The 59,149-nt window shown below is 33.8% G+C and overlaps 4 protein-coding genes and 1 long non-coding RNA gene across 7 annotated transcripts; 3 read left to right on the top strand and 2 right to left on the bottom strand.

The window, feature by feature from the left end:
- The first annotated feature begins 11,341 nt into the window (after window positions 1-11,341).
- On the top strand, window positions 11,342-16,081 carry LOC7458718 (glutamate receptor 2.8). The gene is made up of 5 exons (XM_002324339.4): window positions 11,342-11,821; window positions 12,987-14,308; window positions 14,427-14,739; window positions 14,839-15,245; window positions 15,337-16,081. Exons 1-5 carry the CDS (start codon window positions 11,548-11,550, stop codon window positions 15,913-15,915), a joined length of 2,895 nt encoding a protein of 964 aa, XP_002324375.4. The 5' UTR covers window positions 11,342-11,547; the 3' UTR covers window positions 15,916-16,081.
- A 144-nt stretch (window positions 16,082-16,225) lies between these two features.
- Window positions 16,226-21,764, bottom strand: LOC7458719 (histidine kinase 5). Of its 2 annotated transcripts, none has more exons than XM_024589504.2 (11): window positions 21,428-21,764; window positions 20,077-20,981; window positions 19,922-19,978; window positions 19,581-19,808; window positions 19,404-19,497; window positions 18,981-19,318; window positions 18,318-18,726; window positions 18,042-18,145; window positions 17,065-17,871; window positions 16,751-16,918; window positions 16,226-16,503 (listed from the first exon to the last, which is right to left on the bottom strand). In XM_024589504.2, exons 2-11 carry the CDS (start codon window positions 20,785-20,787, stop codon window positions 16,381-16,383), a joined length of 3,039 nt encoding a protein of 1,012 aa, XP_024445272.2. In that variant the 5' UTR covers window positions 20,788-20,981; window positions 21,428-21,764; the 3' UTR covers window positions 16,226-16,380. The 2 variants fall into 2 exon arrangements, with proteins under 2 accessions (XP_024445272.2, XP_052305060.1); XM_052449100.1 differs by having other exon boundaries at window positions 20,077-20,814.
- A 9,874-nt stretch (window positions 21,765-31,638) lies between these two features.
- LOC127904705 (uncharacterized) lies at window positions 31,639-39,098 on the bottom strand. Its single transcript, XR_008058038.1, has 2 exons — window positions 38,950-39,098; window positions 31,639-31,724 (listed from the first exon to the last, which is right to left on the bottom strand). It is a non-coding gene; the product is annotated as an uncharacterized LOC127904705 (long non-coding RNA).
- On the top strand, window positions 31,723-46,280 carry LOC7458720 (ubiquitin carboxyl-terminal hydrolase 18). 2 transcript variants are annotated; one of them, XM_024590268.2, is made up of 11 exons: window positions 31,723-31,904; window positions 40,813-41,011; window positions 41,111-41,199; window positions 41,352-41,437; window positions 41,540-41,702; window positions 41,978-42,101; window positions 42,863-43,020; window positions 44,005-44,089; window positions 44,250-44,462; window positions 44,741-44,802; window positions 45,236-46,280. In XM_024590268.2, the coding sequence occupies exons 1-11, from the start codon at window positions 31,816-31,818 to the stop codon at window positions 45,957-45,959; spliced, it is 1,992 nt and encodes a 663-aa protein (XP_024446036.2). In that variant the 5' UTR covers window positions 31,723-31,815; the 3' UTR covers window positions 45,960-46,280. The 2 variants fall into 2 exon arrangements, with proteins under 2 accessions (XP_024446036.2, XP_024446035.2); XM_024590267.2 differs by lacking the exon at window positions 31,723-31,904 and adding an exon at window positions 38,618-39,140.
- Window positions 46,281-47,909: 1,629 nt separating this feature from the next.
- On the top strand, window positions 47,910-51,934 carry LOC7458721 (UDP-galactose/UDP-glucose transporter 7). The gene is made up of 8 exons (XM_002324342.4): window positions 47,910-48,185; window positions 48,280-48,382; window positions 48,527-48,632; window positions 48,881-49,126; window positions 49,540-49,650; window positions 49,750-49,908; window positions 51,060-51,203; window positions 51,422-51,934. Exons 2-8 carry the CDS (start codon window positions 48,342-48,344, stop codon window positions 51,584-51,586), a joined length of 972 nt encoding a protein of 323 aa, XP_002324378.4. The 5' UTR covers window positions 47,910-48,185; window positions 48,280-48,341; the 3' UTR covers window positions 51,587-51,934.
- The last annotated feature ends 7,215 nt before the right edge of the window (window positions 51,935-59,149 follow it).

Raw genomic sequence — 59,149 nt, 5'->3', positions numbered from 1 at the left:
TAAATTAAGGGGAAATTTCATGAGGATCTAAGTAAATGAATTAATGCATGAAATTCAGATTTTAGCGTAAAATACACTAATTGTCTAGTTTTACAGTATCGATGATATATCTCAATCCGACCGTTGGATCGGACTGAAATTTTATAAGGAATCTCCAGACATATTGTTTTATATTAGGTTCAAACTTTATGTCAATCGGAGTTTGGAAAGGCTTTACGAGAGTACTGAAAATCGGGTAAATTAAAGAAAATGACACAAGGGGCATTAATAAGGGTATTTTTGTAATTTTATCAAAACAAATACTCTCCTCTCCTCTTCTTAAAAACAGAGCACGTCCTCTGCAAATGGAAAAACAGGAGGGAGACCATTTGTTTTGTCCCATTTTCTTCATTTTCTCTTCATTTCTTCAAGCTAAATCAAAAGTGAGTGTTCTCTGGAGGATTATATCCAAGAAAACAAATTAAGTGACAACTTAAAGAGTTATAGAGCTTGAGAGAAACAAAGGGAAGAAGCTGGAAATTGGAAGAGGAGGACATGATTTTTGTAAATTTTTGCAAGAATTCATTGAAATAAGTTAAAGTAGCAAAGGTAAGCAACATACCCTTTAGTAATTTCGTTTTTCTCTCTTGTTCTTGCATGAGGAGAAGAAAACCTCCAAGTTTAAAATTTTAGGGTTCATGTAAATATTTTGGGGGAGTAATTATTCTTGTGAATTTCAAGATTAATTGCATGATAATGGCTTGATTTGCTGAAAAATTGAAGGAATAAATTGATTTGAAATTATGAGTTTTGGGATTGCAACAGGGCAGGAACTTCGGCAGCCATATTTTGACTTTCCACCGTTGGATTAGATTTACTTTTGGATATGTTATTATACTCAATGTCACCTACATTCTGACCGGAGGGATTGTAAATAGCAGACTTTGTTTGAGGGCTGTCACCGGAGGAACATTTCTGGAAAATCACCCTTCAAGACAGCCTTGTTCGTCGGACATTATATCATTTTTTCACCGTTGGATTGGTCTGGATTTTGGATATGTTGTTAATCCAGATGTTATATAAATTCTGAACGGTTACGATCGGAAACAAACACTCCTACCAGAAACTGTATTTCCCGAACAGTAGGTCTCCAATTTTCAGGTCAGTCCGGTATTGTTCTGATATCAGGAGATTTAACCGTTGGATGTATGTTAATTTTGGATATGTTATTCTAACGATGATGATGTATAATTACACCGTTTGGATTTATTGAATTCTAAATTTACAGAATGATGTTTTAAGTTTGGTTTGAGAAATATTGAATGAGAATCTGAGCTTTAGCATAAAAAGTATGTTTTGGGACTAAGGATAATGGCAATAGGTTTAATGATGATGGTTGTGTTTGTGTTGTGTTTGAGTCATGTTTGATGTGTTGATAAGTGATGGTATAGTTAAATTCTATAAAGAATAGTGATTGATTAATACTTTGGTTATGTTGGAATGGGAAATCATGGTAAAGGATGTTGTAAGTTGAATTATGATATAAGGAATCATTTTGAGTGTGCTTTGGAAAAATTTGGCATGTGTAGTCATTGATGAAATTTAAGTTAAATTACATTGTTTGGTGATAGATTAAATGTCTTGGGACATTAGAAAATCGGTGACGAGAATTCATGTCTTTGAACATCCATGGAAATTGTTATTTGATTTTGTGAATTTATGAATATTATGAATAAATCGGGAAGATTCAAATATTGATTCAAGATGTTATATTAAAAAAGTAGGAGAAGCATTCACTCGACTTCTCAAGAGCTCGTGTAGTAGGAGCTTAAGGAGGGATTGCAGGAGGGGCACAACAACAACAAGGAAGAGCGAGTTGAGCTTCTGCAGCTGGTAGGTGTTCTATACCTACACTTTTTACGTAGCGTTAATTTACTAACTTATTAAATTCTTGGTCTTTGTGTCTATGGGTGAAACCACAAAGAGAAAGGATAAAGTGAAATAAACGAGAAATTAAAAATGGATTTGAGTACTTGATTGGGTTAAGAATATGAATTACACTAATAGACTTCGTTGATGATCATTCCTCGAACTTGATTAGCCGGTCCCGAATGCGGAGGCTAATGATGTTAGTAAGGTTTACTAACATCGGCATAATCATCCCTGAAAATGAGGGATATTGAACTTGATTAACTATTCGGGTGAGAATAGTTAATGATATTGACCGGTGCTGTCGATATCAGCAATCACACGAAACTTGATTAGCCGGTCCTGAATGCGGAGGCTAATGATGTTAGTAAGGTTTACTAACATCGGCATAATAATCCATCGGCATAATCATCCCTGAAAACGAGGGATACTGAACTTGATTAACTATTCGGGTGAGAATAGTTAATGATATTGACCGGTGCTGTCGATATCGGCAATCACACGAAACTTGATTAGCCAATCCTGAATGCGGAGGCTAATGATGTTAGTAAGGTTTACTAACATCGGCATAATCATCCCTGAAAATGAGGGATACTGAATTTGATTAACTATTCGGGTGAGAATAGTTAATGATATCGACCGGTGTTGTTGATATCGGCAATCACATGAAACTTGACTAGCTATTCCTGAAGTGAAAGCTAATGATGTCAAGAATCTTGACATCAACATTTCCGGAAATATTCCAAGATATTATGAAAAGAAAAATCTGATTGGCTATTTCAAGTTAGAAATAGTCAATGACATCAATCAGTGGTATTAATTTTGACATTTACAATGAACTTGATTAGCCGATCCAGATATGGGAGACTAATAACACTAATTAAAATTTATTAGTGTCAGCATTCCGTTCCAAGTTTTAGGGGAGAGGTATTATAATGATATTTCCGATATGGAATAATTAAAAATATTAATGAAATGGGGATTGACATCTTGATAGGATTATTCTTTCGGCCTTGAAGAGGTGGATATTGATCGGAAATTATGGAATAAGATGGGCGGAGGAACTAGTTACCCGGTGATGGGCTAGTGGCATCAGTTTTGTTTTCTAATGACCGGAATATGCAACTTGAGTTAAACTTACTTGTGTGGTGTTAATATTGCCGGGATGATTGACTTGTCAGATTATAAATGGAATGTTGGATGACACCTAACTATTAAATAAAAAAATGGTAATTTGTGTTTATGTTATGGATTATTGAAGAAATAAATAAATAAATAACTGATGAAGATCTAAATTCTTGTGAAGCATGGCGGCAAATATCATATTGCTTTGAGACGTGAGAATAGAAGTCCATTAACCATGGTAGGTGTTATACACTTAAGGAATGCAATGATATATGTGTGTGTGTGTGTGTGTGTGATGTATTTTGAATTAATTGATGAATTGTAATTGATATAATTTGAGAATCATATACTGCGCACATGGAGGATGTCAAAGAAATTATGACTAATAATATAAATATATTGTATTAAGGATTTGTGTTGTTGCTGGCATGATAAGAATTTGGTGATAATTATAATAGTGTAATAAAATGCCAATAATAGTGATAGATAATGAAATATGGCCTTAATTATAGTGGTCGAATGAGATTAGGTTGATGAATTAAATAGAATGATGTATGTATGATATTCATATTATTTGAAGATGGGTCGGATGTGAATATTGTGAAAATGATGGTAGGTTCCATAATAATGAGAGATTTTACTGAAAATCTAAAGAAACATTGGAATGTGTCGAAATGGGCACAAGAAATATGTAAGTTGAATATATTTATAAACTAAAATTGGACCGAAATCATGACGAGTTTGACGATTTATATGGAAAAGCCATAACGGGTATAATAGATGTTGGGATTGAAATTGATATAAAGAGATAGAGTAAGAGAGAGAAATCACGTGGTAGATATTATAACAAATTAAATGCGCTCGTGAGGTGAAACGAGATATAAAATGAAAATGTTAAATGATTCTAGGAAGGATGAATAGAGACGTAATAATGGAAGGACAAATGAGAATTTCAAGGAACCATGATTGCATATCGTTGAATATATGTTTAATTACCGGTGCATGTATTGTGTGATTTTCCTTTTATGCTATATTTATTATATACATTATGAAATTGCAGGTCCTTCAGATTCACGCCAAGAGTAGCGTTTTAGGTCCTCTAGTCTCCTTTCATATGATTGAATAAGAAGATGAACATTAATGTATTTTGTCTTTAAGGAACTAAATGACTTAACATGTAATAGTACTCCTTTTACATTAAGTGTCGGGACATAAAAATGTACTATTCTGTATTTGTAATCTTAGTTTATTTACTTCCGATTATTATGAATTATGGGTGTAATTATTATGAATTATGTGTGTTAATGGGAAAGAAATGAACATGCGAAATGTGAGGCATATACCATGAATGATGTGTTGTTGAGGTTCTACATGATTATGGTATGATTGAGAAATGAGTATAACTGTACAGGATGATTGTCGATAACTTGGGACTCCAGGTATAAAGGAAACTTTGCCGAAATTTCAGTGGAAATTTCGACAAGTCTCAGATAAGTTCGGTGGATGAAAAAAAAATACCCATTTTTTTAAAGTTAAGGCTCAAAGTCCTTTTATGAATGTACTAAATTACAGGGTGTTACAAACCTGTTGGAAACGGATGCGCAACAAGTTGCTAGGTTCATTGGAGGATTGCGTTTGAATATACAAGAGAGGCAATGCATACCATCTATTCCTTAACTGAGGCCATTAATTTGGCTACAAAAGCAGAGGTGCAATTGGACAGGACAAGGGGGCGATAGGCGTGACAAGGACCTCTTTTGATTCTACGTATACTGTAGCACATAAAGGGAAGTTCCCACTAAACCCACCACCTCCACTGGCCAGCTTTACTAAGGGACCAAGTAGTAGCAGGACGCAGATGATGACTGCAGGAGTGGTGCCTCCAAAAGCACCGAGGAATCCCTATGCTAGACCAAATTCAGATAAATGCTACCAGTGCGGACAGCCAGGGCATCGCTCTAATCAGTGTCCAAAACGGGGTGTAGTGAACCTGATTGGAGCAGGAGAGGAGACAGACCTGGAGGCAGAAGGGGTAGAGGACGAAACAGCGAACACCTACAAAGAGGATGAAATTACAGGGGGAGATGATGGAGAGTTACTTTCACGTTCTCTGGTGGTTAGAAGACTTTTGCTGGCACCGAAACAGATGGAACAGTCACAGCAACACAACATATTTTGAACCCGGTGTACTGTGAATAGAAAGGTATGTGATGTTATTATCGATAGCAATAGTAGCGAGAACATAGTCTCCAGAACAATGGTAACAAAACTAGGTTTAAGACTGAGAAACATCCATCACCATACAAAATTGGCTGGATTATGCAGGGTGCAGAGAAAAAAGTTACTGGGACTTGCCGCATTCAATTCTCTATTGGGAGAAATTACGTGGACGAGATTACTTGTGATGTTATCGAAATGATGTCTGTCATATGATTCTAGGCAGGTCATGGCAATTTGATGTGGACGTTACCTACAAGGGTCGTGATAATGTATATGTCTTCATGAGAGGAGGACAGAAGGTCGTGTTGGGTCTTATAAAAGAGGACTTCTCTGTAGTAGAGCCGAAGACGAAGGGGAAGCCGATATTGCTGGTTGACATAGGGAAATTTATAGAGGAAACCAAAGGGGCCAATGAGATTTTTGCAGTGGTTGTTGGTGAAGGAATTGGAACTGACCCGCCCAACATCCCAAGGGCACTACAACCCTTACTAGTAGAATTTCAGGAGATAATACCATCAGAATTGCTAGATGGGTTATCTCTCATACACGATATTCAGCATCAGATTCATTTTGACTCCCGGGGCTAGTCTACCAAATCAGCCACACAATCGGATGAGTCCGAAAGAGAGTCATGTCCTACGGGAGCAGGTGAAAGAGCTTATCAAAAAGGGGCTGGTTCAGGAGAGTATGAGTCCTTGTGCGGTACCAGCCTTGTTGGTACCAAAGAAAGACGGTAGCTGGCGCATGTGCATAGACAACCAAACTATCAACAAGATCACAGTTAAGTATCGATTTCCCATTCCTCGATTAGAGGATATGCTAGACATGCTGGTCGGTTCCAAAATCTTTTCAAAAATTGACTTAAGGAGTGGATACCATCATATTCGAATCAAACCCGGGGATGAATGGAAAACCGCTTTCAAAACAAAAGAGGGTTTGTACGAGTGGTTGGTAATGCTTTTTGGCCTAACCAATGCCCCAAGTACCTTCATGCGACTAATGAATCAGGTAATCAAACCATTTATTGGCAATTTTGTTGTGGTATACTTCGATGATATATTGATTTATAACCGGAGTGAATCTGACCACCTTGAGCATTTGAGGAAAGTACTTATAGTTTTGCAGCAGAACAAGTTGTACGTTAATTTGATAAAGTGTAAATTCATGACCAACAGTTTATTATTTTTGGGATTTATTGTGAGTACTGACGGGATTAAGGTTGATGAAGAAAAGATTCGTGCCATTCAGGATTGGCCTACCCAGAAGATTGTTAGCGAAGTGCGTAGCTTTCATGGCCTAGCCACATTTTACCGACGATTCGTCAAGGATTTTAGCCGAATCGTCCCGCCAATCACTGAATGCATAAAGAAAGGGAAATTCCATTGGGGAACCAAAGCAGAGCACAGGTTTGCACTGATTAAAGAAAAGTTGTTTTCTGCCCCAGTTTTAGCACTACCAGATTTTGATAAATTATTTGAAGTGGATTATTATGCTTCTATCATTGGCATTAGTGTTGTCATATCTCAAGAAGGCAGACCCGTTGCCTTCTATAGTGAGAAACTTAGTGACGCTTGCCAAAAATGGTCCACCTATGAGCTTGAGTTATATGCTGTGTTTTAAGCTCTGAAAGTTTGGGAGCAATTGGTTCCTAGTAATGGTACAAATTCAACTTCTCTGTCCGGTATTTCAAGCGTAATTTTCCCAGGTGACACAACTGTTGCTCCAAAGGGATGTAGGATTCCCACAAAAGAAAATAAGTTGAGAATAGGAGTGCCGGTGAAGTCCAGCTTCAGACAGTTTGTGGACGTCATAAAATATCCTGGTTCTAACACCACAAAAATCACCGGATTCTGCATAGATGTTTTTGATACTGTTGTCAAAACATTGCCTTATGATTTGCCTTATGAATATGTCCCCTTTGCCAAGCCTGACGGCGAGCCTGCTGGAACTTACAATGATCTGGTCTATCAAGTACTTAAAGGTAGAACTTAATTTTATCTTTTGCAGCACTTATTCTATGTTTTTGATATTGCATTGAATATCATACACATTGACGCAAATCTTATTTCTGGGAAATATTCTTTCTTATGCATTTTTGTTTACAACCAACAGAATTTTGATGCTGTGGTTGGAGATATTACCATTGTCTACAGCAGATCCTTGTACGTCGACTATACTTTGCCTTTCATAGAAAGCGGTGTCTCCGTTATTGTTCCTATAGAAGGTCACCCTACCGAAAATGCTTGGTTCTTCTTGAAACCTTTGACATGGGACCTATGGGTGAGCAGTCTTTTATTCTTTGTTTTCTTTGGATTTGTTGTCTGGGTTCTTGAGCACAGAATAAATGGAGATTTTCGAGGACCTGCTTCACATCAAGCTGGCACTATCTTCTGGTTTTCCTTCTCAACAATGGTGTTCGCACAACGTAATTTCTCTTCTCCTGTTGAAACACTAAAATATATATTAACACCGAATTGACTTTAATTTTATCAATTTACAGGGGAGAGAGTGGTTAGCAAATTGTCTAGAGTAGTGGTAATCATATGGTGTTTTGTTGTGCTGATCCTCACACAGAGTTATACCGCCAGTTTATCTAGCCTACTTACTGTCCAGCAGCTAAAAGTTACTGATGTAAATGAGCTCGTTAACAAGGGGGAGTACGTGGGCTACCAGAAGGGTTCTTTTGTTCTAGGAATCTTGTTAGGCTTGGGGTTCGACAAGTCCAAGATCTTGGCGTATAATTCTCCAGAAGAATGCCACGAACTCTTCTCCAAAGGAAGTGGAAATGGTGGTATTGCTGCTGCATTCGATGAAATTCCATATATTAGGCTCTTAATGCCAGAATATCGCTCCAAATATACAGTGATTGATCTTTCATTTAAAATGGGAGGTTTTGGCTTTGTAAGTTCACTTTCCTATCTTTTTATTTCATTTCTTTCTATAGCTCATTAGTGTATAGTTTTATACTACCATTTTTTGTTTTGTGAATTTCAGGTCTTCCCTAAAGGTTCTCCTCTTGTACCTGACATATCAAGGGCGATTTTGAATATGGTCGAGGGAGATAAAATGAAGGGCATCCAGGATAAATGGTTTGGCGATCAAACTAGTTGTCCAGATTCCGGCCCTCAGTTTCGTCTAATACCCTTAGTATCAATACTTTCTGGGGATTATTTTTAATTGCTGGAATAGCTGCACTTGCTCTCATTATCTTCATAGTGATGTTTGTTCATCAGGAGGGGAGACTAGTCTTGAGACCCTCTGACTCCACAACTTCAATATGGAGTAAAATTCGACATTTGTTTAGCATTTTCAATCAAAGGGACTTCACATCCCATATCGAAGTGAATGACAGGAATGGGATTCTATATAGTTTGTGTCTGCAAATAAAAATACTTCTCGCGCGGATCTGATTACAGTGACAAACCCCCCCAACTAGATTTGCCTGTTTCTATCCTTGCAACATGATGAGTAGTGGTACAAAGAAGCTCGAAAGCTAAATGTGGAAATCTAAGAATTTTGAGTAATTAATTTTTAAGAGCTTAAGACAAACGCAAGAGCACTTGAATTCCATGGTTTCAACGCTTTCATCTTCATAAGGGCTTTGAGAAAGACCACTGTTTGAATGTTCTATTCAATGCTTGGCACAGGCTGTGTATTTTTAAAAAAAATTATTTTTTTATATATTTTTAAATTGTTTTAATGTGTCAATATTAAAAATATTTTTTTAAAAAAATATTATTTTAATATATTTCTAAAAAAAAGTTAAAAAAATAACTTTCGATTGCTAAAAAAAAAAATTGTTGGAGACTTGTGGTCTTTTATTTATTAAAATTTCATTGCCGAACATTAGTTGCATGATTAAATTAATCGATCGAGTAAATGGCTAGTTTGATTGATTCTCAAGCAATCTCGAATATATTCTTTATAGTCTAATAAAAAAAACTATAATTCCCTAGCTAGGTTCAATTTTCTATAACCAAACATTGAAAATAAAAATCATAATGGCAAATTTCTATAAATTGATATTCTTGTGATTATTAAAATTTATTAATTATATTATTTAAATTTAATACTTAAGTTGGCATCAAACAAAAATATTATTTAATTATAAATTAAATTTATCTATGAATGCATATTGACTTCTCGCTTGTCTCTCCATCTCCGAAGTTTGGAGCTACATGTAGTCTAAGGCAGTATATAGCAAACTTCTTTTGTTATCAACGCACAACAAGTTGTACTAATTTCAGCATCCTGAATCAAGCTTGCACCAATCAATGCAAACATATAACATAACCCGACCCGTTTCTGTTACAACCTTAATGGGCCTACTTTTGGGCCTTTCTGCTGTTTCAATTTTTGCTAGATAAACAACATGCTAAATTGTTATTACTTGATTTTCCGACAGTAGAAAATCAGGGAGCCGCATTTTTCAATTCCAAATACATTTCATAATTACAGCATAAAAAGGATTATTATGTTAGTATATTATTTAGAATTATTATGTTAATATTTTAGTGAAAATATAATTTATAGTTATGTTTTACTAATTAAATAATGTAGTCACTCATTTTATTTTATGATACACTATAATTACAGCTCATAATAATCATTAGAAATGATCTTAATTGCAATTAGTTCCAATGCCAGGGTAAATGTTGAATTACTATATTGCATCATTATAGAGCTTTGATAATTCTATTAGGGCATCAATAGGATTAAAATGAGTTACATTATTAAGATGGGGGACTACATTATTTAGAACTCTTGCTTGCTAGCTTATTTTATGGTTGTTTGTTTGTTGATATATACTATCCTTTCCGATTGAGTCATAGACAAACTATAACTAAACTCTCGTATAGTAATTTCTAGAGTTATTAAACCTAATCGGGTTGGTAAACTAAATTATTTTTAACTTAAAACATGACTCGAGTCAAATTTTATGTTGAATTAAGTTGAAAGTTGATTTAACAAGTTAACTTGTAATTTAATCAAAATTTAGGTAAGATCTGATTTAATTTTTAAAAAAATAATCAAAATGATATCATTTTAACTATCTAAATACCTGTGATTCAAACCTTTCTAGCCTTCAAGTAGTTGCCACCGTTTGGTTAAGGCTTTTTCCCATGAGTTTGTAACATTAGTTTCTATGGTGGATGGTGATCAAAGATAGAGACGTCTAGAACTCATATTTTTGTGTATTGTTATTAATTGGGATAGGGACGGATATTAAAACGTAGCAAACAAGAAGTAGCTAGGCAATTCAAAATAATGGCTTGTCTTAATTTAACAACATGCTGTCAATTTATAAATTTCCTTTGGAACAGTCAACAGTTGAGATTATAAGCGGGGATTATGCACAATACAATTCACAGTAAAACTATTATTTTGCTCTTGATCGGTAAGTTTCGGTTTAGAGGTATATAAATTTTTTCTACGAGATTTATTAGTAATTATATTAAAGAAGAGTATTAATCAATATTTTTATATTTTTTTTCTATAATATAATTATTAATGACCCTTAAAAAAATTTCTCTTTGATTCAGGGGCTTTTCAAGTTTTTTATATTTTTTTGTGCATGTAAATTGCTTAAATATCTCTAAAAATTAAATTTTTTTTTACTATGGATGCAAGGTGATTCCACCTTATAACAAGTGATATAACGAGTCAAATGAGAAATGTCAAAGTAAAAGCAAATCTTCTTGCGTCGTGTTCTTCCAATTTTGAACAACTTGATTAAATATCTCTTGATTTAGAAATAATGCAAATCTTCTTCCATCGTGTTCTTGGACAACTTGATTAAATATCTCTTGATTTAGAAATCGGTAATCGAAAGGATAGATTTATAATCAACCCGGTTAAATTTGTGATCCAATTAAATGAAACTTGATTAAAATTTAATTAATCTAACTAGCTCAAATATTCACATAAAAAATAAAAATTTTTGATTTTGTATTTTTCTTAAAAATGGAGGGCACAAAACACAGGAGTCGACTCTAAGGTTAGTTCATAGCTCAAAAAAGAGATTGGATTTGGAAAGTATATTTAATGAACTGACTGTTTGTTTGTATATGAGTAGCCTTACCAAACTTATGGTTTGATGGATCAAATTATGCAATTTCCTGGCAAGAAGAGTCAATGAAACTCTCCTCTCTTCAAACTGACACATTCGGGTCCTCCCCGCGTGCAGTTTCAAACCCTCTTGTGCTAAACCCGTGAGTGGCACCACCTTATAAACAAGACAAGACATTTTTCCTATCATAGCTTAAACCAGGAAATCTAGATAGAATCAGCAAGATGAGGAAAACCCCCTTAAAGCCTGTTATCTCCTTCTTGCTCTTTCTTTGTTTGAAGATTTTGTTCATGGAAACGGGAGTGGCACAAAACACAACTTCTATCCCAGTGAATGTAGGTGTGGTTCTAGACTTGGAATATTTTGATGTCAATATTGCTTTGAGCTGCATCAACATGGCCCTTTCAGACTTCTATGCCACTCGTGGTGACTACAAAACCAGACTGGTCCTCGCCATCAGGGACTCCAAGAAAGATGTTGTTGGTGCAGCTGCTGCAGGTTCCCTCTCTGCCTCCCCTCTTAATTTCTTGATATTATCTTCTCTTTTCTCCAATTATGAATCGTTTTTTTATCAAAAAGTGTTAAGAAAGTCAGCATTTTAACGGTAGATATTTACACATTCTGTGTTAATTATCCGAGGTTCTCAATCTGGAACTTCTTTTAGTTTGATCATAGAAATCCCTGTGTATAATTGTGGCTATACAGGGATGTGATGATGATGAAAATACTTCTTTATTTTACTAGGGTCCATCAATGATAAGGTGGGTCAGAACATATAAAAGTCATCATAAATTGTGGCTATCTTGCTTCAAGAGTCATCCTTTGTGAGCTGTATTTCTTGTTCGTATCTGATATTGTGGGCTAGACATTTTGCACTCCACGCAATAGAATTGTCTCCTTTGTACTTCCAACGTGGCTATCTGCATATGGAGATCATCTGACTTTAGAACTATATCAAAATACAAGGAAAAAACCTTCTAAAGAAACCTCTGCTCTAATATTAATTCAGAGCAGATGTTTGACAAAAGCAATATTCTTTTCATAGAGAGGAATATATTGCGATCTGCACATTTGGAGGCCAATTTCAACTGTCAGTACTCGGTAGATGAATATGTCATAAGAAGCTTGTTCACTTTTGGATTAGCTCATTGTATAATCTGTTTAACTTGTTATTGCCTTAGCGGCCGTCTTCTGATGAAATCTACAGCCTTAGATATACCTATCATTTATGCATAAACTATATAGGAACAGTGGTTCTTGCATATGTATGATCATCAATGAATAGGCCAGTTTTTACTCAAGTTGGAACAGGACTTTTAATTGACATTAAAATCTTTTGCCTCCTCGAGTTACGAAGATAAAAAGTTAGGTTCATATTCTGCCCAAAAATCTGGATTGATAGTGAGAGATACACATGGCTAGATCAGCAAGAATGGCTAGGCCAGAGAAGTATAGGTTAGTTTTTTTTGCTGTGGGGGCAGAGGAGAGGAGCTCACAAATCATAAAACATGTATTCAGAATGGTAATCCTATAAGAAAGTGGAATTTGATTTCTTTAGAATGTCATCCTATAAGAAAGGATGGTCCTTTGCTTGCTCTCTCTGCTGCACAAATTTGGTTCACGTAATGTCTTTGATTTTTCTTCTCTCCTTTGCGAAACGCAGCCCTCGACTTGATAAAAAATGTGGAAGTGCAAGCAATCTTAGGGCCATCAACATCAATGCAAGCCAATTTTGTTATTGACCTTGGAGAAAAAGCTCAGGTGCCCATAATGTCGTTTTCTGCAACAAGTCCTTTTCTTACTTCCATTAAGAGTACCTATTTTTTTCGAGCTACACATAGCGACTCAGCTCAAGTGAACGCCATAAGTGCATTATTTCAAGCCTTTGGATGGATAGAAGCAGTACCCATCTACATTGAAAATGAATATGGAGAGGGAATTATACCTTATTTAATTGATTCTCTGCAAGCAGTTGATGTTCGTGTCCCCTACCGGAGCGTCATTTCTCCATCAGCCACTGATGATCAAATTATCGAGGAGCTCTATAAGTTGATGACAATGCAAACTAGAGTTTTCATTGTGCACATGTATGGCTATCTAGGCACTCGGCTTTTTGCCAAAGCTAAAGAGATTGGAATGATGAGTGAAGGCTATGTTTGGATCATGACTGATGGTCTGACTACTGATTTCTTGAGTTCACCAAGTCCTTCCGTCACTGATACAATACAAGGGGTACTGGGTATTAAACCTTACGTTCCAAGAACAAAAGAGCTTGAAAATTTTCGAGTTCGGTGGAAAAGGAAATTCTTGCAAGATAATCCAAATAACATTGACGCTGAGTTGAGCATTTATGGACTATGGGCCTATGATGCTACGAAAGCATTGGCAGGGGCAGTAGAGAAAGCTGGAGCTACAAATTTTGGCTTTCAGAAGGCAAATGTTTCTAGCAGCTCATCAACGGATCTCGCAACTCTTGGCGTCTCCTTAAATGGTCCAAACCTTCTTCAAGCTTTATCAAACACTAGTTTCAAAGGCCTTACAGGAGATTACCATTTTGTTGATGGGCAGTTGCAATCTCCAGCTTTCCAGATAGTTAATGTGAATGGAAATGGAGGAAGAGAGGTTGGGCTTTGGACACCAACACAAGGACTCGTGAAACAATTGGAACCTACAAATTCAACTTCTATGTCCGGCATTTCAACTGCAATTTTTCCTGGGGATGCAACTGTCGCTCCCAAGGGTTGGGAGATTCCCACAAATGAGAAGAAGTTGAAAATAGGAGTGCCAGTGATCAAGGATGGCTTCGTTGAGTTTGTGGCTGTGACAAAGGATCCTAGTTCCAACACCACAAAAGTCACCGGATACTGCATAGATGTTTTTGATGCAGTAGTGAAAGCATTGCCTTATGCTTTGCCTTATGAGTACATTCCCCATGCCATGCCTGCTGGAACTTACGATGATCTGGCCTATCAAGTGTATTTAAAGGTAAAATATAATTATATCTTTTTTGTGTACTTATTCTATGTTTATGATATTGCATTGATATCATCCACGTTGATGCAAGTAAATTTCTTTCTTTTGCATTTTTGTTTACTGCGAACAGAATTATGATGCTGTGGTTGGAGACGTGTCCATTGTCTTCAACAGGTCCTTGTACATAGATTACACCTTGCCTTTCACAGAAAGTGGTGTCTCCATGATTGTTCCTATAGCAGACAACAATAGTAAAAATGCATGGGTCTTCATGAAACCTTTGACATGGGACCTTTGGGTGAGCAGTTTTTTTTTCTTTCTTTTCATTGGATTTGTTGTCTGGGTTCTTGAGCACAGAATAAATGAAGATTTTCGAGGGTCTGCTTCAGATCAAGCAGGAACTAGCTTCTGGTTTTCCTTCTCAACAATGGTTTTTGCACAGCGTAATCTCCCTTCCCCTTGTGAATTTCCCTTCTTCTGTAGTACTAGCACTCACCAATATATATATAAACACCAAATTGACTTTATGTTTATATTTGCAGGGGAGAAATTGGTTAGCAACTTGGCTCGGGCAGTGGTAATTATATGGTTTTTTGTTGTGTTGGTCCTCACACAGAGCTACACCGCCAGTTTAACGAGCTTACTTACAGTCCAGCAGCTGCAGCCTACAGTTACTGATGTACATGATCTCATTATGAAGGGGGGGTATGTGGGCTACCTGAAGGGTTCTTTTGTTCGAGAAATCCTGTTAGGCTTGGGTTTCGACGAGTCCAAGCTCATGATGTATAATTCTCCAGAAGAATGCCACGAACTCTTTTCCAAAGGAAGTGGAAATGGTGGTATTGCTGCTGCTTTCGACGAAGTGCCATATATGAAACTCTTTCTGTCAAAATATTGCACGAAATATACCATGATTGATCCTACATTCAAAACCGGCGGTTTTGGCTTTGTAAGTTCACTTTTCCATCTTTCTATTTCCATTTCCTATATGGCTAATAAGTGCATGGTTTCTCATCTATGCTTTGTTTTCGTGACTTCAGGTCTTCCCTAAAGGTTCTCCTCTAGTGCCTGATATATCAAGGGCAATTTTAAATGTGACAGAGGGGGATAAAATGAAGCAAATAGAGGATGCATGGTTTGGCAAAAAAGGCAGCTGTCCAGATTCCAGCACCTCAGTTTCATCTAATATCCTTAGTCTCAAGAGTTTCTGGGGATTATTCTTAATTGCCGGACTAGCTGCATTTTTAGCTCTCATTATCTTCATTGCCATGTTTGTTTACCGAGAAAGAAGAGACTTGAGGCCCTCTGATCCCACAGCTTCAATATGGGATAGAACTAAAAATTTCTTCAGAATCTTCATTCAAAGGGACTCGACGTCCCAAACATCCAGACAAATGGAACTGACTGATAGAAATGGAATCAGTCTGCCTTCTATGGGCGTGCCAAGTCCGTCAGCCTTCTCAGTTCACACACAATTTCCTGAAGATCCTTCTTCTACAGATTATGATTCTAGTCCAAATAGGCAAGCACCTCAAGAGGCAGTAATAAATATTGATCAGCTTACCAACCAAAATCAAGAGAGACCAACAGCTTTGGAAATTGACCATGAAAATAATTGACTTGTACATTATCATTTGACAATTAGAACCCCAGTAGCCATTAGTAAAGACATTGAATTACTGTATTGCGGATACATAGAAGTAATACGATTTTATAAGGATGTAAGTAGGAATAAACTGAGTTTCAGGATTTTAGTAAATTATCACAAGTATATCTCTTGCCCTTTGTCTCTTTCAGTGAAAATTCTGTTTTGTGTTAGTGTTGCTGAAGGGAATCCTGCATTAACTTCTGTACCTTCATGTCTGTTGTAGGCTTCTCTGCCTTTTCTTTCAAGTCCTAACTTGACTAGAAACCAGAGATTTCCTAATCTTTGAAGGAACAATGTTAAAATAATCTTGAAGAAGGGAAAGAATATTGACATGGATCTATACAACTTCTATTGAGATACTAATGGCTGCAAAGAGCATGTTACATTGGTCACAAAATTTTCCTAGCATTTTTTGTACACAAATTTACATCAGACATCATGGTAAATATTGTTCTAGGCACTCTTTTAGTTTTTGAAAAGTCACAGGCTTTGAAACAAATGAGTCCATACCATTTGCATAACATTCCTCTGCACTCTCTGATAATGCATTTGCTGTCATCTGCATTCACCAACTGAATCTGTTAGTATATGCAGACGGATTTAAGGCTTAAAGGGTGATGAAATAAGGACATGTTTCAGTGCTTCAGCGTAGCTCGGCTACTATAGAAAGCAAGCCACAATGCTTTGTGTTGTTTGATAATAACAAACATCTAACTAAAAACACTCAGGGTGGTAAGATTTCTAGTGAATCAGGAGATAGAATGGGGTCTCAGAATTTTAGAGGCTATTAAGAGTGAAGTGCTCACCGCAATTATAGGCATCCTCTTATCATAATGAATAGAACTCTGACTATCTTGTAATGAAGCTGAAGGCTCTATTCCAGCCTTAGCAGCAGCATCCCAATTGCCAGTTTCTTCAAAAGAACGAATCAATTGTGTAGCTTGAAGGCCATTCATTACCGGCATGCAGACGTCCTGCAAAATTAATGTCATACATGGTTACTGAAACTTAAGAATCTAAGTGTTCAGCTTAATCAAAATTGCATTCTCACATAATCCCATCAGAAGAACCATGAACAAAGAAAAGGTGGCGGTAGAAATGATTTGAATCTAGAAATTACCATCAAAACTAGATCATAACAACAGGACTGAACTGCACGCACAGCTTCAACTCCATTATTCACAACATCCATGGTATGGCCTAACTGCTTCATCATTGATTTCGTCACCATTACATTGATCTTATTATCTTCTACTAGAAGAATCTTTGGCTTTGGTTTTGATTCTGGTTTTTGTGGGATGCTGCTAGAAGTGCACTGAGAATTAATGACAGATTTTTCTTCTTCCTGACACGATCCTGGTGGTTCGGCTGTATTTGCCCTTAAGCTCACTTCTCTGCTTGATTCTGTGTGATTATTGCAATTTGTAGTGCCATTCGGGATTTTACAGTTTGTGTCGTCTTGACTTTGTTGACTTCTACAAACTACATTCTCGTAGTCACGTTCAGGGCTGTGACTAAATGAGCTTTCAGGTTCAGATAAGGTCTCAGCGACTTCAACCATAGAACAGGCATCCTCAACACAAGTCGTCTCTTTCAGTCTAACGTTACCAGAAGGAAATGAGCAAGAATCCTCTGAGATTCCATTAATTTTAGGGGATTTAGTAAAACCGATACTATGTGGCAATAATTTTTGGGTCCTGGTGGATCCATTAGAAGAGAATAGAGAGCCCAAAGTACGTGGTTGGAACTGAAAGAAGCCGGCAGTTTCATCCTCTAGTGGAGCTTCATGATCAGCCATCTCTGATAGATCATCAGGATCATCAGAAGAATCACAGGTTGATGATACCTTGTACGGTAGCACAAAGGTAAATGTAGATCCAGATTTCACTTTGCTAGACACAGTGAGACGACCTCCCATCAGCTCAACCTATTCCAAACGAATAGAATTGTAAGAAGGCAGTGTGAAAATCCGTAAGCACATAATGTTCTGTTTTAGTATTTTAAGTTATGAACGCATGTTTATACCAAAATGTTTCTGAGCACTTTGTTACAGTCAAATTGCAAATCAAAAATAGCTTTGGTGGAAAGAAAATTTACCAGCTGTTTGCATATAGCAAGGCCAAGCCCTGTCCCGCCATATTTTCGAGCATGATCTGCGCTAACTTGCATGTATTTTCTGAATAGAGTAGGCAGAGCATTTTCTGTTGCATGAATGAGAAATGTACTTAATAGTGCTTCCACAATAGAAACTAACTTGAGATGTAATAGACAGCCGCAGTGTTAATAGCCACAGAAAAGAAGCTGAATGTATTCTCAATTCTTCTTCAACTTGGTGTATAGTTTTAGAATAGAGTCAAGGTATCGATACTGTACCTGGGATTCCAATTCCAGTATCATAAACATCACAGCAAAGCCACACTGTTGTTCCAGGTACTTGAGGTTCCTCCCCTTCATCCCCATCCGTTGTGTTTCCATTCTTAACTGGGGTTTGAGGTTCATCACTAGGCAAATGATCTGGATATGGACCTTCACTGTATTTTTTACTGTGGAAACCTTTTCTATCACTGCAATTTTGAGATGACAGCTTAGGCTTGTCTTCTTTTATCTCAATTGTGGTTGACTGATCTCCAGATGACTTCTGATGGTTTCCTTCAGCTTTTCCATAACATGGATCCGATACGACATAAAGGTTTATCCCTACTTTCCCTTCATGAGTAAACTTGATTGCATTGGTGATCAGGTTGGTGAGGATTTGCCGGATCCTGAGAACATCTCCAATGACCTGAAATCGAAGCAGGTTGTCTTTAATAAGAAACTTGAAAAGCTAAATAATTACTGCACAAGTATCATTGAATTTAAAATGATGAGTTTGGCACATTGTTGCAACCCCTTACTAACACAAACAGATTTTGCCTTCAGACAGAGCTAAACGGTACAGAAGGATTTATGTTGCAGATTCAATTAGTAGAAACGCAGTACTCAAGGAAAATGCTGCCTCAAAAAAGACAGCTAAAAATTGTGTTGAGAAACTTTGACCTCAATGGGAACATCATCGGCTACACGTCCTTCCAAGGTCAGAATCTTTTGCAATGATGCTGCAGCAGTCTGCAATACATGCTTTACTACCTCTCTTGGTCGGAACTTTGTTGCTTCCAACTTCATAACACCTGACTCAACCTTGGAAAGGTCGAGTATATCATTTATAAGTTGAAGAACCAAGTCTCCTGAAGATATCATCACATTCAATAATTGTCTTTGCTCGCGATCAAGGTTTGTAGTGGAAAGAATCTCAGCCATGCTGACAACTCCAGAAAGTGGAGATCTTATTTCATGAGACATGGTCGCTAGCATTTGTTTCGCACGCATTGTTTCCTCTGAAAAAGTGCAGAGAGACAAGGTCAGATTGAGATTCTCTTCCACAGAAGTCACCACTGCACAATTTTCCGCCGAAAAACTAACCTGTTATATGGATTGTTTTGTTAAGTTCTGTTTCCTTGGCTTTCTGTACTGCTATCTGCTCTCGAAGCTGTGCCATTTTCTCTCTTTTCCTCACCTGTTGTGCATTCAGGAACATAAATGTCCATACTTCTCCAAGATAATGAAGATTCTAAATAACCATGAAAAAGAATTATTTACCTGATCAGTTACATCCATTCCCATATAGTTTATACCGATCGTCTCCCCGGACTTGCTAAACACTGGCTCTACATAAATCAAAAATGTCTTTGAACCAAATAATTCTGTCTCAAATGTGATTTCCCTCTTTGCAGGCAATCCTTTATCCAAAACTTCTTTCTTAAAATCTTGAGATTCCTTCACTCCTGAGCCTGAAAAAATTTCGACATCTGTTTTTCCTAAAATTTCCTGAAAAATGTGAAATGCACAATATAGATAGGTAACTCAGAGCGACTCCAGCTAGCTAACAAAATTCTTTGAAGAAGAACAACGAAAACCCTGCCTCGATTACAATTTCTTACCTCCTCTTGCAAACGCGGAAACTGATTGTAGATAAAGCGATATCTTAAATCCTTATCCTGAAAGAAGAAATTGCCAGCAAATCAGACCTTTTAGCTAGAAATTGGCCATATGGCAGAAAGAATAGGTGGGTTTTCATCATTTTTACTCCTAATACCTGATGGCCTATAACAACAGGAGCATTTTGAAGCACAAAATGTAAGAAATTATCAGCCCTTTTCAGAATCTGTGTCAACTCCTCAACTGGTGAGGATTGCTTTTCCAAGTTCTGTAAGCTTTCCTGTAACTTCTCCATCAGTAACTGCTCTCTGTGGACACTGGCCTCCAACAATTTCTCTAAATCCTTTGCTCGTTGTTTCCAGTATGCAACAGTGTCGAATTCGGCATCTATGTTTACTTTCTTGCTTTGAACAATGATATCACGTTTTCTCCGAGGAATATCTTGATATAAATCAATTATTTCATCCAATATAGAAATCGGTCGTTTATCGCCACTGTATCTTTCTTCCTCAAACCGAAAATCCTCCAAGATCTCCAATTTCTTGAGCTCAACTTCCTCCCTTTGTTTGCTTAAGATGTCAAGCTCTTCTCTGAGAAGGCGGACTGCATTTGCATGCTTGTATTCCCAATGTTGAACAAGATGTGTCAACTGAGAAGAGCCTCTATCAGTGTAATTGGTCAGCTCGACGAGATGGTGGAAATCAACTATAGTTGGCTCCTCAACTATTGTAACCTCCTCTAACATATCTTGATCCCCTACCGGCTTCTCTACATATGGTTTTGAACTATCAATATCTTCAGGCCACATTGAAGGGAGGGCTTCAATGTCCATATCCTCCATTTGTTCGTTCTCCATTTCGCTGACCATTAAATTACTTGCATCAAATCTTTGCTTCTGTCCAGAAAAGGCTACTGAATCAAGCTACTTACGCCACTCTAGTCCCCGGAACCAGTCAAAAACTTCAACCTTATTAAACCCTTTGCTCGCATTAGAAAAGCTTCCAAAACCATGAAATGGAAGCACTTTATTTTGACTAGAAAATTATGAATTCCTATTGGAACCTACAGAACAAAATGAATTACCAGAGGAAATCACATCCTACACTTCAGAAATAGGAAATCAAATAAGCATCTGCAAACATATCATGCAGCAAGATCATGAATTTAAAGGAGGAGCAGAAGAAGCAACAACAGCAAAATTGGATGGCTATACAAATTACAGCGAAGTCGATTGGCTATAGTAATTTAACCAAATATCAAAAAACAATAAAACTTGATATAGAGAAAGGAGGATTCATTGATTTAAAACAGTTAACCAAACAAAAGAATTCGCTCTCCATTCTGTCAACCAAACAAAGGAATCCTTGCATTACGTCATTAATCTATCCAACCTTGAGTAACTTTAGAAGACAACAAGTGCAAACACATGTCATTGTCAAAAACATTTCACGTACAAAGCAAAAGATCCATCAAAGAAAACAATTCAAGAAACAAAGGAGCCGACTAACCTTGGTGAATCAATGGTGATGGAATCAAAGTTCATGCAACCAAGAAGCAAAGAAGATCAAGAACACATGGGCAGACAAGAAAATGAAAGTTTAAGGGCAAAAACTTTTTCACTGTAGATCTGATGAAGAGTCTGGATACTGGTCTTAACTACTGAGTCGTTAGTTGTCAATGAATAATTAGCCACTAACAGAGAGAGAGAGAGAGAGGAGAGCATGTGAGGGGAAAAAAAGATAACCAAAAAAAATGTGGAGAGAAGAGAAGGTATAATACTAACACTATAGTTTAGCTAGTACAAGCATCAAGAAGCCATGTGCATTTGGAGGTCAAAAATATTAGAGAATTCTTTAAATTTGGACCTTTTTATTCAATCTTTAATTTGTGTAATAATTTATACAATAAAGTTTCTGTCTTCTTTCTTTTTCGTTTTTAAGGTCACATTCATGGCTAGAACTTAAAAAAAAAAAAAAAAAAAAGGAAATCACCAGCTTGCTCTCTCTGTTTTCTTGCTCCTGTTTCTCTGAGAGAGATATTTTATTTTTCATTATTTTTTTGGAAAGTTTTTGATCAAGTATTTTTTAAAATGGGAAGGAAGCTCTCCTTGTTCCCCGCCTTTTACTATTCCTAGGATACGTGTTGGGGTGGCGCGTGGGTACTGCGCCAGGAAATGGGAGCTTGTATGCTGAGAATACACTCCATTTACAGGGAAGCAGCTGAAAAGTTTATGTTAAATGCATCTACCATTGTTAGAAGGTTAATAATTAATTTAGTCCACAAATTAAAACTCAAACGAGAGATCTGGTTTGATTTAAATAAAAAAAATTAAACAATGTTATTTTAATTTTTTTTAAATAAAATCTTGAAACAATACTATTTAAAATTAACCCATTTAATTTTTGAACCAAAAATTATGTCGGTCCGTTTTTTGCTTTAAACATGGATTAGTCTACCTAATCCATTGAAATTTGGGTTTTGCTTGAGATTGTATTCTTTTGACATTGAAATTCGGGGGTCTTTGACGTGAAGATATGACCTAACAAAACTAGATTAAACGTGTTTTTTCAATTTGTTTTGAACACTAATAATGTAATTGAAATTCTCATGTCTATCCAATTTGATTGAACATTGTTTAGCTAAAAATCTAAAAAAAAAATAAGAAATGGTTTGTGAGGAATTAAATTATACAAAAATCCAATAGGCTGTTTTTATTTTTACGTTTCAAAAGTGTTTTTGAAAAAAAAATTATTTTTTTCTTTGCTTCAAATTAATATTTTTTTAGTGTTTTCAAATCGTTTTGATGTGCTGATATCAAAAATAATTTTAAAAAAAAATTATTTCAATGTATTTTCAAGTTAAAAATATTTTGAAAAGCAATCACAATCACAGTTCCAAACAGATTAAAAAAAGAGAGAGAGAGAGAGAGGAGGGAGATTAAGAGTCCAGGTGATTAGAAAAATCGATAGTCACAATCATTCCATGCAATATCTATTTATATATTTGTATTAAAATAAATTTTTTATTTTTTTATATAAATATATCAAAACTATTAAAAAATATCAATTTAATATTTTTAAAATTAAATATACTATTGAAATACAGCTGGACAAAGTTCTAAACGCAAAAGCAAAACGGCGCCTGCGACAGCTGATTTATATATAAGCAATGGAGTAATTAAGTTGGGCATTAATTACGTAACCTTTGTGAAAGGAACACTAAAATATACATAAATTAAAAGGTTTAAATAATTTATATGAGCAAACACACATTAAATTAGATTAGTTCGAAGGCCATGGTGTGATAAAAGGCAATGCCTATAGTTTATGCTGCCATGACTACTAAGCCATTTCCTTGTCACCTTTTCTCTGGCATTTGAGCTTTGCCTGTATAGCAATTCCCTATTTATTGATCCTCATTATCAATAAAGGCCAAAATATTTAGAAGAAAAAATAAATACTGCCAAAAATAAGAAAAGAAAAAATTGTCATTCCATTGATTAACGGTAATTAAAAGGGATCAGCCGCCTTTTCACTGTAGATTTTACTTTGTAAATCTCTTTTCACTATGGATTTTATTGTGCAAATCCACAGTAAAAGACAGATGCCTTTTAGGTATAAGGTTTTTTTTTCTCAATTAATCATTTTTTGTTTAATTTAATTTTTTAATATTAAATTTTTTCTATTTAGTTATCGTACTCTCATAACACATATTCCAGGTTTGACGGGTTAACCTGGTTTGGTGGGTTAACCCAGTTGACTTAGATTTTTTTTCTTTTTTTTGAATTAGTTTTTTTCTTTCAATTTCTTCTTTTAATATGGATTTAATTGAAAATTAAACTTCATGATTTGTTTTGTTTATTTTTTATTAAATTATCCTAATATCATGAAGGGGTTTTACTATACCCCTCCTCCCAAAACACTATTCATTAGAATAGTGCTTTACTTTGTTTTTTTCTTTTTAATTAATCTTTTTTGTTTAATTTCATTTTTTAATATTAATTTTTTTATTTAATTATCACGTTTTCATAACACGACCTTATAGTTAAACTCACATTCAAGGTTTTTAGATCTAGCATTGCAGTTAGATCCAATTAAACATAGATTAGACAAGTTTAATATTCTTATTAATATTATAAATATTACTATTGATATTATAATTAATATTTTCTCGTGTGTGCAGTACTCTAGTACAAATTATTTTCCCAAGTAATCCTTGCAGATTGAGTCTGCTGTGATATTCCATTGACTTTTTATTATGATTTATTTTGATATTCCATTAATTAAACAGTTTTCTTCTTATTATTATTAATAATAATTCCAACGTTTTCCAAATTGTATGGCACTCACAGTCCAAATAAGGAAAAAAAATAAATAAAAGACGGAATGATGATTGGAAGGACACAGCAAGGGATCAGCTTTTTGGTCTTCAAAAGACAATATTTTAATTTATAGCCGTCTGTGTTCTATTATTTGAACTCTAAAATACGCAATTGACACAGAACAATCTGTTGCCATCCACAGCATAGAATCATGCGTACGTTAAGTATTCATTTGAAATTAGAATTTCCGTCAGAGAAAATTATAATAACATGATGTTGATTTTTACTCCGGAAGAATATATATTTATGAATATGAAATCTTAATTAATTCAACATTTGAATGGGCTATTTATTCATGAAAAATTACCTTCTTGTGATAAAATTTAAATCCAAGATAATTAATAATGTTTGTTTGAGAATAATATAAATCATATTTTAAGACCTTACCTAACAGCTTAAACTTTTAGGTTAACACGGTTTTTTAACATAATATTAAAATCTTGATGACCAAACAGTCACGAGTTCACTGGAGCTAATTAAAGGAATATATTAAAAAATAATATAAATTATATCTTGTAACCACACCTAATAACTTATAATATTATAAAATAAAGACTCACATTACTATCACTGAGCTAGAACTCAAGAGTAATTTTATATTGATAAATAGCATATTTTAATTTGACGGTTTGAATTTAGTTCTTCAAAATCATGTAACACAAAAGGAATTTTTAATAAAGTTAAATTACCAATGAATGTCAACTACTTTCGTATACCCTATGGTTAATTTAAAATCTCAAATAAAATAGAATTAATTCAGAGAAACCACTTTGCTTAAGCATATTTTAATCGAGTTCGTCCTAGCAAGCTAGCTCCACCTAATTATTAAATAATTGAATCCCCTTTTTATGGAATAAATTAATTAAACCCCTTTAATGATCATAAAGAAAGGATGGTGAAAGTGAGATTAGTGACACTGATATATAGATTAATTAATCAGCCTTAAAAGAGAGAGATGATTGGTCGAGACAGCATCCTCAATACATGGATTAGTTAACTATAAAGAAATTTTGGTAAACGTGATGCAGTCCCTTTCCCTGTGTTTATCAAATATGGTAATAATTATTTTATTTTTAGAGCTGCTGCTAATTAATTAAATCATAATGGTATAATTAACTACAGAAATTGACACCAATGTGATTAGCTCTCATACCTACCGACCTTGAAGAACTACACGTGTCACTTTCATGCAATTGAGGATCTGTTTGTGAAGTTTTTCCACAATTTCACATTGGTATTTCATAAATTCTTGCCTGATGTTGATGTGATGTGATGTAGAGATTTAATTTATGGAAAAATAAATAGTAGAGATACAATAAATTATATGACCTAATACATTCAAGTTTAAACTATACTTATTAAATCTGGTTTGGAGATTAAATAAATCTAGATCATTAGGTTATTAAGTCAATCGTGATTAATTATTTTTATTAAAATAATATAATTATTTTAAAAAAAAATTGAATATTAACTTTTTAAATTTAATTTGATTGGATTAACTTTGAATTTAATACATGTTTAAGTATAAAAACCCCTCCACACACATAAAATAAAGTTAATTTCGCATAATTAATCAAGAGTTGTATGCTTTGTCATCACATGTCCATAATTCTTTTTAGGTACGGAGGAATAAGACACATGTCCTCTAGATTTTTCTTTTTATGGTCGGCATTATGCTAAACTGTTTAAGATATTGATTCTCAACATGAATTTATAAATTAAGGGTGAGTGTCATATTTGAAAATATATTAAAATAATATTTTTTATATTTTTAAAATTATTTTTATTATTAATATATGAAAACAATCAAAAAAATAAAAAAAATAATTTAAAATAAAAAAAAATACATCTTTTAAAAACGTCATTCCAAACTCCTTTCCAAATAGCTTGGAAGATCCCAGCACACAACATTAAACTATAGGATAGTTCCCTATTCCACTCTCAGAAGCCCTAGCAGTTTCATTTGGGAAACAAATTTTGTATACCAAGTCTTCATGAACAATTATATATATATATATATATATATGAATTGGGTTCGAAAGTATAACCAATCTACCTATATATTAATCGTAATTAATATTGATGCTACCATCCACTTAAGAAATTAATAGCCTATGCAGCTAGCTACGAGCTAAATGCATTGCTCAACAAAAGATACGAGGAGCAAGGAGTGCAAAGTGGATTAACAATCACTAATCATTAATTATCAAAAAGAAATCTGAGAAAACTCAAGGAGTAATTGCATGGATCATCATGGGTTTTGCGAGTCCTGACAAGATTCATGCTGGGTCTCATAATTTGGTGCCTTGTGTGGCAAATGTCAATTGGGTGTGCTAAAATTAACCATAGCTAGCAGACGCATCTGCCTGGGCTAGTGTGCAAGTCCAAACAAATACTATACTTTTGCTCGCGTTCATCATTTGGGATTGGAGCCTTTAATCAATTTGCTAGTGCAGTGAATAAAAATATAAAATTATTATTAAGACTAAAATTAAAGAAATATTCATCACGAGGAGGCAGTACAGATGTGTTTGAGTTGGGATGCTGACCCACATGCTTCCTTGTAGTAAGTATTTATTTTTTATTTTTTATTATTATTATTGCTATTATGGACAGCCGACCCACCGCCATTATCTCTCAATCATAATATACAAATTGCTTGCTGATGCAAGAATTCCATACATTTGTTTCTCTTTTTTTAAATAAATACTAAAATGCAAGAATTCCTTGGATTTGAAAAGCTATAGTTTATCTCCTAGAGACTCGGCAGTATTCTGCTTTGGTCCCTGTAGTTTAGTTTTTTTAATATTGATATTGTAGTCTCAAAAGGTTCTGATTAGCTCCGGCCTTTTAAAAGGCTAAGGAAATCAAAGTACAAGACCACTTTTTTATTATTTTTTTGGGTTTTTTTAAGGATTGTTGCGAGGTAATATGATGTATATAGAAGCTTGGAAAAAAAGAAGAGAGAAACCATGAAAAAAAAAAGAAAACAAAGGATTTGATTCTCCATTTTTGTTCGCTATTTGACGGCAATTAGAATAAAATACGATAGAGATTGCGTTTTAAAGTGATTTTCACTTAAAAATACATTAAAATAATATTTTTTTTATCTTTTAATATAATGTGATAAATATTGCATCAAAATGATTTTAAAACATAACAAAAAATTAATATTTTTATTAAAAAAATTTGACCGCACTCCCAGACAACATACCAAAAGCTTTAGAAACAAGATTAAAAGCTTTTTTTCAAAATATGAAATCATAATTGAAAAACCTAAACTATAGGGATTGAAGTGTAGGATCTAAAAGGTATTTTACCCCTAAAAAGTTTTAGTGGGCCCCTGTATAGAAAGGCGTGGGCCTTCTTTAAAGAAAGAATAAAGTGGGTTTAGATTCAATGGAGGGTCAACGTCTGAAGAATCCATGTAAGAGAGGAAAAGTAAGACTGTTGTGTTCATGTTACCATGAGGGCAGCTCCACCTTTACAATCGAATACATCCATCACACACCATGTGATATGCATCATTATTATGCAAATGAAACCAAACTTTACAACATTGCAAAAAGAGGATGCCCTTTATTCAAGTTAATAGTAATACGATCTTAATTTCATGTTGATGATTGATCTCAATTTTAACTATAGAGATTTTATTTTACCATTTTTGTTATATTAAATATAATTTGGATCGCCTGATTAATCTAAAATAATATCATTCAGAATTCTTTTAAAAAAATTTAAATAACATGGTTTTAAAAAAATTAAAAATTTAAATAAAGTCTTGACTGGGTCATGGATTAACCCACCGAGTTAATTTCCATCTAATTTAGAGATTATTTGGTAATGTGGTAGCGGTTGATTTTTAAAGTGTTTTTTACTCGAAAATGCATCAAAATAATATATTTTTTTTATTCTTTAAAAATTATTTTTGATATCAGCACATCAAAATAATCTAAAAACATAAAAAAAAAATTAATTTAAAGTAAAAAAATTTTAAAATTTTTTACAATATAAAAACAAACTGAATTTTAATTTATTATTTAGATTGTTTATAGCGCTACTTTAGTTAGAGGATAGCCAAATCTTAGAGTGAAAAAACTATGTAAATCCAAAGAGCATTGGGAATAAAAGAATTAGAAGAAAGTACATTTATCAATCATGCATGAATGTTCTTGCGTCATTTACCACTTATATACTTGTATCATAAAAAAAATGGTTTGCAAATTGCAACATTGTTGCCGAAACATAATTCAATATAAATTAGTGTGTAAAAATCCCTCGAACCCCGGAAGCGCCATACCATGAAAGATTGTGATCTTGACAACTCCATGACAAAAGAAATGCCCGCCCCATGAACCCTACATTTCCACTCCTCTTGTAGGACATATATCCATGTTGATTTGATATGGCTTTTCTCAATATTCTCTCCATGTAATTTGGTGTTTGTGTACCTATGGCGAGTGACATATATATATATATATACACTTTGAGTCAATATATGATCTCCCAAGCCCACCAAGTGCAAATGAATGGTTTTTTTATTGGATGATGATCATTACATTAAAAAGGTTATTAAATTAACAGCCAAAGCAAAATATAAAAATAAAACAAAAAAAAAATAAAAAACATACTTAAAGAAAAACAAAACTGATATGCTACAATAAATAAAAAAAAAAAACTAACTAAAATTTCTTATTACACTAGAATTTGATGCTATCAGAAAATTTTAAAATATTATTTTTTGTATAAATACCGATGAATGGTTATGTTGTTAGGTTTCTGGTTTCGAAAATACTAGCTAATTTTCTGCTAGAAAGAACATTACATCCATGTCGAAAGAGTTTTCGTAGCCACCTGAAGATATGATTGAGGACCCATTAAAACATTAGGGGGCTAGAAGGGTTCTTGATCGAGAATGATGTTCAGCATTTTAGGGCACATAATTATATATATGGGTAGTGGACAACACCACTCCGGGATTTCTTGCCTAGCTTTCTGATCATAGCTAGGGTTTCTTTTCTAGCTAGCATGATAATTAAGTAATTGCATGTCACTTTCGTTTGTGGATAGTATATTGTACTTGATTTGGTTCTTACTAAGTGAAACCAGGAGCTTAGAACAAAAAGATTGCTTGCTGATAAAAACAGTTTCATATCTCTGTGATCCTAAAATCTATGTAGCTGCTAGCCTTTTCTGTTCCTTTTCTCCTTCTTTCTGCACCTACTCACGATCAGACAAAATATTGCTTGATCATAAAAGCACCACATATCTTACTTTCCATAGTCTATGATAGCTATTTTAAGCTTTTTTCTCTTTCCTCAAACTTTTTTTTTTTATTTAAGGAAACCTATCTCCTGAAAAAACGTACTTTGTGGGCTCAGATGAGTGAGTAAAACCTCGGCTGTTCCACGTTCTTACAAGAGATGCACACCCTGACTCGAACTCGAGACCTGCTGTGCAGATCTCAAGCTTTTTGTCATCACGCTACGCCCCTTGAGGACTCCTTCCTCAACCTGCTCAAACCAACAGTCCAATTCTTCGCAGTAAAAACCATGAACTTATCGAAGTGTTAAATAAATTCCCCGCCGTAGAATGAACCAATAAATAAGAAACTAAACGATTTCGACAAGATTTATTTAAATTTCTCCTCTTGATTCACAAACAAGTCTGCGCTAGGCTTTTTACATGATTCATTAACTGAGTATTCAAAACTATCCAACTTTTTCACTCGGTTACGACAGCCATTTGCATGTTTTGAGTTGGGATGTAATTACGAAAGCATGCATGTTCTTACATTATTGGATATAGCTAAACTAGTCATGGCTCACATGGCTAAGCCCATGTTATGTCTATTCTAAAATCTTCTTGGTCTGAGACCTTTCTAAGCCTATCAACTAATGCTTTCAAAAAAATAAAGCCCAGCAACTAGTTTTTAGCTTTGCCCCAGTATGATAGTATTTGTCTTTTCTCAATTTCTTTCCTCAAAACTCTTCAATTTCTTCCCTTTTTTCGTGGCCATGGAGATCTATCACTGTATATTGACAAAACAAAAAAAAAAAACATTTTCTTATAAGGACATGTTCACAATAATTTGAAAAGGTTAATGGGTTTGTCATAGATTTAATCACTTCAACAGATTATTACCTAACCAAGTGCAAGCCCCTCCCCTCAATACGTACGCAGTCTTTCTCACTAGTCACTTATCTCGTGTAGCAATCCAAGAAAATAATTTTTAAATTTTTTTAAAAAATAAATTTTAGAAAAATAAATTATTTTTTGATATTTAATACTGCCATGAAAAATAAATTAAAAAAATATTTTTCAGTGTTTGGTTATTATGAAAAATAAACTGGAAAATAGTTTATTAATGTTTTTTTTTTTCAAGTTTATTAAAATAATAAGGAATAAATATTACAAATTAGAAAGTTGAATAAGAATGGAATTGAAAAAAAAAATCTAATTTCATAAATTATCTCAAATAAAATAAATAATAATCAAAATAATAGAGATTAAATCTAACAGATAAAAAAATTGAAAGATAATGAAATTAAAATAATAATAATAACAATTTTATAAATTATTTTAAATAAAATAGGTAACAATTAAAAGAATGAGAATCAAATTTGATAGATAAAAAATTTCAATTAAAAAAATAATAAGAGAAAAGTAAATAACAATCATAAAAATAAGGACCAAAGTTAATATAAAAATCAAATTTTAAGGTCAAATTAAATCAAAATTTAAGGGATGAAATTGAAAAAAAAATTCAAACAAAATATATAGCAATTAAAAGTTTGAGGACCAAATTTGACATAATCAGCAAATAATATAATATTTCTAAATTTTTCACAACTTCTGTAAAGTGTTTTCCGTCCAAAATAAAAGGAAAATATTTTCCTGGAAATCAAGCTAAATTTTTATTTGATAGGAAAATATTTTCTGTTGACTGAAGAGCGTTTTCTGTTGACCAACTTTTTAATAAAAAAAAATTAAATTTTTTTTTTAAAAAAACTACTTTCTAGAAAACAAACACGTACTAAAAAAAACCTAAAAAGAAAAAAAAGGGATAGAAAATATTCAGTATTTTCTTTCTTTTCTTTTCAGCTAAAAACCCATATTTGTCAGGTTCAAAAACAAAGAAATGAAGATTAAAAAAATTAAAAGTCAACACTTTGTTTTAGAAAATAAAATCTATTTAAGTTATTAAAAAGACAAGAACAACTACTAATTTATCAACTAATATATTTTTTTTAAAAAAAACGAAAGCTAAATGGTAAAAATCTTGACTAATTTATTAATGCATGCAAAAAACAACAAGAATAAAAAGGAAAGCGTAGATGCATGTCGGTGGAATAACAATGGATCTGAATTGGTTACTGCAATTTATTTTCACTGTCTTTGTAATAGGTTTAGGTTTGTTACACCTCGTTAAGACTTAAGAACACGGCGTCGAAGTATTTCGAAGCGGCTGAGAGTAACCACACTGTTATTGATCCAAGTATTGTTAACCAGGCAATGGAAGCTGAAGAGGATTCTGTTCGTTGTGTTAATTGTGGCAATTCGGGGTCTAAAACGTGTTCTCGTTGCAAATCTGTGAGATATTGGTAAGTATTTGCTATTTTCTTGGGCTCTTGATTGTTGGGTTTTCTGTTTTGGATTCTTTTGATGTTGGAAAATAATGGGTTTTTGTTGTTTTTTGGTAATTTTGTATGGTTTTGTAGCTAAATTAGTGATTTGTAGGGTAATTAATTGTGTGGTACATTCTGTTTCTTTATGTTTCATGGTTACTTTTTTAGGGTGTCTGAGGTTTCTTGTTTCCTGGGTTTTGGTCAAGTTGCAATCTTGTTTTGGTTCTTATGATTTTGGGAATTAATGGGTTCATGTTGTTTTTTGGGTGGTGTAACTAAAATAGTGATTTTAAGGGTAAATAATTGCATGGTATGATTTGTTTCTTTATGATTTCTTGTTGCTGAATTAGCTTGCAATCTTAAAGTTAATTTAATATGTAGGTTTTAGGTGCAGATTTTCTTTCTTTTCTTTTCTTTTTTCCAGCAGCATAAAGTATATGGTTGTTCTTGTTTTCTTTTCCCCAGCTCACAGGGATGCCAAACAAAACACTGGAAGGCAGGCCATAGGTTAAAATGCAAGGATTTCAGAGCAAGCTCATCACGAACAGCAAAATCAAACTCTAAGCCTATTATAAAGAAGCCTGGAGTAACTAATCCAAACTTCTGGGAAGATCCTGTGCGTGGTGATAGCTACAACGGATGGGGCGCAACTGTTGCATCCACGCATTCAGCTGCAAGCGGCAGTGGATGGATGGAGGAGGCACCAAGAGAAGACTACAACGGATGGGGTGTGCCTAATATGGGGCCAAGTGGCATGAGTCAAGGTCATGTACAAACCCATGATGATATTCCCCATGTTTTTGAAACATGTAGTGGAAATAATCCATCAGCTCCGCCAATTCCTGATGGGGCATTCGATGAAGAGCTTATCCATCATCCGTCAATTGATTTTAGTCCACTGGACTTGTCTGTTCCAGCTATAGAGCATGGAGCTTCTGTAACAAGTGATGTGAACGAAGGAGGTACTTCTTCATGTATAATATGCTGGGAGGCTCCTGTTGAAGGTGCATGCATTCCTTGTGGTCACATGGCTGGTTGTATGGCTTGTTTGAGTGAGATCAAAGCTAAGAAAGGTGTTTGCCCAGTTTGCCGATCCAATATAAACCAAGTTGTAAGGCTTTATGCTGTCTGAAAAGCGGACATGACTCACCCTGAGTAAAACGGATCTGGCATTGATTTGTAAAAATGTTTGGTTTGATCTTTACATCTTTGATTTGTGAGCTTTTTCTAAGTATAAATTCCATTGAGACTAAAGGTGCAACGCGAAGAGGCAACAAGCAATTCTTTCTAGTCGACAGAAACCTGAGAGTGCAGCATGGACTACGAATATTGAACTCTGCTTTGTGATGTTTCTCTATGGATTATCTTGTGGCTTCCCAGCACAAGAAGTACAGCGTGACAAGGAAACCAATGCTAGCTATCTGTGGCATCAAGGAAACCAATGCTAGCTAGCTATCTGTGGCATCAAGGAAACCATCATATCTCACCTCACCTTGGAACTGAAGGGCCAGAACGCTTAATCCCTACTTAATTCACAGGTTGGTTTTCTTGCGTACTTTTATTTACTTGTTTGATAACTGTACATTCATTCTAAAGAAAGAAACTTTTAGTAAATGTTCAACGAAAAGTATACCAAATGACGGATCCATATTTTGCTTCTTCCATTTTTCTAGCACCATGTTTGGGTGGGAGGACGTAATATAGGTAGGATGACTTGCAAGGAATTAAAGAATTGAAAGATATTGTATCTAAATTTAACGGTACAAAAACCCTATGAAAAGTTTAAAAAAACCCCCTTAAAATCTAAGAAAGCATCTCTTTTGGACTCAGCTACCAAGCCCAAGTCTAATTGCTATCGAGATGCATGAACTCGGGCGCATGGTGGTCTTAGCTCATGTTGTCACACCCTACAAAAGTTAGGGGTGCTTGGCATGCCAGTATCACATACTATATTTATACATAATATCTATACCCAATCACTTTGGGGGTGTATGGCGCACTAACAACTTTTATTGGATCCGACCCAATTAATTTTTACCAATTTGCATGAGTCAAACTCTCCCTTACAATTTTTTTTAAGGCTCCACGGATTGCTTGTACCTTAATATTTTATATTGATGTGATATATATTATTTTGAGGATGATAAAACTAAAAATATCATAAATGTAAAATTATATTTTAATCATTTTTTTTTAATAAAGGACAAGACTATTGAGTTATAAATATACAATGAATCCTTCAAGCTAAATGTTTACAATCTTTTCATTCTTAACACTTTCAGCATATATTTTTTTACAATTTATCTTTTTAAAATATCATTGCATTTTTTTTCTTTATAAAATCATTAAATGAAGTATCAGAGAGTCCTCACATCCATCAAAGAGGATTTTTTTACAAGTACTAACTACTAGTTACTTTGACTTACTAGACACCACCTGATACCAGCTATCAACCACTTGAGTTTTTCATATCAAGCCATCAGACACCTTGGCTAGGAAGAATGGATCAAATTGAACTAAAAGACTAACCGATTGTCTAATACATCGATCTTATTTCTAAGCATCTTGAATTTTAGGACTCATCAATTGATGTTGTTTATGGAAAACTAATAAAAAAACCATCGATTTCTAGAACTTGTTTTTAACATTTATAGGTCATTTCATGACACACAACTAAGATACACTTGGGTTAGGATGCAAGATAAATATACAAGTTATCACGAACACTTCTACTCAATCAAACCTTCAACAACTTACCAGTCTTGTGCAACTCCTCACTCAGACCGTTTTGGAAACCCAATGACAAAACCAGACCTTGCCACCCCCAATAAATCTTGACTTCCTTAATAACACATAACGCCTCAAGCTAGTCATGACTCACATGACTAAGACCATGTCATGTCTATTTAGCCTGTCAAGATTTTCTTGATCTCACACCTACTTAAACATATCAACCATAGTTATCAAACCCGACCCGGGTATTGACCCGGTTAAGGAGCTGGGTCCCGGGTTTTTATGGGTCAACCCGGATCAACCCGGATCAACCCGGAAAATTTTTAAAAAATAAATTTTAAATTTTAATATTTCATAAAAAAAATATTTATATGAATATAGGGCTATATATATTGTAAATAAAATATTTTTTTAATATTTATATAATAAAAATTAAAAAAATTAATAACTTAATAAAAAAATAAAAAAAATACTCACATTTAAAAAATAAAGAAAAAGGCAGCCCTTGGAATCTGCTCCCGTTGCATTAAACAGACCATTATTCCCAACCTCAATCCCACCACTAGCACCACCTCCACCCCCTCTAGCACTCTGCATCAGCAATTGGTCATCCTCATCCAAAGGCAGCCTCTCATCAGCAATTGGTCAGCTTGCTTTCTCGAATGCTTGCCAACGCGTAATCCATTTTTTGTGGTTGGATTTGTTGTTCCAGGTTAGCCATGATATTGCTTGCCTTTCCTTTCTTCAATCACTTTCTTACTCAGTTCTGGGCTTGGATGCAGGAACGGTGAGCTCCAGGCCATGTCTCTGCGATCTCATATATATGCCTTCACAAAGGATTATGAGTGCTTTTTTGTGGTCTTTTGAGAAGCCTTTCTCAGTCTTTTGAAGTTAGATCTCAAATCGCCTGGCCTTGTCCCCCAGTAAGGAAGATTGTGAGGCTCGTTGTGCCTGGAGGGCTGGAGGCGGCAAGAAAGATCCAGACAGAGATAAGATCTCAAATCTGCCATGGAGAGTCACCCGGGTCTCGCCCGGGTTTGCCCGGGTCACCTGGGTCATGGGTTGACCCGCCGGGTCGACCGGGTTTGGCCGGGTCGTTGCATAGGCCGGTCTTTTGACAAACCCGAACCGGTCCAGCCACCGGGTCGACCGGGTCCCGGGTCGACCCGCCGGGCCGGTCCGGGTTTAATAACTATGATATCAACTAGTTTTTAGTTATGCCTAATATGATAGTATTTGTCATTTCTCAATTTCTTTCCTTGAAACTCTTCATTGTCTTATTTTTTTTTATGGCAATTGACATCTATTATTGTATATTGACAATTTTATTTTTTATAATGACATATTGATAATAATTTGAAAAGGATAATAAGAACATTTAAACAATCATCCTTTTAAAAGACAAAGAAGTCTTTCATGTTGCCCTACTTAACATGGTTTAATAAAGAAAAATGAAATTGACTTCGATTATTTTTATGAGTTTTAAAGAAAACACTAATGGAAAATGCATAAGCATACATGAAAATTCCTATACCAATAAGTCAATCAATTAATTGTGTTGCCTTATCTTAGCTAAATCTATAGTGGAAGAAATTTATCATAATCTATCTTTTCAATTACATTACTATAAATCAAACTTGATTATACCAGCTAAACTCGGTCCATTCAACATAAAAAAAATCTTTGTGATTTTAATAAAAATAATTGATTTGAGTTGACCCAATAGATCAAATCTTTTTTTGGGTCAGTTTCTGAATGGAATGTGACAACTATAATTGAAACAGATGTTTTTGCATAAGAACATGATTTTGCATGTCATCCCCTTTAATACATATCATAGTTAGCATAATTAAAATTAAAAAAACTCATAAAATCCCATCTAATTCAACTGTAATTGACCCATCTGATTCAATTAGAATTGATTTATGTTTTGGTAGTTTTAAGTTGATAATTTTTAATATATAATGGAAAAAGTATGCTTCTACTATTGTCTTTGAGGTTCACATTTTCATAGAAATATTTACAAATTGGTAGGTTTTAGTCCAAAAGCACCTTAAATTGCCACATTAAAAAATAACAAAGTTGTATAGTGATTTTACGGTTAAACTTGCATTCTGCATTCTCTCATAAATCATTATGGATTGAAATACTTAACTTTTTCTAAGCTTTCAATTTGATCCCCGCATATTTTTTTCATAATTAAGCCATTTTGAACCCAAATTAATAGCTAATCACATCTTTTTTTAAGAGCGGGTAGAATCGAAACACAGGGGACAAAGTGAAAAACACAGAGAAAATAGCTAATCACATCTTTGAATTTTGTTTAAAAATTTAGTCTGGTCCCCTCATCTTTTTCAGTTAATAAGTGGTTGATCTCTTTAGTTGTCGGAAATTCTATTTTAGTAACAAATATCATTTTTCAATTTTTTTTTATGAGAGAAGAGATAAACACTCGCTAGAATCCAAAGCAGAGAGAGAAAATTTTCGTTGACATCTATTTCAAAATAGTTGAAATTGATGTCAGTGAGATCCATTTGATGAGTGGAGTCTTAAAGTAATTGTTTTGAGTCTTAATATTTCCTAAAAAAAAACTAAATCTAAGTCGAGAATGAGAAATTTTATTCAGGTAAATTTGTGATTTATACCTTTTTATTTATTTATTAGGTTGATATGTTGGTTTATTGATGTTTTAAAAGTGATTTTGGGTTAAAATGAGTTGAAAATATGTTTTTTTTATTTATAAGAATCACATAGAGCTAATTTTATAGCCACCACAGTGATGGCCGAATTATAGATTGCCACAACGATTACATGTCATCTGTCTATTTTTTTCATTAAAACAATAGGAACAAAAAACATATTATTTATCTTTTTAAATAAAAAAATTTACAAACCCAAGCATACGGGCTTGGACTTGAATGCCTAGGCACCCAGGCTCATCCTTTCACAAGCCTAGGACATTGGCCACGAGCCCACACCACTAGCCTATTTTTCAGTAAGTTTATAAGTATATTTAGGTTAATTATAAATCAATCTCTCTCTCTCTCTCTCTCCTCTCACACACACACACTAATGACTAAACTACAAATTGATATTTTTCATGGAGTGGTTAAACTATAACATCAAAAACTACCTAATCATCATTTCTCTCGTACACAATTAGCAATTTCAGCTAATCATCGTTTCTGCCATAGCAATTTCAGGCAAACATGGAAGAGAAATAAAGAAGCATCACTTGTGAAAGGGCTAGCGTGGATTGATTCCCAAACCTAACCAAGCGGAGTTGATTTATCCATACTTATCATATCTTATCTGGAATTTATCAATTCGATTGATTAATCTACATCCTTTTAGATTAATTTATTTTAAAATAATACCATTTTGAATAAAATATTTTTAAAAAAACACAAAATAGGAGGTTTTAAATCCTCCTCTCAATACGCAGTCTTTATTTATATATATATATATATATATATATATATATATATATATATAAATGCAGTCGTTCTCACTTGTCACTTGTCACTTCTTTCATGTAGCGCACTCCCAAGTTGAAGACATTCGACTAAAAGCATAGCTTGGAAGGGAAGAAAGGGGGGGAAAACCAGTACTTTCTTTCTTTTCTTTTCAGCTAAGTAACCCATCTTCGTCAAGTTCAAAAACAAAACAAAAAATCCTCAACAAAATACATTTTCATCGTTTTTTAATTTAGATTTATTTAGAATATGCTAATCTAGATTATCTCAATATTAAACACATGTTAAAAGCATATTTAAAATTATCGCTATTTGTTTAATTGTAATTATAAAAATTATCACAATATTAATTATACACTAATAACCCATTTGACACCGCAACGATTAGCCGCGATAATATAAGCTAATTATTAGCAAATAAGGCTAATTATTAGCAAATAAGGCGATAACAAACGTACCCTAAGGCTAATTACTAGCAAATAATTAACTACCCTGCTAATCAACCCACCTTATTTCCATGCAAAAGAAAAAAAATCCCCAAATCCCTCACACCAAAAGGGAATTAAAAAAACCCTAATAAAACACGGAACTCCAAATACAAAAGGAAACACACCCTTTCTCTCCTCTCAAAATACCCATTTTCCATGTAAAAAATAAAAAATAAAGAAAAAAAATTCATCGATTAATGCATGCAAAAAAGAATAAGAATAAAAAGGAAAGTGTAGATGCATGTCGGTGGAATAACAGTGGATCTGAATTGGTTACTACAATTTATTTTCACTGTCTTTATAATAGGTTTAGGTTTGTTACACCTCGTTAAGAATACGGCGTCGAAGTATTTCGAAGTCGACGCCAATTTCGAAGCGGCTGAGAGTAACCACACTGTTATTGATCCAAGTATTGTTAACCAGGCAATGGAAGCTGAAGAGGATTCTCTTCGTTGTGTTAATTGTGGCATTTCGGGGTCTAAAACGTGTTCTCGTTGCAAATCTGTGAGATATTGGTAAGTATTTGCTATTTTCTTGGGCTCTTGATTGTTGGGTTTTCTGTTTTGGATTCTTTTGATATTGGAAAATAATGGGTTTTTGTTGTTATTTTGGTGATTTTATATGGTTTTACTGGTTTTGTAGCTAAATTACTGATTTGTAGGGTAATTAATTGTGTGGTACACAATTAGTTTCTTTATGTTTTCTTGTTGCTTAATTGAAGTTATGGTTCCTTTTTAAAGGTTTTTTAGGGTTTTTGAGGTTTCTTGTTTTCTGGGTCTTGGTCAAATAGCAATCTTGTTTTGTTTCTTATGATTTTGGGAATTAATGGGTTTATGTTGTTTTTGGGGTTTTGAAGCTAAAACTGTGATTTGAAGGGTAAATAACTGTATGGCTCGATTTGTTTCTTAATGTTTTGTTGTTGCTTAATTGTAGTTATGGTTCTTTTTTGGTGGTTTTTGAGGGTTCTTGTTTTCGGGGTAAAAATGCTATCGCTTTTTGTTTTTGTTGGTTAATTGTATATGTTTTATTGTTTTGGTGGCCAAATTAGTGATACGAGGGAGGGTATTTGGAATTGATTAAGTTTTTATAGTGGTGAAGGTGCTCATTTACCTCTGGAAATTACCAGGGGTTTTGTTGTTCTGCTGGTTTTTGTAGGTTATATATGTATGGTTTAAATGGATGTGTGCTTAAATTAGTAATTGTAGGGTAATTTAATTGTATTAGAATGAATTGAGTCTTTGTTAATATTGGTTGCTAAAGCTTATAGGTGAATTTTTTGGGGGTTCATAAAACTGTGATTTTTGTGTGCTGAATGAATAGGTTTAGCTTAATTAGTGATCAGTAGGGCAAGTAGTGAACTTGATTGTGCTAGATGGTGTGGCTTAATTATGCATGTTTTAGCTTAATCAGTTATTAGAGTAATGATCTAGCTTGTGCTAGATGGTTTGTTGGTAAAAATGCAATCTTTTTGTTTTGAAGATGGTTTTTGAATTTGGGAATTTTGCGTTTGTGTAGTTCTTTTGGTTTTGTGAGCTTAATCATTTATGGTTTTTGGTTTAACAGCTTAATTGGTGATTTGTAAGTAATTAATTAATTATATTATGGGTGTTGTTGTTGGTGTTTTTTTTTTTTGCGGGGGGGGGGGGGGGGGGTTGTTTTTTATGGTTTGGTTAAAAATGTGTTATTTTGTGTTTAAAGCGGTTTCTTATGCTTAGAAACTACTGGGTTCATCCTGTTCTTTGGTTTTGTGCCTTAACCATTTGTGATGTAATTGGTTTGCAATCTTAATTAGCGATTTTAGGGTAATTGATGGACTGCTAGCTGCTCATAGATGATTTATTTCAAGAAGATAATATTTCTAGCGATTGGAGACAACATTGGAAGTATAAATAGTAGGTTATGATATAATATGCTATTACTTTTAATGATTTGATGATGAAGGTTTAATTACCTGTTTTGTATTTTTATCTTTCCTCATAATTGGTCGTGTGTTTTTGTACTGCCTTCTATATCTAGGTTTTTTAGGTCTATTTTTAAGCTTATATTTTTGATGCATTAATTAATTTATTTTTGGTTTGCCTATCCTTTTCAGTGAGATTTAAGTTTAATATGTGGGTTTTAGGTGCATATTTCTTTTTTTTTTCAGCATCATAAATTATACAGCTGTTCTTTTTTTCTTTTCCCCAGCTCACAGGGATGTCAAGAAGCACACTGGAAAGCAGGCCATAAGTTACAATGCAAGGATTTCAAAGCAAACTCATCACAAACAGCAAAATCAAACTTCGGTTTTAAACCATCTGGTGGTGGGAGCAAAAGTTTTTCTAGCATCGCACTTGTTCCTGCCAGTGGAGGTTCTAACTCTAAGCCTACAAAGAAGCCAGGAAAGGTATATGTTTTAACCTTTTTTCATTTAGTTGTTTATTTAGATTATTTAGTGAATTCTTGTTCTGTAATGTGAAAACATTAACATGCACTTCTATTCAAGGTTCTTTTCCCGTATGATGAATTCATCAAACTTTACAACTCAGACAAACCCAGATTCCCTCCCTGTGGGCTCTTAAATTGTGGAAACAGGTATGTGTTTGTGATCCTCACACCCCTTTATTTGTTCATTTGAGCAAAAACTATGCATGGGCACAGACATAAACATTTGTTAATTGTGTTATATTTTTCACCTGGGCACATATTCTTTTTCTATTCAATTTTCCTTTTCTTTTGCTGCACAGTTGCTTTGCCAATGTGGTTCTGCAATGTCTTACTTACACTAGGCCACTTGTTGCCTACTTGTTGGAGAAAGGTCATCAAACAGAATGTAAGTTCAGAAATTGTAATTATATATGGCCCCTTTGTCCTCCTTTCTGGGGCTGGTTTCGACAATTCTTCCCTCTCACAATTTTTCATCTTTGCTTTGCAGGTAGACATAATGATTGGTGTTTTCTTTGTGAATTTCAATCCCATGTTGAAAGAGCAAGCCAAAGTGCACTTCCTTTTTCACCGATGAATATTCTTTCTCGGTTACGCAATATTGGTGGTAATCTTGGCTATGGAAGACAGGAGGATGCTCATGAGTTCATGAGGTTCTTATTACTGGCCTGCCAACTCGCTTACATATTTTCTACCCATGTTTCATCTGGTTTACATAATTTCTACCCATGTTTCATCTGGTTTACATAATTTCTACCCATGTTCTTTTCTTAGATAAACATCCCCCACCCCAAAACACAGTCACACTCCAAATATAATAACAGGGAAGGATAAGTTGAAGAAAGTGATTGACTGGAGAATAAGTTGTGGTTGTGTTTGATGCTATGCCCAGTTCAATATTGTAAGCTTTTTTCTGTCTTTTCTGCAGGTTTGCTATTGATACAATGCAATCAGTTTGCCTTGATGAATTTGGTGGAGAAAAAGCTGTTGAACCTGCCTCCCAAGAGACTACAATAATTCAACACATATTTGGGGGTCGCCTCCAGTCTCAGGTCATGCATCCTGTTATACTGAAGCTGTTTGATTTTGTTCTTGTTTGTGAAAACTGCTTTTCCTCAGCTTGTATATACTGTATTGAATTCCACTGTCATGACATTATCCAGAGCTTGTCATCCTTTTCTGTCATTAGTCATTACAGATAGTAAAAAAAAAAATAGAAGTTGATGGACTCTTGAACTGAGCTGTTCTCTAGAAGTCTGATATCTGGTGCTGGTTGACATGAAACAAAAAATGGCATTCACTTTTCTGCCACTGTTTTATACGGGAGTCACATGCAAGGAGAAAAGCTAAATGCCAATTTAGAAGTGGCTTAGAAATGTTTGCCTATCTTGATCACACCTTCTTCTACTTATTTAAAATGAAGAAAATAAAAGAAGTTTTGCATCTGAAAGACTTAACAGAGCAGAAATACCAATGCCCTCGATGAGGTTTCCCATGTACAGTAGATAGAAATAAATCCAGAGGATGTGGGAAAACTATCAGGCACTTTGATCCTTTTCTTTGTTCGAAATGTCTTTTAGAAAACTTTTGGCACTATTCTAGTAAATGCATATACCGTTTTTCTTCTTTTTAGCAGGCTTCTCACTTAGAATTGTCTAGCATGAGAAAGATTGTTTAGCAATGTGATAAATCTTTCCTTGTTGTTTTGGCATATATGCAAATATGGCTTTCTTTTATTGAAACTTTCTAAAATGATTGGACTAGTCCTATCTTTAGATTGGGATGCTGTCCTAACATGCTTCGTCTTCTTTAGGTGATATGTACAAAGTGCAATAAGATTTCAAATCAGTTTGAGAACATGATGGATTTAACTGTTGAGATTCATGGTGATGCTGAATCCTTGGAGGAATGCCTCAATCAATTCACAGACAAAGAATGGCTCCATGGAGAAAATATGTACAAATGTGATGGGTATGGCTGCTTAATCCTGTGATTTCTGAATCCCAGAAGCTTAAATCATTTACTTTATTGTTTGCATTTCTTCACCATATTTGTTTCATTATGCACACAATCTTTATTTATTTATTTTCTATATTTTATTTTCCATCTTTCATTAATATCTATCTTGCTCTTGGATAGACTAGGAGTTCTGTCCTCTTGGATTCTTCCACCCTTGTTATAACTCTACTAGTAATTTTAAATTGTGATGAAATTTGATGGAGGTGGCTGCAATTGAAATATGAATTTTGGTATGGCTTAGACTGCATGGAAGAAGCATATGCATCTATCTTGCTCCAGCCAGTTTGGGATGTGAGTCTTGAGGAGTTGTTTTTTCCCTGGATGGTGATGGGGTTTGTTGGTTTCAGCAAATGTTTCTGTCCTTGCATTTTGAGAAAAGATAGGCCGCTAGATGGTAGATGCTGAATTCAGTCAAGTAGTGTGTTATTTTTCTTCCTAGTCATTCTTTGGTTTGGTATTATAAATACTCTCTTAAAAAAGGGAAAAAATGTGCTTATTGGTTAATTGATCTTCATTTCTGCTCTGGCACAATTAACACGGACATTACAATTGCTTCACTAAATGTTCAATGTAATCCACTCACCCTGGTTCTGTAGATGTGTAGAATGAAAATGACTTCTTAGATGTAAGGATGTGGTCTCTAAATATCTGCTCAAATATGGCCCTAGATCAGACAGAATGAAAGGATGATTCGTTAAGGTTTAATAATCCAACTCCAGATAGTTTGGCATGAAGTCTTGATGGTTTAATAATTGAAAGTGAAATATGTCTTGTCATGGAATCTTTCCTTTTTTCATGCAAATTTTCCAATATAGTTGGAGCCCAGCAGAATTTAATAGAACAAGGATAGCAGTGAAATGGATCACAAGTCTGCACTTAATATCTTTTGACGTGTGCATCTGCTTTGATTAAGGTACAATTTTATACTGTTTATAGGTGCAATGACTATGTCAAGGCATGGAAGCGTCTTACCATTCAACGAGCTCCGAATGTTCTTACAATCGCGTTAAAGAGATTCCAGGTCAGATTTGTATACATTCTATGGTTATAGATATCTCCACCTCGTTATTACCTTTCTGAATCTAAACTACCTTTTCTATGAAAATTCATCAAGTTTGTGATATTCTAGTTCTAGAGTTTTTTTATATCTTCTGAAATTGTATGTGTACATACCTTTGCAGAGTGGGAGGTTTGGTAAACTTAACAAAAGGGTAACTTTTCCTGAGACTTTAGACCTGAGCCCCTACATGAGTGAAAAAGGAGATGGCGCAGATGTGTACAAGCTTTATGCAGTTGTTGTCCATGTTGACATGCTAAATGCATCATTTTTTGGTCATTACATCTGCTACACCAAGGATTTCCATGGAAACTGGCACAGAATTGATGACTCTAAGGTATAAACTCACTCGCTCTGTGTGTGTGAGTGTGCATGCACATGCTTTATGCACTTCTAAATTGATCTATTAACTGTAACTTGTGAGGATTGGTAGCCTAATCTTTTTAAAATCATAATGTGAAACTTTCTTGCTTGTTTATTTAAGTCTAGTGTAAGAAATGATTTCCTGCTTTATAATATTGCTATGCCATCATTATGACAGCAAAGCAAGACAGCTAAGATGTTGCAATCTACTTGGACTTGTTTTCCTCTAACTGTGGTTTTGGCTTTTCTCAGGTTTCTAGTGTTGAATTGGACGAGGTGCTTTCTCAGGGAGCCTATATGCTTTTATACAGCAGGTATACAGTTTAATGCCTGATGGTTATTTATGACTGCTGCAACATTTGCTTTGCTTATATATAGTATTTAGCTTGCTATAACCAGTTGTTGGCGAAGTAGATAATTCGGAGTTCATAGCCATGCGTACATTTTAAAACCATGGCATCAAAACTTGATGGTATTAGAACTTCAGGAAAATACAAGCATAAAAGGCTCGGATTCTAATTCTTAATTTATGTTAAAGGAATGTTGAAATTTTTGGTTTCCTTGTTGGAAACATTTATTTAAGCTTCATGACATTTGTGACGGAAGAATTGTACAGCAGAATGATACTGCGATTTCTTGATCTGAATTGGGGCATACAAGCATCTTATGTTCAAATGCAGTACTGTTTTTTTCCATAAATGCTTTCTGGTTGTGTTCTAAAGACTATATTTGCTTGATGTTGGGCAGGGTTTCTGTTCGACCATCATGTCTCAGAACCATTGAGCCCTCAAAGGAGCAGCAATCAATCGTGAAAGTAGAATTAGACTCCTGCACAGAGAAACCAGCTGGACACCTTTCACCAATGGAGTCAACGGATGCCACAAGTTCTGGGTTCCTAGCACCCGCACCTGAAAGTAGAAATTCTGAATTTGGAAGTGCATGTCATGAGGATGCTGTGGTAAATTTTGAGTCAAGCACAGCAGTTTCAAAGGGTGTTTCATCCTGTGAAAACGAGTCACCATCTAAAGCTGACATGAAAGACGCAGAAGATTCAGGGGTTAATCATAATTCTGAGTTATCTTCATCTGCTATGGAGGAGGATCCTAGGGACATACCAGTTGCTTTGAGTTCTGGGATTATTCATGAAGTTCCAGAGGATATGAATGGAATTGATTCCAGCTCCAGTTCCTTGATTCCAGTGGGGGTTTCTGACTTAAAGAAGGATTCCTCAACTGCACTTGATTCAGAAGCTGTTGTGATAGAGCATTCCTTGGACCATTCAGATACAGTTATGTACGAATCAGATTCTGCTGTTGCAAAGGATATCAAAGTAAATGGCAGTATTCATTCATTCTCGAGCGAAGAGATTTCAACAAAACCTAATAGTTTGAAACGTCAGCCACCTTTCCATGATTCGGATGGCGAGGACACAAATGGAGCTAAAAGAGCAGAAACAGTAGATAGTTGTTGATGACAATGAACTGATGAAGCATCATCAAAATCCCTAATCAATTGTTTATATTTTTTAAACGATCCCAATCATAGAAGGAAAATTTGTGTTGGGCATTTTTCATCTGGGGTTTCATTATTTGCAGAAATCTCGGATTCTATTTGTAACAGTTCTAGATGGGGAGCTTTGCCTTGATCCAAGAGACAGAATAGGAGGATGCCATTACATCATGAGCAGGAACTTGTTTATAGTCTACCATGTAAGTTGCTAAGAAAGTCAGGTCCAAGGTAAGCAAATGACAGGTTGATTAATGAAGAATTTACTGTTTGACTTTCTGCTCCAGGAATCTCTTTTTTTTTTTTTTTTTTTTGTGTCAAGAACAAGTTAAAAGGGCCTTCCTGATTGAATGATGACTGATATGCATAATTGAACTGGAACTGCCTAGGATGATAGGGCTGGTTTGAGTTACGTGTGGCTATAGTGACCGACGGCCAAACTGGGGGCCTAAGCTCAGGCCTACATTCAACCATTTTACCGCCAAAAATTGTGGGGGTCTAAGCTCAGGCCAATATTTAACCATTTCACCGCCGAAAATTGTAATTTCGAGATTTTTAACATCAAGCCTCTGATTACATTTGATTTAGAGATTTTATTAAAATTTTATATTAGAAATTATTTTAAATGTTAAGAATTAAATTTTATTGCATAAATAAAAATTAATGTTAAAACTAGTATTTTTAAAATATTTATTTACATGTTTTCTTTATCACTCCTCCCTTTTTTCTCCCTTTTGTCACTAGACTAATATAGAAAATAAAATAAATTTAATAATATAATATAATATTTTTTCTAAATTCATGAATTTAATTTATTTATTTATTGAATTCAAAATAAAAACTATAATTAATATTTTAATCATGTTTCTAAACATGAGACTTAACTATTTTTTCCATCCATTTTAAACACATCATCTATATTCAAAGTTGTCATGTTTTTATAAGAAATCATTTCAGTTAGTAATTTTGCTAGCATCTCCCGCTTCGTTGGATTAGACAGAACTTCCAGCTCTAACTTCTTAACTGTATTGTTTGGGCAGTGGTAGAAGTAAAATTTTATAAAATTTTGATTTTTTTGATTTTAAATTAATTTTTGATATTTTTAAATTATTTTAATATTTTATAAAAAATATTTTGATATATTTTTAAGTGAAAAAATATTATTATTATTGTCCCAAATATCCTTTAAATTACCAAGCATGAGAAGTAGCTATGAAAACTGACCGGTGCGGTTAAAAATGCTTTTAAGTTCACTATAATTTTAAAAGTTATTTGATTTTTATAACTTAAATTTACTTTTCATTTTAAATTATTGTAAAAACTGAAAACTCTATAATTTGTAAGTTTTTTAATTTTTTTCAAATTATTATTATAAAAGCTATCACAATATCAAATACAAACTAAAAACGTATTTGATATTATAGTAATTTATGTTTTTTATCCAATCACAAAGAAAAAAAAATCACTTGTTTATCAAATAGTTCCTTTGTTTTTACTAGATCTCATGTATAATTACGTTTCAAATATTAATTTTATAAAAATTAAAAGAAGTTGCTTTGTATTCATGGAAATCTACTTTCATAAAATAATTTTAGCCAAATATATTTTTTTTAATCATAAATAAAAATATTTTTTAAAAATTTATTTTTTAAATAGTAATTACAATAACAAACATATATTATCTTGTTTTATGGTAACAAAATATTTTAAAAAAATATTTTTCACTTGAAAATTTATTAAATTTTTTTTTTTTTTTTAACATTTATACATTAAAATTATATTTCTTTAAACACAATACAAAACAAACATTACAAATAATTAGAAGTAATGGTGGGCTATTTATTAGAGTGGATCCAATAATGATGTGATTAGGTAGTGGTTGACATTTTAGACCGTTTATCTTGAAAATGATAAGAGTGGAAGATAGGTTGGAACAACAAAGCAAAACCATGTCTCATCTGATGGCGATTTCTCCCGTGGGTGTTGCCAGCTGTTTGTCTATCCCTTTCCTTGACATATTATTTTATCAACAAATCCCTAACTTCCCATCTCTCTCTTTCCAAACCCTCCATTATTTTTTTATGGGTTTTCCACTCCAACAAAACCACTCACTAAAACCTCTCACTTGATCCAAGAAAAAAGATTATTTTTTTTTGTTACTGTGATGTAAAAAAAAATTGTTTTTACCAAGGTGGTTGTTTTTTAATGATGTCCCAGATTCCTTTTATGATTTCTTTTTATATGTGCTTCTCTAATTTGATGCTTTTTGTTTGATTATTTTGCAGGGTTTTGTTTTCTTTGTTATTTTTAATAAAATTCTGGGATTTGTTTGGTTCTATTGACAGCAATGGAGAATCGCAGTGAAGCAGAAGCAAGTCCTTATAAGAGGTTTTTTTTTTATATTATTGTATTATTCAGTTCTTAATTCGAAGCCCATTAATTAATGCATGTAATCCTTTATCACATTTTGTTATCTGATTGATTTGTTTGAATGCATGTTAGTGATGATTGTGTGTGAATGAATGGATGTAGTTTGGTTGCGGCTGTATCATATGGGATTGCTTCAATGGCTATGGTTTTTATCAATAAGGCCATTTTGATGCAATATGGTCACTCAATGACCCTTCTCACTCTGCAGGTATTGAACTTTTCAAAAATGTAATACACCCTTTTGTTTATTGTATTGTTATTTGGAAAAAAAATCAGTGCTAATGTTGTATCGTGGATATTTGTGGGATCCACATGATGATGAGTACTGAAGATATTTAGGCTTTTTGTTGTTGTTGTTGTTGTTGTTGTTGTTCTCATGTGTGTTTTCGGTGATTATGATTACTGATAATGGATGCTGCAATTGGTTGGTTGTTATTGGTTGGTTGGTTGGATTAGCAACTGGCGACAGCATTGCTTATACATTTTGGTAGGCAAATGGGGTATACGAGATCAAGGGGAGTAGATATGCAAACAGCTAAAAAACTTCTCCCGGTTTCACTATTCTACAATGCTAATGTGGCATTTGCTTTGGCTAGCTTGAAAGGAGTTAATATTCCTATGTATATTGCAATAAAGAGACTCACACCACTTGCGGTACTTATAGCTGGATTTTCTTCAGGAAAGGGAAAACCTACAACACAGGTTTGCGCTGCCACTTATTAAACCACTTTGCACTTATATAGTTACTGTGTTCTTTTGTAATGTATTTAGATATACATGGGACTCTGTTTTGCCAATTGTTTTATTTATATGCTGTTGTTTTAAATTTGTTCTTAGTCGAATGATTATATTTAATGATATTGACGGAATGATCCATAATTCACATTTCTGGCTCCAATTCAGACAGTACCACCTGTGTTGATTTTTTAATTTTATAAATGAAAAAGAAGCTCGCTGTTCAACTAGCAGATATCTGTTGCTGAAAGACCAATTGTTATGTTATATACACGCAATTTAGTTACCAACCCACTGAATCCTTGACAAGGCATCTTTGTGACTAGAGATCTTGAATATGGGAAGTTCCTTCAAATTATTGACACATTTACATGTTTCAGGTTACTCTCTCTGTGCTATTAATTGCTGCTGGAGTTATTATAGCAGCACTTGGAGATTTTTCTTTTGACCTTTGGGGTTACGGCATGGCCCTCACTTCTGTTTTCTTTCAGGTTTGCTATTAATTCCTTAATTGCTCAGGGATGTGAATAATGAAGCACGATGGTTCCTTCTCATTGTTAACTAATAGCAGTTGTGCTTTGGAACTGCAGACAATGTACCTTGTGTTAGTTGAAAGATCTGGTGCAGAGGATGGCCTCTCTTCTATTGAGATAATGTTCTATAACAGTTTTCTTTCTCTTCCATTCTTGATATTTCTCATCATAGCAACAGGAGAATTTCCAAACTCTCTAGCATTATTGTTTGCAAAGGTTAGAATCTTAACCCCTCTTATTCAGACTCAGTTGTTGATTGTGCTAGGAAAATATGGCATGCTGATGTTCTGAAGCCTATTCTCAGCATGATAGCATGCTATTCTTGTGTAATTGCATATGCTCTTCTCCTGATTGTTTACAAATGGAACTTTGATCTAATAATTGATGCTCAAAACTTTTAACATTTCAAAGTTTTATATGAGAGTTTGGGAGTTAACATCATCGAATTCCAGTCTAATATATTTTGCATAGGCGATTATACATTACCTGGAAAATTCTGTGTTCCACTTAACACATCAGTTTTTCATGTCAATTGTACAACATCATTGGTCAAACATATTTCAGAGAGCAGTCAGTTATGTAAGTTTCAATCATTGTCCTTCCAGTTGGTATCCCCACTGAAAAGGATTAAATGGTTTTAAGTCACATTCAATTAGAGTCCTGTATTTCATATTTTTCAATTTGGGATTGTTGATTGATGCCTTCAGTGTTAGCCTGATTACTGAAATCAGGACAACATAAAACTTGGTCATTTCAGAATGATCTGGATAACATTTTTAATATCTAAGAACTCATTTTCTTACGAGGGCAGTGCAAGGGTAAGGGTATTCATCATGTCTTGTGAATACCAAGTCTGACGGTGGGGTGAGGGTATTGATTGTATCTTGTAATCCAAAATTGGATTCATGTAATGAACACTCTTGAAACCTTGACCTCACGTACTTGTGCTAAATTGAAGTGCCAAAGTTATTATTTATCATATTCCATTTATGTTCCCGTCTCAGTTTAAGTCCTTTGAAAGTTATAGCATTATTATCCGGTGCATCATGCCCTATTCAATCATTAGATTTTTATCGTGCTTCAAGGTGCCATCATCTAGTGTATCCATGAAACTCTAGGCTTCCCCATGCATGGCCTTTTCTTAAGTCTGAAATATTGTTTTGCCTCTTGATATGGTATGTGTCTTGGTAAATCTTTCTAACCTGATCATCTAATTTAATGGGAAACAAATTGAATGGCAATCAAAACATCTATAAAGTGCAGTGACAGTTCAAATTTCCTTTTTCCTCTACGAAGTGCAGCACTTTGCGCTCATGTGCAGTTTATTTAGAATTGGTTTCTAACTTGAAATCTGTTTTTTATTGCAGAGTAATTCTTTATCATTTTTGGTGATCCTTGTTATTTCTTTAGTAATGGGCATAGTTCTCAACTTCACCATGTTCCTATGTACCATAGTCAACTCAGCTCTAACAACAACCATCGTGGGAGTTCTCAAAGGTGTTGGGTCCACGGTATGTGCATATAACCCTTGTTGCTTTTGTCTTTGTAGAGAACCTACAAGAAGAAATGAAAAAACTTGAAATTTTAACAATTAAACCAATTTGTTTTGGTTTTTTCCATTACCCTTTTCTTTTCCTAGCTTCTCAATAATTGAACTGAACCTGCATCATTAGTTACATTTTAATAAAATGAAAAAGGGCATTAAGTTTCCTTTTCCTTTGCTGCTCAGACCCTTGGTTTTGTCGTACTGGGTGGCGTGGAAGTCCATGCTTTGAATGTGACTGGATTGGTTATCAACACAACTGGTGGGGTGTGGTACTCATATGCCAAATACCAGCAGAAGATGAGCAAACCTCCAAGGCACGTATCAGATGTAGAGGTACATCACAAATAGGTCTGCTTTGGAGGATCACCAACGGTGATGAATTGCTGCTTCAGGCAGTTCCTTGTCTGATTTTTGTCAATTTCCCTACACTGTAATCATTCACAATGATCTCATAGTAACAACCAAAAGGGGTGAAAAATGAAGTATAGCAATATTTTTATGTTGTTAAAGAATATTCAATTCTATAGCATATCCTTGCTACAGGCTCTTGATTTCAGTCAGAAAATGTCATGATCGAAATGATTGATGCTGTCGGCTGATTTAGATTGGATTATTGTGCTTGAAATTGATATTCTAGCCGCAGTATGTTGTTCAAAGCATTTTAATTCTGTGAAATGAAAAGCTTCTCTTAGCTCATTTACTTTCTACTCTGTAATGACATTATGTCTGTGATTCTCAGTTGCCATGGATGGTTCTTGTCCATAGTTGGCGAAAATGATTTGACCTAATCTACTTCGTGATTGTCTGGAGACAATTCGTTATGATAATGCAAATCCTGGCGTTACACTGAGACGCCTGAGTTCCTCAACACTCATACCATACTAAGATCTGTCCACTCAGCTGGAATGGTCTCCACTCTTACCCCCTTAGAATGGCACACAATAAATGGTAAATTCAGGTGAATAATCATGACAGAAAGTGAGAGACCTTATTTGCTGCCATAGGCAAAATGAATCCACCCCAGTTTAAGAAAACATCTTCTCATCAGTCCAATCAAGTATAAATCATTGTTCATACCAATTTTCTCTGACTTGATCCATTGCTCCTCGTCTCAACTCTCTCAATTGTCTCTTTCATGGATGATTAATTTTGAAGTCTCGAGTGTTTTCATTTCTTTCCCTAGCATTTGGACGGGACGGTACTCAACTACTCGAGCTAGTTGTTCGCAATATCCTTAATCTAATCAAAATAATGCCATTCACATCTGCATTAGAGATTCCTGAGGAATCATTACATTATAACATGACCCTAGGAGTCTTGTAGAGCTTGAGCAATCATTTCAAAGTTCGAAAAAGTCGTTCGTTCTTTTCCTTTTTCAGTAGATTAGATATTCATCACCGTTTCGTGATGCATAGAAAAATATGGCAATGGAATGTGGGTGGGACATACAATGCCCATAGACGGCCCAGGGACAAATATGGTTTTGCCATAACTCTTCTGCCTAATGAAAGCTGGCCATAGCTTGGTGATAACTGGTGGTATCCATGGATGGTTCAGCAAGGAGTGGACCTTCTGTTGTTGGAGGTTACTCAACATTGAATAGCAACCGAACATGATTTCAAGAATCATACGAAAAAATTCTAGAGCTATCAGGTTCTAGATTTGCTTTCTAAAGATTACCAGTTCGAGTTTTATAAATCTCGTAGTCACTGGAGGTTTCTATAATCGTTAACATCAAAGCCTGTAAAATTAATTGAGGTATGCGCAAGCTGGTCTGGATATCCACGTTAATAATAATAAAAAAAATCATACTTGAAAATGTTCTGCTATTACTACACATTTTCCATCGTTTCTTTATGAGTCCCTCTTCTACTTCTTTTTCAACTTGAAAAACGAATTCCTCTGACAACATTTTAGGGATTTAGGGTTCATTAGCTCAAGCTTAAAATCCACCATCCCCAAACTATTGAAAAAAAAAAAACAGAGACGATTCCATCCTTTATCTCCATACTTTCCCTCTACCTTTACCTTCCGTCCTAACCTAAGTTTTAACCCTAACAGACAATCATGGAGCACATCATATGAGGACAACCCCCCCATATCCCTCCAGGCTCCAACGTCCCCCATATCCCTCCAACGTCATGTTCATAATAAAATCTAAGCACATGGTATTGTTTTTATTTTTAATTTTTTTTGTCACTGTCTTTGATCAAACCAATATGACCTGGTCCATGTTGGCATGCATAATAGAGGACCTAATCTTACATTAATATAGCATGTTTACTGACTACTAACTGTAAATCGTGTTTTTTAAAATTTTTAAAATAAAATTTGTTAAAACTTATTTTTTATATTTTTAAATTATTTTAATATGTTGAAATCAAAAATAATTTTTAAAAACTAAAAAAATATATCATTTTAATATATTTTTAAATAAAAAATATTTTAAACTATAATTATTACCGCACAATCAAACACACCGGGTAAACAATCCCACTAGAAAACATTTGAGATGAATTGACTGAAGGGAAGATCTAAACTCCAAAGTGGATGGGTCCATGTATAATCTGCTTTTTTATACCAATTTAGGCCGCCGGGGAAGGAAAACAATTGGCCTCATGGGGCAAATTGTGGTGGGCAAGTGGGACATTTCCTGTGGGTTGTTGTCCCTTCGCTTGTAGGACTTTAAATCTCCATCGTCCCATTATTTATGGCTTCCAAAATTGTGCTTTAGCCTTTAGGGATGGCTACTGGTAGTGCCAAATGCCAAAACCAAATCTCTGCAATTAGATTTATTTGATATTATTATTAAATCCAGTGTAATAAATAAATTTTAAAACTTATTAATTTGATTTTTTTATTTAATTTAGATTTAAAAAAAAAACTGTATATTTTAATATAGAGAAACATACCCCCATCCCACACGCTAAAAGTCCACTTTCTCCTTAAGCTTTTTCACAACAATGGAGGCTGCTGCATTTTACAGGTGTAATTAATGTGATATAATGCCATATTATCCACTGTAAAAATTTATTGTGGATTTAATGTTTAGAATTTTACTTTTTTAAATTTTATCCTTATATTTTTTTAATACTTTTTTACACTATTACATTCTTTTCATATTAAATTTAATGATAATTGAATCAAATTTGTTGACTAAGAACAAAATTAAAAGATAAGAAATCAAAGTAGAAAAGACATCATAAATAGATGATAATTTCAAAGTTCACACATATAGTTTAATTTAGTCCTCAAACTTAACAAATTATAAATATTTAGTCCCTTAATATTTTTTTCAATTCAAATTTGACACAAAAGTTTATTTTTGTTATTTTTCAGTCATTGGTTTAAAAGATAAAAGAAAGATCATCAGATTCCGATGATAAAGAGAGAAAATCAGCGTTAACACCAATTCCAACCACCACAATAATCGATTTGGTGTTAAAGGGTTTCATTTGGTAAAGGGAGTTTCATTTAGGTATCAAGGTATTTAAGCTCTTCTCTAGGTGTTTGAGGTCAAAAGTGGATTCTTATATAAAAAAACATAGATTTTTCTTTTCTAGTAACCATAGTGGTCGAAATCTAGGGAATACCAAATAACATGTCATCTAAATTTTTTTCTTTTTAAAAAAATATTGGGGTAGATGACATGTCATCCACCTCAATTATATTATTTTTTTAAAATAGGAGCCGCGCGCAAACCCTTACTGAATAAGCTAGGTGCTAGCTTGACTTTTTTTTTAATTTTACTTTTTTTAAATAAAAATCATGCTTTTATATGTGTTTCTTTAAATAATTTTTTAATTTATATTTAAATTAATACACCTTCTCTCTAAATTATATTTTTTAAATTTAGCTTTTTTTAAACCGTGGTTGTTTTTAATTATTTTGTATGTATTTAATTTTTGAAAAGATTATTCTAATTCATCTATATTTTTTTATATATTTTATATAATTGAAATTTATGTTTAGAAAAACATTTCTCTATATAGATTTTTTTTAAAATCCAATCTAATTTATGTACCAAAATCAATTAAATTCTGAATTTACCTATCGAATCGTCGGTTAAGTTTAATGCATGTTTATTTGGTTCAAAACTATCCACATACCTTGTTAAAATCATGTTACAATGTCGGTGCATAAACATTGATCTAAAACACAACTGCATTTACAAAAAAAAAAAAATAAAAAAAAATCAATCAATTTCTTCACTACCAACAATGACAATCACAAAGTATAAGGACGAGAAGTCGTCTTTGAGAGTGATATCACAATTAATAGCAATGGCTTCAAATCTCCATCCTTGTAGTTGTCACATCTCAATGGTTGTACGTATTGTGTCATGTTACCCTCGTGATGTTACCGTCGTCGTTTGATTTTCTTTTTCATGATTAAGATTTGAGATGTTGGATTACAGCAAGAACAAATAATTTATCACTTCCTTCTTCTTCTTCATTAATTACACAATAAAAAAAAAAATTAGGGTTCTTCGTGTATGTATATTTTGGGTGAAGGAGTGAACACTTTGCTTTATTTTCATAATTCAAGAAAATTGGACAGTTTTAGTGAGTATTGTTTGTGCATTATAACATGTTTTTCAGATTATTATTTTTGTATGAAATTGATAATTTTAGATGTTTTTTTTAATAATTTTAATATGCTCATATTAAAAAAAATAAAAAATAAATATTATTTTAATATATTTTCAATTAAATAATATTTTTAAAAACATTTATTCCATGTAATTCTACATTTAAATAGGATGTACTCATAAGTGACATTATGTTATCTCAATTTCTTTTTTAGATTAACGTAAATATTCGGGTTAACTTGTATGTACCTCGATTAATCCCACGGGCCTTGAAGTTAACGACCATGTAAGTCTCCAGTGGCCATGAGATTTATAAGACTCGAACTGGTGGCCTCTAGGGAGCAAACCCAAAACCTGACCAGTTAAGCTACACCTCTCAGGGTTATTATCTGGAAAAAAAATAAGTAGATAATAATGAAAAAATAAGTAAATTTTCAATTTTTGATATATTTATATATTATAATTTTCAATTATTAAAAACTTAAATATTATTTAAATATATTTTTAATTAAAAAACACGGTGGATGAATTATCAAACACACAAATACATAGTTTTCTATGCATTTTCAATCCAATATCTTAATTATGTGATCCAAATCCAACGCTGACCCTGCCTTGACTTCATTAATTTCCCTAATAATAATTAATGAAAACCAATGCATTGGGATAACCCCAGATGCAATCAGATATTTTCCTTCTTTTTCCTAATATTTTTCTACTTCTGCATTTATTATCCCATTGGTGTGTGTGTCTGTGTGTAGAATTTGGAAGGCTTACAGCAGAGTGTCTGTGAGAGGATCCTCCTTGCTTCTCCAGCTCACTGTGATCCTCCTTTTCTCCAGCTCACTGCGCTGAGTTTCTCCAGCTCACATGCATGCTGCTGCATAGACAGATCCACAAATAATTGATAAGTTCCAACCAAGCAAACAGAAAATAAACCAAAATGGGATGCTTTTATTTTTCCTTATTATAATGACTTGTCATTTGAGCATTTATATTATGAAAAATGAAGAGATGGGTTGAGTTCTATCTCATTTCGAATTCGAATTCTGAAATAATTTGTAAAGAAATATTTTTTATATATAAATAACATGTTTAAAATCCAATCAAATTCATGGAAAGTTACAATCCCCACTGTAAAATAGTGCATCAACACATTTTCATCAATGTTTTTTGACACTGGAAAACCAAGAGCTAATTATCAAGATTTTGGACTATCCGGACACGTACTTCGTGCGAAGGTTGAATTCTCCCTAGATAACATTTTCATCTTCTTAGTATAGGGTTTCTATTTTTAACCATAGGTATTTTTTCACGAGTAATCTGACCTAATAAAGCATGGAGATCATATTGGAATTGAAACCCAAAAGAAACTTGAACATTTATTACTTGGATTATATTCGTGATAATCTATTCACCATATTACACACACAATCAAGGGGGAAAAAATCAATTTTACTAAATTTTAACAAGAACAACATTAGATATATCCGTGTTTGGTTACTATTTTATGATAAAAAAAGAAGATATGAACAATGATGATAGAAATATATTTGGTTAAAAAATTACATATGAAATAATTTATTTATCTATGCTATCTATTTTTTTTATCCCACGATAATAATTAAAGGTTAATTTGTGATCAATGTGCCAAAAAAATTAGTGCATAGTGTTGATGGCATTTTGGATCAAGCACTAACGCTAAAGACAAAGAAATCTACTAAGAGAGTTTATTTATCGGCATAGAAGCCACAAAAGAGAAGGGGCAGTGTAAGTTGATGGCTGGCATTATTGAATCTTCAAAAAAAAGAAAAAAAAAGAAAAAAAAAAGGAGAATTGTGAAGAGGAGAGAAAAGAGTTCATGACCTTCTCTATAAGCAAAGTTGACAATTGTTTTACCCCTCGATAATTAATGCTAAACATTTGTCCATTTAGCAAGTTTAGAATAAAGTACTGTAATTGATTAATTTTATAGACCACCATCAAAATCTAAATCTAGTTCAACCCTATAAATTTGATTACCGATCTCAATACTTCATTTGGTAAACTAAATAGGAATAAAAAAAATTATCATAAAAAAAAATATTTCTTCTAAACTAAACATAAAGTAATAATAACTAAGAAAAATAATTTTTCCCTAAACAAATTCAGAATGTGGAACTAAAACCCTAACCTATTATCTGTTGAGTTTTCTGAGTAGGTCTAGCTTGGGGTGGGTGGCTTTTCATTATTGTTGGGTCTTCATTTACTGTATTGATAAGCTCAAAAAACTCCTATTAACTACTCTAACAACATGTTATTTCTCAAATGTTAAAGCCCTCTAATATGCCTTCAAAATTGTTCGCAAAGATAACAAGCATTACACGTCTTAGATCTACTATAGTAAACTGGTTTGATATCTCGATACCAAATGTTATTTCATTTATGCCAAGTCATTAGTATGATTGTTAATAAATTTACCTCATTGTCTCAATATGTGAAGTTGTTAGTATAGGGTTTGCATATAGATAAAAGGAAAAAAAAAACAACACTCCTTCATCTTATCCTAGTCACTGATTCTTAACTTTCTTTATCTCTTTCATGACCTCTTTAACTACTCCTACTAGGCAAACGATCGACCCTTCAATATGATCATAATCAATTTCAACTTTATTTGTTTTAGAACCTTTTATAGTAAAAAACTCATTCAACCAATTGATGAAATCTTCTTCCCGTATAGTTCTTGCAAATTCAGGGATCTTGATATTAAATTCAAAATCTCAAGCTCTATTTTTCTATCAATAAAAAGGCTTTCTACTCTACTCTTTCCTCTAGAATGGATTCATGGTATTGCCTAGGAATCCATGGTCACTTTCCTCTTGACTTTATTGCTATAGGTCTTTATATTCTAATAGATGAGTCAACTTTGTGATCTGTCTCTGTATATTCTCTATCACAAGCTCCTGGACATTTTTTTGTCAGGGGAGAACCCCCTCATCCCTTCATCGACTATGCCCTACTCTACAACCTTTTTCTACCATAGTTGTTAGCAACACATAAAAAGCAAAAAAATATTCATGAGATTGCAACGCACAACGAGCAATAATCCTAGATTGTTGGACTCGAATACCAACTAACACAAACAAAAACATAAACAATAGGACAATATCAAGAGAGAACAAATTAACGGATGAAATAATGTAGAACACAAGAATCTTAATTCATAGTTTTTGTTACTTAAGAGAAAACTCTATTATGATTTACCTTTTAAGAGGTTTACAACACCCTAAATAAACCAAAAAACCAACCTAAACAAACTAAAAAACCTAAAAATAAAGGAA

Source organism: Populus trichocarpa, chromosome 18 (assembly GCF_000002775.5).
Source record: "Populus trichocarpa isolate Nisqually-1 chromosome 18, P.trichocarpa_v4.1, whole genome shotgun sequence".
In the NCBI taxonomy this organism is placed as follows: Eukaryota; Viridiplantae; Streptophyta; class Magnoliopsida; order Malpighiales; family Salicaceae; genus Populus; species Populus trichocarpa.
This window is presented reverse-complemented; position numbering and strand designations above follow the sequence as displayed.

What these genes read in the sequence shown, in the direction of transcription:
- LOC7458718 (XM_002324339.4), top strand. Translation starts at nt 11,548, where the DNA reads ATGAGGAAAACCCCCTTAAAGCCTGTTATCTCCTTCTTGCTCTTTCTT. An exon ending in TGTTGGTGCAGCTGCTGCAG is followed by an intron (nt 11,822 to 12,986) that starts GTTCCCTCTCTG and finishes TGCGAAACGCAG; the next exon opens with CCCTCGACTTGATAAAAAAT. An exon ending in CCTATCAAGTGTATTTAAAG is followed by an intron (nt 14,309 to 14,426) that starts GTAAAATATAAT and finishes TACTGCGAACAG; the next exon opens with AATTATGATGCTGTGGTTGG.
- LOC7458719 (XM_024589504.2), bottom strand. Translation starts at nt 20,787, where the DNA reads ATGGTCAGCGAAATGGAGAACGAACAAATGGAGGATATGGACATTGAA. An exon ending in GTTATGATCTAGTTTTGATG is followed by an intron (nt 16,919 to 17,064) that starts GTAATTTCTAGA and finishes TTAATTTTGCAG; the next exon opens with GACGTCTGCATGCCGGTAAT. An exon ending in AGAGGATGCCTATAATTGCG is followed by an intron (nt 16,504 to 16,750) that starts GTGAGCACTTCA and finishes TGGTGAATGCAG; the next exon opens with ATGACAGCAAATGCATTATC.
- LOC7458720 (XM_024590267.2), top strand. Translation starts at nt 38,863, where the DNA reads ATGCATGTCGGTGGAATAACAGTGGATCTGAATTGGTTACTACAATTT. An exon ending in GAAAGGTCATCAAACAGAAT is followed by an intron (nt 41,438 to 41,539) that starts GTAAGTTCAGAA and finishes TTTGCTTTGCAG; the next exon opens with GTAGACATAATGATTGGTGT. An exon ending in GGGGTCGCCTCCAGTCTCAG is followed by an intron (nt 42,102 to 42,862) that starts GTCATGCATCCT and finishes CGTCTTCTTTAG; the next exon opens with GTGATATGTACAAAGTGCAA.
- LOC7458721 (XM_002324342.4), top strand. Translation starts at nt 48,342, where the DNA reads ATGGAGAATCGCAGTGAAGCAGAAGCAAGTCCTTATAAGAG. An exon ending in AGGGAAAACCTACAACACAG is followed by an intron (nt 49,127 to 49,539) that starts GTTTGCGCTGCC and finishes TACATGTTTCAG; the next exon opens with GTTACTCTCTCTGTGCTATT. An exon ending in TCAAAGGTGTTGGGTCCACG is followed by an intron (nt 51,204 to 51,421) that starts GTATGTGCATAT and finishes TTTGCTGCTCAG; the next exon opens with ACCCTTGGTTTTGTCGTACT.